The sequence below is a fragment of the Xyrauchen texanus genome, chromosome 22, assembly GCF_025860055.1.
Source record: "Xyrauchen texanus isolate HMW12.3.18 chromosome 22, RBS_HiC_50CHRs, whole genome shotgun sequence".
NCBI classification, from domain to species: Eukaryota; Metazoa; Chordata; class Actinopteri; order Cypriniformes; family Catostomidae; genus Xyrauchen; species Xyrauchen texanus.
Genome location: NC_068297.1, coordinates 12,383,028 through 12,455,116, shown reverse-complemented (window position 1 = coordinate 12,455,116; position 72,089 = coordinate 12,383,028). Strand labels below are relative to the sequence as shown.

General features: G+C 39.0%; 3 protein-coding genes across 4 annotated transcripts in view; 2 read left to right on the top strand and 1 right to left on the bottom strand.

The window, feature by feature from the left end:
* LOC127662920 (coiled-coil domain-containing protein 6-like) overlaps window positions 1–12,841 on the top strand; it is a 14,001-nt gene extending 1,160 nt beyond the window's left edge. The window contains exons 2-9 of the mRNA XM_052154320.1: window positions 306–455; window positions 3,582–3,710; window positions 5,068–5,171; window positions 5,304–5,464; window positions 7,646–7,802; window positions 9,272–9,372; window positions 10,190–10,311; window positions 12,189–12,841. Coding sequence (XP_052010280.1) covers window positions 306–455; window positions 3,582–3,710; window positions 5,068–5,171; window positions 5,304–5,464; window positions 7,646–7,802; window positions 9,272–9,372; window positions 10,190–10,311; window positions 12,189–12,368 — 1,104 coding nt within the window. The 3' untranslated portion in view covers window positions 12,369–12,841. The remainder of the gene's footprint in view (window positions 1–305; window positions 456–3,581; window positions 3,711–5,067; window positions 5,172–5,303; window positions 5,465–7,645; window positions 7,803–9,271; window positions 9,373–10,189; window positions 10,312–12,188) is intronic.
* A 7,101-nt stretch (window positions 12,842–19,942) lies between these two features.
* LOC127662091 (monocarboxylate transporter 9-like) lies at window positions 19,943–51,082 on the top strand. Of its 2 annotated transcripts, XM_052153063.1 has the most exons (6): window positions 19,948–20,555; window positions 21,035–21,275; window positions 38,782–38,925; window positions 46,057–46,152; window positions 47,447–48,322; window positions 49,656–51,072. In XM_052153063.1, exons 2-6 carry the CDS (start codon window positions 21,077–21,079, stop codon window positions 49,862–49,864), a joined length of 1,524 nt encoding a protein of 507 aa, XP_052009023.1. In that variant the 5' UTR covers window positions 19,948–20,555; window positions 21,035–21,076; the 3' UTR covers window positions 49,865–51,072. The 2 variants fall into 2 exon arrangements, with proteins under 2 accessions (XP_052009022.1, XP_052009023.1); XM_052153062.1 differs by lacking the exon at window positions 21,035–21,275 and having other exon boundaries at window positions 19,943–20,555; window positions 49,656–51,082.
* Window positions 51,083–68,514: 17,432 nt separating this feature from the next.
* The window catches only part of npy4r (neuropeptide Y receptor Y4), a 10,006-nt gene continuing 6,431 nt past the window's right edge, over window positions 68,515–72,089 (bottom strand). The window contains exon 2 of the mRNA XM_052154220.1: window positions 68,515–69,698. Within this exon, the coding sequence (XP_052010180.1) occupies window positions 68,515–69,654 (1,140 nt within the window). The 5' untranslated portion in view covers window positions 69,655–69,698. The remainder of the gene's footprint in view (window positions 69,699–72,089) is intronic.

The following is a 72,089-nucleotide window of genomic DNA, read 5'->3' as shown; positions in this document are numbered from 1 at the left end:
TGTTGTTGTACAAGGATGTTGGATCACTGATATGCCAAAAGAGATTTCATCGTCTAGTAATTAATATCATAAGATGTCATGATGACGATCAGTACTTTTGGTTTTTCTTATAATGACTGAAATATGACGAAAAGTTGTTAATAAATTAAAAAGTTAGGTTTGTGTAATTGATTGGTTATGGAAATATGAGGCATGGTCATGTGACACAAAGTAATCTGTGATAATCTAATGTCAAATTTGCCTTATTTCAATTGCGGAAGCTTATGGGTACATTTAAGTTAACCATTTTGTGTTTGTTCCTGTAGCAAGCGCGGGCTGAACAGGAAGAGGAATTCATCTCCAACACTTTATTTAAGAAGATTCAGGCTCTGCAAAAGGAGAAAGAGACACTTGCTGTCAACTATGAGAAAGAAGAGGAGTTCCTCACCAATGACTTGTCCAGGAAACTCATGCAGGTGAGAAACTATAGTAGACAAGGACCCAGCATCAGGTGTGTTTGGGGTCTCAGCGAGAGGGGCTTGAGGAAAGCTGATCTTCGTTCATTGGGGAAAGAAGTTAAAGCTTGGAAACACGATCATTTGCCTTTTGAATTACCCATGAAGTTAACTTTCACATAATTGTAAAGGCCGATTTATACTTCTGCATCAAACCTACGGTGTAGGCTTCGTGTAGTAGCAAATGCAGTGGTTTGCATTTATAGTTCTGCATTGGTGTGTCTGTATCTTTATGTGAGTACACAGCCAAGTGCTGGTATATTGTGAGAAAAGGCCTTAATTTTTGAAATAACTATCGGCTACATTCCATAAATAAACTAAGGCAAATGCAATTTGTGGATTCAAAATATTTATTAAATTATTGTAGCATAAAAACGAGTTCAATGAACTATGTAGTATTTCGCAACATATTATATAGCCTGTCATACATGTTGCCTGCCATGCAGTGAGACAATAAGTCAGGCATGTACTCTATGCTTTCTTTTGTATCCCTTTAATAATAATAATAAATATATATTATTGCATACTTTGATGCTCCATGCTGAAAGAAGTAATCCAATGAACGAATAACTAACAAAACTTGACCAAAACCAAATTTGGTGTTGCTTTAAAGCTAAAAGCTGGAATTTACATTGCATATAGACAATGTAACATAACAGGTTTACAACTTGTCTCTTAACAGGTGCTTTTTCATTTGCTGACAGATTAGAATTGTTCCATTTTTCTAACTTATATATATATATATATGATTATTTACTGTACACCAAACTGTCAAACATAAATCAAAGCATCATACAGATTGGAAGGGTCTCAAGTAGAATACAACAAATGTGGTTTTCCTAACACACTGAATATACGTATATCGAGAAAAAACATTTGTAAGTTGTAAACAAATGTTTTTTTGCTTGAAACTTCATGAATCTTAAACAGAATATATAAACAGTCGATGCTCCCGAAAAACAAATCTGATTATTGGATACGATGCATAGATCTTAAAATTATCTTGGTAAAAATTTGAAATGCTACCTCGGATAACGTTTTAGCATCCTTTGGAATGGTCTCTGGGTTCAAAACTGACCAGTCACTGGTGTTGTGGGCTGCATCAACGCAATGCGTGGTTACATTTTTGAAGAGGTGTATGTTGGGCTATGCCGTAGCTATGTGTAGGTTCAACGTAGGAGTATAAATCAGCCTTAAGGCTATTGTCACTAAGGGTTTTTCTGGGCCCTGAGCCTTTTGTGATAAATCTTATGAGAGATTGTTTAGGGAATGTGAGCATTAGTCACATTGAATTGCCTCTTAGCTTAGATGGATGTTTTTACTGAAGAAAATGCTTTTAAAAGATTAAACTACATTTTCTTCATCTTCATTTGACAAAAAAGGATTTATTTAAAAATACAATGAAAATTGAATGAGAAGTTACACTTCACTCCATGGGGCGCTTAGCCACTCAGAAAAACGAATCCTCCATTCATCCACATTTAACTACCAGAAAGTTTTATATCTCATTGGAGATTTTTTTCTAGAATAGAAAATTGGAAGGATTCATACATATGAATGGAAATAATATTCAGCAGTCTCTATAAAAGTTTTATTTTAATCCCCATCCAGTAATAATACATTACTGTGATTGTCACATCCTAGCCAGCACTGAAAAAGTAACAAGTTTCAAGCGACAGCGTCGTCTATGCACTGTTTTGGTAGCAGTCAAGACATCTGGACAATAATTTGCATCATATTAATGATACTGATGAACTTAAATAAAAATGGACCTTTCCACCATCATTTACTCACCCTCATTGTTCAAAATCAGTATTGCTTTTTACATCTGTGAAACACAAGATTGAGGGACGAGAGGATCGTGTTTTTGACTGTCCAAGCTACGAAAGCACACATACAACCACCATTAAAGTCATTCATAACACTTGTACCTTAGATTTCAATTATTCTGAAGCATTATAATAGTGTTGTGTGAGGAACAGACCGAAATGTAAGTGTTAATTCACCTCATCTCTCATTTGAAACTGGCGCGCCTGCAAGAATTAACTTGTTTACATGAGCGCACCTGACATCAACTCTATGGGCTGTCAAGAGCTTCACCCGCAGGAAGCACTGCGGTGCCAGGCGAAAGTTTAAACAAGTCAGGAGAAAAGGCAGAGGATAAGAAATTGCGCACATCGGTTCTTATGTGTATTTTCACTATTTTTGTTGAATGTGTGAAAGTGAACGAGATTTGAGGACTGGTCAGTCTCCCGTGCCCCCTTGCAATTCCACCATGCCACCCCTAAGGGGTGCGCCCCACACTTTGAGAACCACCACCGCCTTAGTACATATGACAGTGTTTATGGTGCATGTTTTGAGTAGATGTGGTGTATTGTGTTTATGAATAACAGGAGATTTCATGAGTTAGTATGTTTAGTAATGATATCTCACACCAACTGTGGATGTATGCAGGAAACAAGCCTACATTTGTTACATTCTTCTTGTTCAAGCAAAAACTGAAAAGTGATTTCTGTTAGATAAATTTAGTTTTCTTGCCAATACATTTAAAAGACTTTCACACCTTTACCGCAAATGAAACGCGTGTTTCTGTCATGAATTTGCTTTGATCAAGCAGCTTCCTGTGCTATGACTCAAGTCTCTCAAACTAGAACCTGTATGGCTTATTCTGGATACATCTGGCTTTAGTATGCTTTTCCCCAGTGAGAATCTAGCAATTTTCTTTTATGTTTAATCAGCCAAACCCACAGACAACAGACACATCAGTTTGTCCTTTCAGCTGCTACAGTGTACAGTTGGAAACAAGCGCTGATTTCTCAGCCCTGGACTTGGTGTTAGTTCAAGGCATTCAGTCTTTTACCTGATTCACATTGGCAGACATGTTCCATATAAATAAATACACACCCAAACGGTTATTTAAAAGACTGTGAAGAGTTGACATGTTGTTTGGGAACACCACCAAGACGCAATGTCTGAACCACACCAGACATTTTATATTTAAAGCATCTGCTTTAAATAAAAAATTGGGAGTGTGTCGCTTCTGTTTGATTCTCATTGGCTTTAACTCCCCTAATTGTTCTCTCACAGCTTCAGCATGAAAAGGCTGAGTTGGAACAGCACTTGGAGCAGGAGCAGGAGTTCCAGGTCAATAAACTGATGAAGAAGATAAAAAAACTGGAGAATGACACCATCTCTAAGCAGCTCACTCTAGAACAGGTACTTCCTTCATGCAAACTACAGTATAACTTAACTACATCCAAACAACTTGTTCTAGACAATGTGGGCACCATCTCAAATTAAGCTCACTGTACCACAGAACCCTCTAGACATCTTCAAGAGACTTTCACTAGAATAGGTACGAGGCACCACCTTCAAATAACCTGCTGTAGAACAGGACCAGCTGAAAATAACTCCTCAACTCTTGTATGGATATATTTTCAAATAAATAACAGGTGCTTGAAACTGGTTTAAAACAATGACCTCCAATAATTATTTTTTTTTTCTGGTAACATGGGCATCTGCCAATATCCAACTCTGGAACACATGTTTTCCAAACAACACAGATTAGAACAGGTTATACTTGAACGAATACATAACCTGTTCTTCATTAAGTTCTAAATTACCATTTTGTCCCTTCTCCAAACTTTCCCTCATGACTAGGGATGTCCCGATAATGCGCTCATGAACTGGTACTTGTACTTGTAAAAATGCTCCGATACCAAAAATTGATACCATCTGACGTGCAGTTGTCATTATGTAAACATTTAGCCCACAAATGTAAATCATGTTATGTCCTAGTTAAATTATTTAACTGCAAAAGCTGAGATTTAATAAGAAAAATCTATATTTTGCATGTAATTCAAATATGAGCACTTGTGCTGATGCCGGCTGCTCTTACATTTAAAGCTACTTGTTGGCTTCCAGGGAAAACACTGGCATGAGCATCGCACGCTCTGTTTGTTGCAGATGACTAAACAGAATGCAAATTCACGTTGTAACACGATGCACAAAGAGTATGTACTGTACTTAAATGTAATTAAATAATCAGTCCAGTGTGGAAATCTGCTATCTGTCAGATAAAAGCTCTGTCATAGATCCAAAAACTACTCCAGTAATATAAAGAGTCCTGCAGCAGATTTTCTCATAGATCACTAGTTTGTGCAACACTTCCTCTGATATGAAACAATTACATTAGTTCTCCAAACCCAGTGGTTGCACACACCTTAAGAATTTGGTGTCAGTTTAGGAAACATTTTGGTTTGTAGGCAGCCTCATTTTCAGGTCCCATTCTCTCCAACTCTCTATACTGATCTTGCAAAAATAAATAAATCGGAAGATGGAAACAAAGAGTGAGAACCTTTTAGATGTGCGTGTTCCATGAGATGCACGCCTCCGTACAATCATACATTACTTGTAACATTCTTTCTCAGCCCTGGAACTCAAACCATTTTCTGATCTCTCTATCGGCGAGTAACAAAAATGAAGTAACAGAACGCGTTCCCAAAAAAATGGTATGGAGACATCCCTACTCATGATAATGTAGAGTTTTGACACAACTATGGTATTGTTGTAGCTCCGGCGTGAGAAAATTGATCTGGAAAACACTCTGGAACAAGAGCAGGAGGCACTAGTAAACCGTCTCTGGAAACGCATGGACAAACTCGAGGCTGAGAAAAGGTAACGCTGTGCCCTGTAATGTGATTTTTTACTTTATGCAGTTGATGTACAACTTGCACCAGTTCCATGCATTAGCCCCATACATGTAGTCTGAAACCTATCATCGCATGATCTCTTCATTCTGATTGGCAGGATTCTGCAAGAGAAGCTTGACCAGCCAGTGTCGGCCCCGTCCTCTCCTCGGGAAGTTTCCATGGAGATTGACTCTCCTGAGAACATGATGCGGCACATTCGCTTCCTGAAGAGTGAAGTGGAGAGGCTGAAACGCAGCCTCCGCACAACTGATCTACAGCGTGAGTCTTTCTCTCATCATGCATGTACTCCTACACAAACGTCACCTCCCTGGAATTGTACTGCAGCCAGAGGGGCGCACACACACACACACACACACACACACACACACACACACACACACACAAGTCAAGATACACTGAGCTACTGTTAAGGCTACATACCAATTTGTTTACTGTATCATTGTATATTTAATTGTAAGATGAGTTTTTTTGTCCCACATCATAGTACATTGAAAGTAGTATGCCAAAGGTGCCCAGATGTTATATAATTGCTTATTTTATTTTATTTTTTATTTTTTCAAAAATATTTATCAAACTGCGTGTGTTGTTTTGTTAATATTGCCCACAATGTCTACAGAAGAGCCATGATCGTCCTTTTGGAACTCTTTCAGTTTTATAAAATATGGCAAGAAATGCAAGACTGAAGCTAAAAAGTTAATAATGAACTTGGCTTGATGATTTAGCTAACGCTTGCCTGCAAATCCAAACTGTACATGACAAGTAGGCCTGTGATATCAAGATGCTATTGTGTGGCATAGAAGAATTGCCCTAATATTGACATACTCTCGTAGTACTTAAAAGCATGTGCTCCCTTCACCACGTGAATTACATTCTTTTAGTGCTTCGTAGAAGTATGCACTTGGATGCTTCCATTGTTTGTGCTACAGTGCATTGTGAGTTCAAAAGAGCATTGTTTAATTCTTTAATACTTAAATAATTTTGTGTATGTCTATTATGGCCACTAGAGGGAGATATCTCCATTGATATTACTGTAAGCTAACAACTGCTTTCTTCTTCCAGCACAGCGTCACACCCATTAAAGCTTTAACCCTCTACCGCACAGTGTAGCCATATGGCAACATTGTCTTTGTGTTCATTTCCTTGTCACTGTTTCTTTAATAAAACATGCTAGATTTTTTGGGGGGAAAGAGAAGACTAGTTTAGCCAACAATGTGCTTTGGTTAAGTCACATGACATGCAGTACTTTTCTGTGGCGCGATTTCTGACGACTTGCGGTCTTTAAATTGTTGCTGAAAGACCAGCTGATTTCACCTCAGCAAAAAAATTTTAAACATCACGTCAGGTAAGCTATGATGACACATTCATCACTCAAAAAAGTTTTTATGAAATTAGTTTTTGGTAAATCGGTCAAATGTCTGTGCAGAAGTGGAATGACATTACTGCAATGGTTTAGCTTGCTAGCGGGAATCTGTTAAGCTGTTCAAACAACAACAGCATTAATTCTAGTGATATAATGTTGGTTAGTCATATGTTAAGGACCGTTTGGCATTTGTATAATGGATACATTGAATTTAAACAGCACTTTTCATTCTGATTAGATATGAATGCAGGTAGCACAGATGTCACATAATTTAGCACGAGCATGACACACACACACACACACACACAATTCATTGTGTCTCAAAAGGGCAGGTGTAAGTATTTTGGCTGTAAGGGTACTGTTAGGGTGAAGTGCACCAAATAAGGTGTACCTGTACCTGTGCCTCGCCTCTGGAAAAAAAAAAACTGCTTTTTGAAGTTTCATAATCAATAAAGGATTATGGGGGATCCTGTTCATAGTCTTACTAATGCATAATGTTGAATTTTCATGAACCGTATTGTTTTTGGATTTATGGTTCCCAGATATTCAATGTTTTATGATACATGTTTTTAAGAGTATAAATTTGAATTTAAATAATATAAAAAAAATGTTTTATGAAATTCAAAGAAAATAAAGGATTGTTCAGCAAAAAAGAATTAAATTAATAAAATCCCAAGTTGTTGTAATGTATGATTATGATGTTATGTATGTAAGTATAGTGTTAAAGCTTATAATGCAACAATTGAGTCAACACAAATAAAATTTCTGAGGAAAAATATTAACTAAGTTATTTCCACTATTGTATGTTGTTGCCATACATGAAGTACTTAATTTTTTTTTTATCTATTTTTTACAGCATTTCAAGTTAAGCTATTCTAAGAAAAGAAAAAGATTAAAATATTTTTTTCTATGTATCATAATGCGTGCAGTAGAGGGTTAAGAAGTGATTAACACAACAGTACTTCAAGTCAGCAGCAAAGCAGCTGAATAGAAATTGTGTGTGTTTGTTTGTATATATATGAAAATGTAATATTTCTTTGTCTTCCTGTTCTGTTGCATCATCATTCCCTCCCGATCAGACACAGAAAAACGGGCTCAGTACATAGAAGAGGAAAGGCAGATGAGGGAAGAGAACATTCGTCTTCAGAGAAAACTCCAGAGAGAGATGGAGAGAAGGGAGGCGCTGTGTAGACAGCTGTCAGAGAGTGAGAGCAGCCTTGAGATGGATGACGAGAGGTACTTGGATCACACTAACAAACTCATTCACAATAAAGTTGACCTTAACCTTACCCTTGTCTATATCTGATGCTGCTGTAGATCTTAAATGAAGAGTTCACCCTAAAATTCTGTCATTATTTACTCACCCTTATGTTGCTCCAGAAACATAAATCTTTCTTCTGAGGAACACGACAGAAAATAAAGTTAAATAAAAAGTTAATAGTGACTTGTCATGTGAAGCTCCAAAAAGTGACAAAAAAATCCATAGCCACAGTAAAATATGCAATAAAGCTCACATTATATTCCAAGTCTTCTGAAGTCATATGATCTCAGAAATTTAATTTGTAAATCACCATTATATCAAATGATTGATCAACTCCCGTGTACAGCGAGAAGTCAATAACAACAGACCTTATTGGTTCTTGCATAATGATGTTTGACCACAATGAGGTTTGAAATTAGGGTGAGTAAATGTTGCTGTATTCCTTGAACCCGGCTTTCATACGGACACAGAGATGCGCTGGCCTAGCACGTGAAAATTGTATTCGTACAACTATTGAATCATACTGTCTTTTCAAGAACATCATAAGTTTATTTTATATACATAATTCAAATGGTCACCAAAGAACCATGATAAACCATTTACAGCGTATATACGCACAGCTAGCACATCAAACACGATCATCCGATGCGTGCAGCCATGTTTGTTTCCATTAGTGGTTATGCAGTTGTCATTTGTCACACAAAAAGCTACACAAGCAGTCTTTTTCCAAGCATATAATACATTTATTGTATGTAACAGATTGTCAAATTTTCACAAAGTACTAAGATAAAAGTTCATAACTTACTCCCAGTCAACACATCTATGAGTGTGATCATCCTGTGCATGCAGCCGTCTGCCTATTAGGTGGATAGTGGTTGTCATTTACACAAAAAAACAACTTAAACAATCTTTTTTTTAAAGTTTATAATACATTTGTTTTCTGAAACAGACGGCTAAACTATCACAAAGCAACACGATAACAATTTATAACTCACATACTCAATCAACACATCTGAGCGCAATCATCCGATGCACAGCACACAACCACGTCTGTTTACATTAGGTGACCATGCACTTGTCTCAAATACACATTGACACACAATGTCTGATTTCATACAGTGGACAGGCAAACTGTATTGCTGATGTTATTTGTCCATTTATTTATCCATTTATTTATTTATATTATATATTATATATATGTATATATATCTCATATGTTTACTATAGTGTATCCAGTAATCTTATTGGTTTAAAATGACAAAAATACAATAAACTACTCGTTTAAACTCGGCCCCCTCTAGTGCCGGCTGTGCAGTGTCATGCACAGAAATAACTCGCTCTGGGGGGCACTGCAGGGGAATGTAGAGCCTACTCATGAAAAGGTTAATATGATAAACCTGTCAAGCAATTGCATCATGACCATATCTCATGCCTCTCATTCCAGATATTTTAATGAGATGTCTGCTCAGGGACTTAGAGCTCGTACAGTGTCCAGCCCGATTCCCTACACCCCCTCTCCCTCTTCCAGCCGCCCCATCTCTCCGGGTATGTCTCCACACAGTTAGATTTGAAGGAATTGCAAACTCTGAGAGCAATAGCTAATGAAGGGGAGTCTTTTGACTATGAATGAAGAATTTCACATGCTTTAATGAACTTGATTATAGCATCAGCTTTTTAACATGCAGTTTAAAGACTTTTATGGCTGCACATGCTATGGTGCATTACCATGGATATTGTATCATGGTTAGTGTGATGACATGCCTTAAATCAGCTCACATCATGCTAACATTTTTCATTAGATCGCATACTGTACATTCTCACACATACCTTTGGGTTAGTACATTGGGTGATAATTGATTAGGATAAGATGAAGGTTTTTTTGACATACTATGATGTGAAGGGATAAAGGTCATAGTTTTGCATTCATTCTGCTTTAAGTTCAAATAGATAGACTAAGTTATTCATTTATGTAATCATGGAGTAATGAAAAATACAAACTCCTAAACATTAGAAAGTATGTGTTGTTCAAATGACTTAACTGCTGTTTTTGGACCCCAACTGCTGTCATGCTGCCTACTGAAACAAGTAACATCCTTTTTTTTTTTTCTTCTTCAATCAAAATACATAATAGACTTTAAAACATTAACACTGCATATAGTGCAACAGGGCTTTTCGGTTGGCCCAGGAGTCAAATGTATTTTTTTTTTTTTTTTTACTGAAGACTGGTATATCTGTATCTGAAGCAACCCAAAACCATATTGAGGGATCCAGTTATTTTTTTCTTGCATCCAAATGAGTGATTTATGAATCCATTAAAATGTTAACAAATATTAGTTAACCATTTGATCCCCTTCCATCCCAGGTTTGTCATACACAAGTCACACTATTGGTTTCACTCCTCCAGCAACGCTTAGCCGAGCTCCACTCCCCCACTACACTTCTCCTGGGCTACACATCCACCCAGGATCCTCACACGCTGTACAGGTGCGTCCACACGCAATACATTGTTTCAGAACTTGATTGGCATGCTGTAACGCTGCACAAAACAATCAGCTAAATCACAAACGGCAGATTTTATGATTCGCCTGTGAGTTACCTGGTGACAAAGACCTAAAAAACCCACTTTTCTTTTCTACCTGCCAGTCACCTCTAAGTTTATATAGACCAGTTCCCTCAGGGAGATCTATCCCTCTAAGAGAAAGGACAAAAGCTATGTTGTCTATATCTCCTTACTGTGTCCGTTGCAGTGTTGTGACCTGTTTGATGGAGCTGTAGCAGACATTCCTTCAATAGTCGCTGGCAATCTAGCACACTAATTTGGCCCATAGGCTTGTGTTTAGCATATCAGGTCAATCCCATTTTTAGTCACAAAACAGGGTTCACAAAGATGCCATGTCACTTATATTTTGTAGCAAAGATATTAAATTACTTGTTGCAAATAAGCATTGATAAGAGAACAATCTCACTGTACTTCTGTTCTACAAAAACATCCGTAATGTTCTGAGACCTCAAAGTGAGCAGCCGTTGTTCACAAGGTACATACAGCTACAGTAAATATGATCCTGATATTTGATTAGTGGAAATGTAAAAAAGACACAATAATTGTTGTGTTTAGATATTTTTTTGCTTGCTCTGATGTCAATGATGGGATTACAAACTATAAAGTGTTTTTCCACTTGAAAGAACTTTGTGGCAATGGTGACAACCCCAGGGCTGTGCTCTGTTGCGGTGTAGTTTTTAATTTAAACTCAAGTTGATGTTTATATTGATGTTGCACATAACTACTAACCTGCTTATCAGAGTTTTCACCTTTTAATCTCACTTTGCACCACAAAAGTTTGAAACTGGGTATGTTGATGAAATTGTATTAATCTTGTAACCATGCTTTATTAAAGAGTCACTGGGTCAAAATACACAGAAATGTCTTTCCCTCTTCAAAGTTATTGCAAAAAATAGTTAAAATGGCAGTCATTTTTGATTAGGAAGTAAGATAAAGTGGTTAAAATATTACTTTCAGGATGATCCATTTGTGTCAGAACCTGGTTTGTACCAGTTCATACGAGATCTGGGCATTCTTGCGTCGTGCGTACCATCATTCATGGTAGCTGCCAACTCTTTCGCATAATTAAAATCCCTGTCAGATTACTGGCTGGATGTTACAGTTTTTGGTTCTAGACTGTTAATATACTGCCATTTCATTACCATTTAGATGAATTGCAGTAAAAATTTGATTACAATATGTCACTTTATCAGGTAAAGGTTAGCAAGTAGATAAATAAGTTAGCTATAAGAGTAGAGCAGTGAAGTAACATAATTTCAACTTGTCTCCGTTGCGTCATACTTGTTCCACAACACTTTCTGGATATTGTCCAGTTGAGCAGAGGCCAACAATGTGGTTTTTTGTAATTTGAGTAGTTGGTAAATCCAGCCTCATGTTCTTTGCACAAATATGCACCTATATTTACCAGCGTTTGGGGCTCTTTCATGTCCAGTGACGATGTGAATGACTGCTCGCTCTGATAAACAGGAGGTGACAGCAGAGATGAACTCTCTCACACATACACAAAACACTTAAAGCAAAATCGACAGTTTCTTACAGGCTTGCACACATGCAAACAGTCTCGCTTGGTTGTCAAGTAAACTAAGTAGCATTAGTAAAAAGATCCAGAATACATGCGTCTTTAATGTGATGTTGCTGAGCTGCTGTTCAAAAGTATTCTAGCAAACATGCACGCATGGTATAACACCATTTTTAAAAGGCAAAGAAACTCATGACCACAGTATTGTTGGAATCTGAAATTTTGCATTGTGTTTGAATGCTTGACAAATTAAATCTCTTTCTCGGTTTTCTCCCCATACAGAGGCCATCTCCAAGGAGAAGTACCAGCCCGGATAAGTTCAAGCGTCCAACACCACCTCCCTCCCCCAACACACACTCTGGGGCACAACACCCTCCTCCTCCACCGCCGCCCACACAGCCGATGGTTCAGTCCTGCTCCTCCCACTCTGTGACATCACAGCATCCCCCCTCTCAGCCTTAATGCATACACCATGCACTACCTTAAGCTAGGCTGCTCCAAGCTAGGCGACACTACTACTACTATTACTACTACTACTACAAGTGTTCCTCCACTGGGCAAAGGTTGGAGATTGGAGCGGAAATGGAAGTTGAGAATTAGAGTACTGGGACAGTTGAACGAAAGGACTCTGATTGTGAAAAAGGAGAATGTGTAGATGCTCAACAGACTGAATGACCCATTATCAGCCCCATGCCTTTAATTTTGTTATTCTTACTGTTTTTCTGAAAAATTATTAAGCTGGTTTGGGAAAGGTTTTAAAGATCATTTGAAAGGGTTGTCAAGTATGTCAGCTGCACGTGTCTAAATTTTGTTTGCGTAACGTTCTTGGTCTGGCCACTGCCCCCGTTAAATCTCAGCTGTTTTAAACAATTGACTGCTATATTTTCCTTGTAATAATTAAATGCTGTCGTTAGTGAAGAACTCAATTGGATAAATCTTTCCTTTTGTTAGTGTATCTCCTCATAGGTTAAAAAGGAAGTCCTAAATCTCAAACAGAAGCCATGGGGCAGCAGTGTAACATTTTTTCCCCCTTTGTTTTATTTTATGTTCGTTTTATGCCGTTTTTGTTTGTAAAACAGACGTGTGCGTGGCTCTTTTTTGGCAGTGTGTAGATGGTAAAGACAGACTGAAATGTACTGAAACAGCACTTGTTGCCTCTCGGCATGTGTATTGTAGTGGGATTATAGAGTGTGTGTGTGTGAGCCATAGAGCTTTTCCCACTACTGATTGGGGACCAGTCTCACTGCTAGAATCCAAACACTACAAAAACAAAGTCAATACTGGTTCTGATCAGCAGCCTGACGTTTCTCTGAGCCTTCCTGTAAAGGGAGAGCTCCTAATGCTTAATCAGATAGGGAATTTTGCTTAATGTCAGTGTCATTATTCACATAAACATGATGCAACAAAACAAGGCACTGTTGAACAAACTCGACATTATTAAATTCTTGTACAAAAAAACATTTTATTTGTGTGAATTCTTTCAAAAATATGCATGAATATGTTTGGACCTTAGCTTTAAATAAGGTTTTGTGGGTGAAATTTTACTTGTTTAAGTGTTACTTTCATCCCCACTAAACATTTCAGGTACCCTCAAACGTATTGTGACTTTTAAGAGTGTAATTATTGGTGCTTGCTAAGGCAATCATTGTCACACTGGCCATTCTTGGTGGTGTTAGTTTATTCGAATCCTAAGTTTTAATCTTTGCTGCATAATCGTCCCACAGTTTGTGCAATGGACATGAATGTTACCTCAAATCATGCAGCTTGTTAAAGGAATATTCCAGGTTCAATACAAGTTCAGCTGAATCGACAGCATTTGTGGCATAATGTTGATTACCACAAAATATATTTTGACTTTCCCTTAATAATTTTTAAAAAATAAAATCGAGGTTACACTGAGGCACTTACAATGGAAGTGAATGTGGCCAATTTTGGAGGGTTTAAAGCAGAAATTGGAAGTTTAGAATTTTATAAAAGCACACATTAATTCTACTGTATTTGAGCTGTAATTTAAATTTTACAATAATGTTAGAATTTGTTGACATTGCATCGTCATCAACAAAGTTGTAAAATTGGCTATAACTTTACGCCGAAAAGGTTAGTATGTGGGTTTTATCATACTAAAATCATTTTTACACACATATTGTTTACGTCTTGTGGCTATAATTTTGAAACTGAGTATTTTAATGTTCAAAAATTGGAACCAATCAAACCATTGTAAGTGCCTCATTGTAATGCAGACTTTTGCTTTTTTTTTTTTTAAGAAAAGGGTCAAGTCCAAATAAATTGTGGTAATAAATATTATGCCACAAATGCTGTTGATTGAGCTTAGCTTGTATTAAACCCAGAATATTCCTTTAAGGAGAGATGCTATTACTTTTCTAAGCAGTCAGTCTTATGATTTTCCACCTGTTGGAACATATACAGACAACAAATACCATAGACTTATATTGAAGGAGGGACCCGAGCCATATCTGGTGACCAGAACATCATATGCCTTTTCAGATTTTGGCTAGTAAGCAACCACCTTTCAACACCCAAGCAACTGCATAGCAATAAGCTCAAAATCTATCCAAACACTTAAGCTACCACATAGCAACACCCTGGCAACATGGCAGTGTGTTGGCACAGGCAAGCACCACACGTGTTCTTTAGAAAATGTTTTGGATTCTGAAATCATGAATCCCAGGTCAAATCTTTTGATTTTGAACAAGTTTTTGAGCTGTTCTAAATGTGATGCCCTGCAGTCTTCAATCATTACCAAGATCACTCATATGTCACAGAGCATGTCCTTGAATCTTTGTGTCACTGTGTGTTGTCTGTTGGGTAGAATACTGTAACACACTGTTATTAAGGTATGTGAATTATAACTTGATATAGAAGTTATGAAGTTATAAAACAACTGCAGCTGATATGCAAAATAACCTCTGACCTTCGGTTGACATGTATAGACAGACCGGACATTGTGTGTCCTTTTATTACAGCATCTAACTAATCAGCTCTTTTGAGGTTGTGTTGGGTAATTTTACACACCTGTTTGCTACTGCGTATCGACCCTACTTCTGTACTTTTCCAGTCTGATTCTTCTGCTTTGGGCCAAGCACTCTTACACACACACACACACTCTCTCTCCCATAGCTGTGTGGTAATCCCTGCGGAGGTATTTCAGTATAAGCTGTCCTGTGCCGCTTTCTCTCCTGCAACAGCCACTCTTACCTGGTTCGGACCAGTTCTGTCTGGCTAGGATGGTCAGAGGGGTGTAAACGACCCTCAAGCTCTTACATTCCTGTCAGTTGTGAAAGAAAGAAACCAACATCAATATACTGTGTCTGTGCCCTAACAACAGGTGTGGAACCTGAACTTGATATGGGAATCCCTGTGTTCATTTGGAAACAGAAAACAATAGGAATAAAAATGATAGATTGAACAAAATGAGAAGTTATCACGATAGGAGGTTTTAATAGACATGTTTTGGTTTAGTTACTATACACCGATATGATGCTCTGTTTGTGTTGAGTAAGATGAAGATCCTAAATCAAGCAGCTCACCAAAAGTTTCACTGTCCTGTTCTAGTCTTCGGAGAGTGGGGGACAGGGAGTTCTCCAGTTATCCTCTGGAAGAGTCTTTCTTACCATTCCCTCAGTTGGCCTTGACTCTCTGCTGTCAGTCTGTCTGAGAGTATGATGGATGGAGTACCAAAGCATGAATGTAAACATCAGGAGATCTGTTTGTGAATGCAAGCCAATAAAGAGAGAAAGAGGGAGGGTAAAAACTGGGAAATTCGGTTTGTGTGTGAGAAAGAAAAAGGAAGGGAGTATCAGGATATCACAGAGGTTACTTGGAAAGGTTTGTGTTCCCCTGTTATGTAAGTAGTGTCAAGTATAAAAAGGTTTGTACCAGAACTTGTGAAAGAGGATGATAGAGCTCATAGTAAATGTAGAGTTCAATTCACAATCACAGCATTTGTTTTCCAGATCTCTTGTTATTCTACATTCTGACGTGTTTCCAAGAAAAACACTCAGTAAGTAGTTCATGATTAATAAAAATGACAGCAAATCAAGCCTAAATTTTCCTGTTGACCCATTTAGTTTATTTTAAATAAGTAGAAAAGAGCTGAAGGTCCTCTGTGGTAAATGGCAATTCTGATATTATTTTCTCCCAAAACACTAAATAGCAAAAAAAAAACATTTGCTTGTCACTGCACTGCAAAAAAGTTCCTGATACGTGAGGTTATAGCGTGCAATGTCTAAAGGTTGATTTTTGAGGTTATTTTATCAATCTGATATTAATGTTGCAAACGTATGTAGCTTATGAGAATCACTGAAATTATCACATTTATTTTTAGACAAAACACTTGTCTTTTTCAGTTTTGTTTAAGGTTATTAAGTTAAAAGATTTTCAGTTACTGTCCATTAAAATAAAGGATACTATTTGTGGTAGAAAGCCTCATTGCAGAGGCTAAACACATTGTTTTTCTTAAGGGGATACATTTTTCTTATATTTATACTACACCACAATGTAGTGTGTTAACCCAAAGTGTGGGGTAAAAAGCTCCCTCTGCACTTTTTAATGTATTTTTATTTTATTTTAAAAAAAATATATTGTTAATATTTATTTTCATGCAAGTTATGGTGCTCAATCAATATTCAATACAATTTTTATTTATTTTATCTTGATACACTTTGCGACAGAAAGGCCTGCCTTTAGCCCCATTGTACCCAAATGCTTGACACTTTAAATGAATTTCTTTAGAAATAAAATGAAAGATGCTAAAGTTTTTTTGGATTCATTGGAAAAGTAGTGAAGGAACAGCAGTCAAGAGCCCAGAATACATGGGAATTTCTTGAAGACTGTTTGTGAAGAAGCATCCTAAGTGGCTACTTCAGGAAGTTTAGTTTGAGAGAAAGCCAAGAGTGTGCAGGACTGATAACAAGTCAAAGGGGGACTATACTTGGAATAATCTAAAACACATACTGTCTGTAATTTTAACAGTAAACAACTGTAAAAATGCAACAGAACTAAAAAGTTAATTTATTAGCGAGTATTAACTGTAAAATATACAGTACATATTTATATATATATTAAAAGATAATCCAGTAGGTTTTTACAATAAAATTTTGTAAAAATATATATTTTTTTAGATTTGAAAATTATGATTTTCCTGTACAATTTATAGTAAAAATGTACATTATATTTAACAAGAGAGTATGTGTGGTTTTTACAGTAAATTATTGTCACATGTGTTACCCTGATGTTGTTGAGTGATTGTGTGTAACTCTGAGCGCCGTCTCTACATTCTTGGAAGAGAAACTATTGGTGAACTTCATGTCATCATGTGCCCTTCTGTAGTTACTACGGTGATTAACAAATACCTTATTAAGTAAAAAGCTGATTTTTACAGTTTCAGAATGCTAATATCAAGTTTATGAATTTCTTTTACTGTAAATGTACTTTCTGCATTTTTTTTTTTTTTTTTTTTACAGTGCCATCATGGTCATGTAAATTACAAAATAAACAATTTTAAACTGTAAAATGTACAGGTTGTTCTGTAAAGTTGTTTACATTTGTACTTTATTATTTACATAATTATTCTGGCAACCATAACTGCCAGTTTTTTTTTTACAGCAAAAGATAGGTTTGATTGCTTTAAAAATGTACGGTCACTTCATAATTCCCATCCTCACACTTGCATTTCTTTAATTGTTTTGATTTCTTTTTCTAGAATGTGAAAAATAGTAATAATGAAGAATGGGTAGGTGTGCACAAACTTATCACTGGTAAAGTATATGAACTTGCTCTGTACATCATGTCAAGCAGGGGCGGACTGGCTATAGGGAGAACCGGGACTTTTCCCGGTGGTTCAGCCAGGAAACGGGGCCGAACAGGTGCCGATAAGCTGAAACAGGCTGCTGCGTTATGCCGAACGGGTCCCAACCTCCTCCCTCATCTCAACAACTTTTGGGCTGGTTTTAGTGTAAAATCCATGTCCAAATTACTCTTCCCTGTCTGCACCTGATGTCAAGTGCACCGTTGTTTTGTTATTAAGCAGGCAATTTTTAACCTGAATGGATTTTTTATCCATTGTAATCTAGAGCCAATGTTTGGTCCAAAAGTTTCACAAATCATTCCCAGTCCCTTGTACCTACAGTCAAATTGCACCAGGAGAGACATTAAATGTGATATGAGGCAAATGCAATTACGAGTTATGTTCTTTCTGTCCTCCCTTTTTTCTTCACTCTCTTTTCATGTCAAAGGGGATTACAGATTGAGGGCAGTGGAAGACAGAACCTCTTATTTTATGTGTGCATGGGAACGAGAACAAGCAGAGAGCCGGAATAAGATCTTGGTGGGCTTAAAGCCCAAGCCGTCTGACCCTCACACACTCACCCAGCACAAAAGATCAGCTGACCACCCAGACAGAGGAGAGAAAGAGAAGGGTGGGAATAAAGGGACGTTCACCCTCTTGCCCTCTCTTTTGAGTTCAAGTCTTGTCCTAACTGAAATGAAAGCAATTACTAAGCTGACTGGGAATTATAAAGATCTGCCCCTGTAACAGTCATTAAAGAGGAATTTCATTAAAATAAGGTATTGAGTTTGCTATGCAGTCAAGTCAAAACAAATGTACTTGAAATTCTCAATCAACCAAAATCAAACAGATATTGAATTATAAAGTATGTGCTGCCATACAAAAGATGAATTAACATAATGGTTTCAGTCTGCTGTGATGCCAAACTCCAGAAACTTACAGATTACCTGAAAATAAGAGTGTGCACAAGCAGGTTATGTTGTTTTGTCAGGGAATTTTACATTTGCACACTGTTTCAGAGATGTGTAATCTTATTTTAAAACAAACTTTAGTCTTCATTAGTTATAACCTATAACCAAATTAATTTAAGGATCTAATCTTTTATTCACAAATGTATGCAATTAATTTAGCTTTTTAAATGAAGCTGAGATAGCTAATTCTGTTTTTGTGAATAATTAACATTTTAATGCTTAAATAAAAGATGGTAACAAATCTGTTAGATTTTAATTTCAATAAAGAAAGTTTGCACAACTTTTATGTAAAATTTGTTAAGTGTGTAACATCTTATTCTTTAATTTCAAGGATTACTTCTGTAATAATAAATAACTGTATTTAGAAGAGCATATGCCGAATAATAGGACTAGTATTGTTATTACACTTGCAGATGTTGTGTGTCAGATTATAAAGTATAGGCTATAGGCCTTCAGTTGACTAATTTGACATGTTTTGTCTCAGATACACGGACCTGAAATTATACTTATAAGACTGAATAGTTTGCCTTGGATCCTTATGAAATGAAATCCTTACAAAATCACACTAAAGCACCTGAAACGCCCTCTATCACATTACTTTGCTCGGCCACACCGGTGAAGCTCTCCATGAGTCAGGAGAACAGTAATCTGACCGGTGAGAACAGCTTCCAACCGGTTCTTTATTTCACGGAAAAGAAGGACGCTTGCTGAGAAAAAATGTGTGTGCTCTGGCCGCAAATGTCCAACCTAATACAGGAGCAAGTAAAGCGGGGTGCTAGCCAGTGGCGGAGCCAGAAATTTTTCATAGGGGTGGCCGGGCAGGGGCCAGCATTTACTCTGGGGTGGCACAAAAAACATAATTTTGCAAACAAACATGGCACTCATCCAACCTTAAAATAATTTTTAAAGTATTGTAGGTGCCCAAAATCACAATGATGTATAATGTACAATAGCTAGCCTACAATTACATTTTTATTAAAGTTCACCAAATAACTGTGTCATAATTTTACTCACCCTCAAGTTATTTAATCAAATAAAACTTAGGAAATTCACTTTGAAAACAGAATACATATTTCCCAATGCTGAAAAAAAAAAAAAAAAACAGTTTAAACAGGACCAGAAAATCATGTTCAAGATCACTTTATTTATTTATTTTTTATTTAGCACAATTACAACAGCCAAAAGGCTGACCAAACCTATTTAACAAATAGCAATCAATATCTATAATAAAAGCGATTATTTCCATTTTGGCCGTGGCCACCCCTGGCCACCCCCTAGCTCCGCCCCTGGTGCTAGCGTGATTGAGGCATTCAGAAAGCGCATCTCTCTTGTCATCACGCGCATCCGGAGGTGAGTCACACGCTTCGCCAGCTCAACCATTATACTCACCTTTTAAAAAAAGAACAAAACAACCTGATATTGCTTCATATTGTTATTTATAACTTATCAAATCGATGATATGCTGTGAAATAAACTGGCTGTTTATTATTTGGAGGCGGGCTGCAGTTGAGGATGAGAAACTTCTGCGCACTTCGTTGGGTCCGTTCTGCGCGCGCGAGGGAGAAAGAAGTGACCGCGCTTCAAGCGACTCTTCTGTCTTCACGCCACTGGCACTGCGGGATGTAATATTACCAGGAGGATTTATGTAACCACTTAAAAAAAAAAAATCCATGGACAAAGTGAAGGCAGTCCGGTCTGCGGACTCCCCTCCTTCGAGGTGTGGTCTATTTCCAGGAGCGTTCAAAATAAGGAGGCGCGCGATGTTATTGAGCGCGCGAAGGTATTCGGCAGTGGAGCGCGAAAGACTGGCCTGGTGTACCAGGCACGAGCGGTTCAGCGCAACTCGCTCAGTAAGAACAACATCCACCTGCAGTGAGTGTTAAGTTAGATTTTGTTCCAAGTTTGTTAGTTATTCTTGTCTTTTAAAATGTTTATATTCAAAGTTTACATTTTAAACCTAACTAAAAACTACAAGTTTAAAAAAATCTCTATATTGAAATATATATATTTCATAAAAATATATATATATTGTAGTGTGTATATTTTAGGTGCTTTAGCTAGTGACCATTGTTTTTTTTAGTATTTAAAATCACCAATTAGAGTTTGCAAGTTTGCTTAAAAAGTCCTGCTTTGTGATAATATATTTTTTTTAAAGTTCAAATGTTGTATGTAGTCTCTCAATTTGTATGAGGTCATACAAACTGCATTTAATTATACACAAATGAGAAAAATGCTGTATCAAGTAGTTTTAGATTATTTATAGCCTAGCATGACACACTGTCTGCTGTCAATGCTTGACAAGTTAGCTATCCCACATATACTTCAGTCTCTTTCTCTAACACTTGCTGCAGGTCCCTGTGTCTAGTTAAGTCAGCGTAAGATCAGTGCTGAGAATGGGTGCTGCAAAGGGTAATTTAGATGGTGGATGGGGATGGATGATTGTGATGTCCTCCTTCATGGCCCAGTTCCTGTCTTTTGGATCACCCCAGTCTGTTGGCGTGTTGTACCCCAAGTGGCTTAGTGCCTTCCAGGAAGGCAAAAGCATGACGGCCTGGGTCGGATCGATGGTGTCTGGGGTGGCACTCATCACCAGTGAGTACTGATTATATCTCTTTGCATGTGTCTTTAGTTATAGTTTGGAGACATGTTTGTCTACAGAAGTTTGATGAATCTGAAAAATATCTTCCTTTGGGGACATCTTCATTTGAAAACACACACACACACACACACACACACACACACACACACACACACACACACACACACACACACACACACACACACACACACACACACACACACACACACAATACGTTTTCTTTTATGGATAGGGTTATGTTTTAGGTTAGGGTTAGTCTATAATAATTATAACTGACTTTATATAGAAACAATAGATGTTTATAGTATGCCCACATTTAGATACATATGTGAGTGTGTGATGTAGATTGTAAAGGTTCCCTATTGAAAACCTGTTGCTGCTGTTATGTAATGTACAGTACATTATGAAAATGTGAAATATGTCAGTATCATCTAATGCATACACACAAGGACTGCTTAACATTCTTAAATAGCTGGACAAAAATAATAATTAAAAAAAATTATAATAATAACAAGAAAGATCACCAAATAGTCAAATTATACTGCTCAAACTCTTTGTTATGCAGGCATTAATTTATTAAACCAGAACCTGCCAAACCTGGCCAGACCTGTTTATATGTCCAAAATCATCTAATCTGAATTATAAATCTCATACACACTACAACATACTGTTCATTACTCACCTAGTATGCTGCTGATTCAGTGTACAAATGCCATGGAAAAGACTAAGAGATGGCAAGTTTATTTATTCATTTGTTTACAGTGTAGTTGTATATATTAGTCAGCCATTGCTGTCTGCATTGCAGGGGTCAAATCTCTCTTGACACAGAACCCAGAGAATACCCTATTCACTTTTCTCATGAGAGAGAGAAATAGAAGATTGTGAGTGAGAACCAGGCTTCCCACGGTCATTGAAAACAGGGACATTTCAGGGAATTACAAAATTGTGATTTATAAGCCTGGAAAAATCATGGACATTAATAACATCTTAAAAAGTTCTGGACATTTGTAAAGTGAATATAATTTACTTATTATGCTAAGATATATATTTTTTTCAGCTAGAAATTGCTCTTTGTGAGGGCCATCACTATGAAACTTTTTAAAATAACCATAAGAACAAAAATAAAGAGAAGTTGTTTGTAAGGAGAGAGAAATCGGAGAGTGAGACATAAAGAGGAGGGGTCTGGCATACACAGTGGCGGATTTAGGCATGGACGATATGGGCAGCCATCCACCAACCATCTCATTTACAATCATATTCCCCCGCCCCCCAACCCCCACCATATTAGGAGGTGATTTGTACTGTTTATTAAAAGAGTCATTGGTTATTTCTGCAGCAACTCATTAACAGGACATTTAATAGCATCATTAATAATCTTTTCATATTCTTGGTTGAGCATCATGTAGTTTGTAAAGATTTTACATTTCTTAAACAAATCCATACTTGAGGCCTTTCTGTGACCAGAAATAACAAAGCCTAGAACACTCTACAGTATACACAAATACTTTTTAAATTTTTACACTGAAGTGTCTGTTTTAGCTGTTCTGAACCAGTTGGTTCTCAGTGGTCCTGCCAGGGCTCTGTCTGTCGGAAACTATCACTCATATAGTGACAGATAAAGATTTACTGTGGTACTACTAGAAATCTCAGAAATTATTAAGGAGCAATATTTTTTACCTTTATGAGTGCATATTGTTTTTTAACAAATTAAAACTCATTGTGTCTCATTCGTTGACTTCAATTTAATCAATTAAAACAAATTCTCAAGACTGATATTTTATTACCTCTTACCCTAAAAATTAAATCATAATCAACAGACATTTTATGCCTTTATATGCATAACAAAGACTATAATAGAAAAGAAAGAACTTTATCAGATGCTACAAATAAAAAACAGCAGAATTCATTACAAAGGCATTTCTTTTAGTTCTACACATCAGTTATGTGCAGTGTTGGGTGTAAAACATTATTAATTCATTACTAGAATCTAATTATTATTATTATTTTTAACAAAGTAGTAGAGTTGGGGTACTCGAGTTCGGAGTCGAGTCCGCGTCACGAGTCCATTTTTAATGGACTTGGGCTTGTCACGGACTCAAATGCATTTTTACTAAGACTCAGGCAAAAGCACACATAGACATCAAAGGGGGCTTGAACACCTGCCCGTTTTCTTCCTCAAGAGAAATTGCCCTTTTTTCTGGGGTGCTTTTTTTAAATAAATGAATAAATATATATATATATATTCCTGTTTGCACACAGCTTCCCTGTCAAACAAATATATTTATTGAATAAAAATAAAAATATCAGGTCAATAGGTGCGACTATGTCGAGTTCCGATGCCCTCCGTCCTTCTTTCCCTCCCTCCCTTCCTCTCTCTCTCTCTCTCTCTCTCTCTCTCTCCTCCATGTCTCCATGCAGCAGTGCAGCACACATTGGCACATCAGACACCCAGACAGTCAGCCCCCCCCCCTCCCCCCAGCACCTATCCCAATTGTGTTTTTCTTGGCTTGTGTGGAGGTAAGTGGTGATGAACAAAAGACTAAGCTACCAGTGCCTAGACTTTACAGCTAATTAGCCAAAAGACAAATATAGTTAACTTGTGTCTCGCTAACATGCATAAGCTACTAGCTAATGTAATAAGTTAGCTAAAGTTTAGCTAAGGCAATATATCATGGCCATACAGGCTAATGTACTGTACTTAATGGAGACACTACAGGTTAATACAGTCAAATTTGTGTCTAATGACATCATCACAATTTCCACATTGATTTGTGATGCAATGACAAACAAACAAACAAACAAATAACGTAAATAGGGTGACCATACATCCCGGACATGTCCTCTTTTATAAGACCTGAAAAATCTCGGCTGGGATTTCAAAAATGCCTCTAAATCTCCAGGATTTGTCTTTGTCTTTATAATGACGTGCTCTCTACAGTCTACTATCGAACATTCTGTGTATTTGATACTGTGTATCAGTTTTCATGCGTATGTCCTTATGTGAGATTATTCTGGCTGAGAGCAGCAGCGCGTACTCTTTCGAAGGACTCTCTCTCTCTCCCTTGCGTGTGTGCCGTATGTGTGTGTGCGAAAGAGATCATCACACGTGCCCTGCTTCTCTCATCCAGAATCATCAATGACGTAAGTACACTTTTGAAAGTACGTTCCCCAACTCTGCAAATTATTAAATAGAACAAATGATTTATCAGACAGTTACTATGCAAAGCCATTTCTAACTGAAAATGTTCACTATATAGAGACAAAATCAAATATGCTACGTATTAGGGATATTTAAACTAATATGACGGATGAAATAAACCATGGAAATTGTACAACTCAGTCTGTTACATATATATAGTGCAACCTCTGTGTGTTACTGTAAAGGTGGCTCTTGCATTCCAATGGCAAAAAAGTCCAATGAAAAAAATACAATGAAGAACACAAGTGAGGGGAGAAATCTATATTAACCTATTATCCATACAAAATATAATTTGAAAAGAACATGCCAGCTCAAGGAGAGAAAATGTATCTTAACTTTAGGGAAGTAGACTATACCTGAACACAGCAGGAGGACTGAACATTGTGAAGTGTAGTAGAATAAAAATACATCTCTTATGGTATCTGACCTTTTCTGTTTTATTTTAAGTTTAATTTCATGGGCATTATTAAATATTTTAATTTAACATTTGTTTAATACATTTACATGAAATGTATTTAATAATGTATTTCACTCATAATTTTAGATAAAACTAAACTAAATTGAATTGACAAAATGAAAATGAAGTAGAAAAAAATATATGAAATATAACAACTATGTTTACTATGTCTATGTTTGAGTAGAGGGGAAAAGTCTACAAATAATTGAAAAAGTCAACAGAACATAATAAGTGTGTTGAATGACAGTTTTGTCTTCATAAACCTAAAGAATGTGTTTACATTCTGAAACCAGTTTGAAGTTTTTTCAGCAGGATACTAATCATAAAATGTGAATATGAAATGCAACAGAGGGGTTTTGTTGCATTTATATTGAGAAATAGTTTTTCTTTGTTGTGAAGGTTAAAATAAGCTTACAATATTGATGTTGAGTTTACAGTTACAATTTTAATTCAGATCCATGAGCAGATTCATTCGGACTCAACTCGGACTCTGCCTGTTATGGACTCGGTCTTGAGTTTGACTCGATCTCTTTTAGACTCGACACGACTCAATTGTTTAAAGACTTGAACTTGACTTGAACTCGACTAAGGTGGACTCGAATCTAACACTACAAAGTAGTGTAACACATTACATGATAAATTCTAGGTGTCATATTAAAGTTACTGACTTACAATTATATTAATAACTTTTGAGTACATTACTTTGAGTACACTTTCCAAAAATAGTATTAAGTAGAATTTAAAACATTAATTGTGTTTATATGTACTGTAGATCTCTTTGCTTTTCTGTGACAGCTGAAGGGCCCCCTAAAAATTAATTGTTAAGGAGAAATGCTTGATGCTGTATGTGTATGATTTGCATGCGACAGTGGCGAATTCCAGGGCTAGCAAAGCCTTCTCTGCTGGCCTAACATGCCTAATAATTAAAATAGTTTTTTTAATTCTGTAATTCATCACCTTTTTGCCTATGTATTTTTAACAGCTTTCCAAACTAATTCATCTACAAACGAAAAAGGAAAAATTTAAAGTTTATCCAATCAGAATTTATTGGTTTCACAAACCATGCATAAGACTAAATCTGAGCTCATTAGCTGAAACAGCAAGTGAGTCTGAGATCCACCCCATTATGCCGGGTTCACACATCCTCAGTGAGCGAGGCGTGAGCGGCGCGTGAGCAGGGTGGTCGCGTTTGACCTTTGCAATGACCACGTCTCTTCTGCAAGAAACAGCAGCGCCTCTATGGCGTTATATATGTGCCTCATTCCTGAGCGAGTAATTGTAAGTTTTGAGCACAGAGAACTATATTTTGCAAGCACATTGCATTATATTTTGAACAGAAATTAACAATCGCAAATAAAAAAATCGTTTGAGCAAAGAAAAAACGATTCCGTGCTCAATAAATGTATTCGCTATTATCCATTATTAACGTGCAATAATAACCCTCTCACGCAGTTTACTCAGGTGCTCTCACAAATTTATTCTCTGCGCTCTGTCAAGTCCCTCTCTCGCTCAACCTCTTAATTCTGTGCGCGCTCAACTCTTGACACACACGCGCGCTCAACTCTTGACACACACGCGCGCTCAACTCTTCAAACACACGCGCGCTCAACTCTTGACACACGCGCGCTCAACTCTTGACACACGCGGCTCAACTCTTGACACACGCGGCTCAACTCTTCAAACACACGCCGCTCAACTCTTCAAACACACGCCGCTCAACTCTTGACACACACGCGGCTCAACTCTTTACACACACGCCGCTCAACTTGCAACAGCGTTACAAGTGTGCCACAAAATCAACCAATCGGAAAAGTAAAGGTCAATTGTGATTGGCTGTTGGTCTCCAATCACCACGCAGCACAAAGATGACGAAAAATGTATTTTATGGATAGATGTCTTCTCTAGCCACCATCAAACATGACAGAGTCAAATGGTGAAAACTGCAACAATATGCCACAACGTCAGGTGAGTTAGTAATTTCTAGTTTTATGATGTTATGGTTTTCTATGCCTTTGATGAAACCCTGCTATTATCTACGGAAAGTATTTCTTATCTCAGAATTACGAGATAATTTTTCATGGAAAAAAAAGTTTTTGCTCTGTTTTTCTGAATTAATGAGATCCCTCAAAATCCTGCCAGGAGCTCTATTTTAGCTAGATGCGCATGAATTTATAGAGATATATTTTAAACTTGGCCTTCAATACAAAGACATTACTGTCTATGACATTTGTAATACTGTCATGGCTGAGACACGCTTTGATCTTCCAAAGGACACTAATTACACGAGAACTACCGGAATTCTGTAACTACTAGAATGGCCATAGTGGTCATTCTGACCGTTCATACTAGACTGTACCAAATGTCATGTCATATTTACATTCGAAACTTCTATTGAGGTTTTAGAATGAAGCTTCTAATGTCTATCGTCATATTTTATGGCGTCATCACCCTAAAAATGTATATATAGTATATAATATATAGTCTAGCACTATTATATATTACAAAAAAAGATCGTATTATGTAGGACTATTCATGCGTTAAGCAGCTCCATTTGATCCATATTATTCTATTTTATTCAATACATTTTTAGGGTGATGACGCCATAAAATATGACGACAGACATTAGAAGCTTCATTCTAAACCCTCAATAGAAGTTTCGAATGTAAATATGACATGACATTTGGTACAGTGTAGTATGAACGGTCAGAATGACCACTATGGCCATTCTAGTAGTTACAGAATTCCGGTAGTTCTCGTGTAATTAGTGTCCTTTGGAAGATCAAAGCGTGTCTCAGCCATGATAGTATTAGAAATGTCATAGACAGTAATGTCTTTGTATTGAAGGCCAAGTTTAAAATATATCTCTATAAATTCATGCGCATGCAGCTAAAATAGTGCTCCTGGCAGGATTTTGAGGGATCTCATTAATTCAGAAAAACAGAACAAAATATTTTTTTAATGAAAAATTATCTCGTAATTCTGAGATAATTAAGTCGTTAATTCAGAAAAACAGAGCAAAAACTTTTTTCCATGAAAAATTATCTCGTAATTCTGAGATAATTAAGTCGTTAATTCAGAAAAACAGAGTAGATTTTTTTTTCTCAAGTGAATGCAATACGCTTCCGTAGATAATAGCAGGGTTTCATCAAAGGCATAGAAAACCATAACATCATAAAACTAGAAATTACTAACTCACCTGACGTTGTGGCATATTGTTGCAGTTTTCACCATTTGACTCTGTCATGTTTGATGGTGGCTAGAGAAGACATCTATCCATAAAATACATTTTTCGTCATCTTTGTGCTGCGTGGTGATTGGAGACCAACAGCCAATCACAATTGACCTTTACTTTTCCGATTGGTTGATTTTGTGGCACACTTGTAACGCTGTTGCAAGTTGAGCGAGCGCGTGTGTAAAGAGTTGAGCGCTGTGTGTCAAGAGTTGAGCTGCGGTGTGTCAAGAGCTGAGCGCGTGTATTTGAAGAGTTGAGCGCTGCGTGTCAAGAGTTGAGCCGCTGTGTGTCAAGAGCTGAGCGGCGTGTGTTTGAAGAGTTGAGCTGCGCGTGTGTCAAGAGTTGAGCGCGTGTGTGTGTCAAGAGTTGAGCGCGCACAGAATTAAGAGGTTGAGCGAGAGAGGGACTTGACAGAGCGCAGAGAATAAATTTGTGAGAGCACCTGAGTAAACTGCGTGAGAGGGTTATTATTGCACGTTAATATGGATAATAGCAAATACATTTATTGAGCACGGAATCGTTTTTTCTTTGCTCAAACGATTTTTTTATTTGCGATTGTTAATTTCTGTTCAAAATATAATGCAATGTGCTTGCAAAATATAGTTCTCTGTGCTCAAAACTTACAATTACTCGCTCAGGAATGAGGCACATATATAACGCCATACGCCTCTGCCCAGAAAATCAGGTTATCTATGAGGTCTTATGCCAAATTTGTTTCATAATGAGCGGAGGTTATTGCTGGGGGCAACAACAGGCAGTCACATGCACTTCATCTTTATCAGCACACTTGGTTGTGATTGGTTAATGTTGTGTCTAAACTGTACACCTACATACACAAACGGTTCGGCAGTTTATTCATTCTTTCCTTTTTTGCGTTTTTTTATTGAGTTTACTTGCATGCAGACATATAAATTGTAGTGTACTATAGATTAGGTTTAAACATTTTTGATTTGCCTTTTTTAAAATCTCCTGATTATATTAGGTTTGCATTGCACTCAGAGCCGCTGAGCTCATTGTGAGCCATGCAGCAAAAATAGGCTCAACGCTAAAACTATCCACGCTCTGCCGCATCTGAGACGCTTCTGGGATGCGTCACCTCGCTACTCACACTTGCAGTAGGAACGGTGTAATCTGTTAATATGAGCGCCCCTCAAGCCTCACTTATGCCCCGATCATGGAGGATGTCGAAACTCGCCATTAGGCCTTTAGAATTTCTACAGAATCCCTCAACAGTGCAAATTAATGGGTATCTATTGTTAGATTCATCAGCCAATCAGATTGATTTATTTATTCTTGGTGGGTGTAGTCTTTTAAGTCCCAGTCAAGTGCTGCAATTAGCCTACTTATACTATGCCCTAAAAGTGTGTTCTGTTTTTGTAATGGAACAGTACACACTTTTAAGTAGGTAGCAAAAAAGTGTGCAAGGTTTGGGACATACTACCAAGTCATAAAATAGTACCATGTTACAGAAGCGAACGCTGGCACTTAGTGATGCACTTCCGGTCATCTATATGTCGTCAATCTACACAACAGATTCCTCACATCTCATTTCTACATCCTTTCATTAATTATTTCTTATGTAATTTATAATATAGAAATCATATTATTATAAAATTCCATTTACCCTCTCCTTTGATTTATTTTTCCTGAATTCATCTACGCTTCCCTGAAAATGCACCCTACCATAATGATGTATGTAACAACTTTAAGATTACACAAACCAAACTTAATTGATTTAAAATGCTCCTATCCTTATTAAAATGTGTTCGTTATGTATTAAATATTCAACATTACAGGGAAAACATATTTTACTCGAATGTAAAACAGACATACACATATATTTATACAAACACATCTGTCTATATATATATATATATATATATATATATATATATATATATATATATATATATATATTCTGTATATGTATACACATACTGTACACACACACATATGTACACGTACACATTTATACACAGAATTACCTCTTGGGTAGGAAATTTGGCTCATAATATAATTTAGTTAAACATAATTAAAATAATATATAAATAATAAAATAATGTTAAGCTACTTTTTGTATAAATCTAGGATTAGAAATGCAAAACAATAGCATTTAACAAGAAAGAACCACAAACACTTGCATAACACTGTACTCTTTATTGTTTTCTAGCCTGGCAACCCAACATCTTAGTGCCAGCTGAATGCAACTGACATGTTTCAATTTGTTTTTGTTCATGTTGTGATTTCATGTCTTTTATTTTGAAAGTTTAGTTGCCATATTTCCTGTTCCTCGTGATATATATTTAAATCTGTCTGTTTTTATATATTTTGTTTGTTTGATCTGTAAAGCACTTTGGTTCAACTTCTGTTGTTTTTAAATGTGCTCTATAAATAAAGGTTGACTTGACTTGACTTGATTTCTTGTTCCTCCCATGTTTCATGTGTTTTGTTCTTATTGGTTCCTTTGTTTATTAGTCTTGTCTTGTTATTGGTTCATGTTTCATTGTCTTGTTATCAGTCTTGTATTTTCATCGGTGGTCTTGTTAACTTGTATTTATAGCCCTGATGTCTTTGTGGAGTATTGTGATTGTGTAATCCGGTAATGTTGAACTTGAGTCTTGTTCTTTGTTTGTTTTCTTATAGTTACGCCACGCCACGCCACGCCACGCCATGCCACGCCATGCCAAGTCATAGTCATAGTCATAGTCATAGTTAAGTCAAGTCAAGTCTAGTCTCTTGTTTTGTGTCTTTTGTTGGCACTGTATAATAAACTGCGCTTGGGTTCTTACATTCATCTCATCATCGTCTTCGTCCTGACCAAGGATTTTCAAAAGCCATAGAGGTGGTAATGTTCCTCTGCTGGCTGGCCCATGCCTCATCCTGTCGAGATGTTTCCTCTGCCGTCAACATCCCCAAGTCAACAGTGCACAGGGTTGTGCACAAAGTCAGCAGAACTGTCCTTGGCCTCCTTAAAAATATTGTTCAGCTTCCAAAGGGTGAGGCGCTAGAGGATGTGGGTGCAGGGTTTGCCAGGCTGGCAGGCTCTCCTGCTTTCAGTGTGGCATTCAGAGCAATTGATTGCTGCCACATCCACATATAGCCCCCTGCAGTCAATGCAGCCTGCTATTTCAACATAAAATTGTTTTACTCTGTGCAACTCCAGGCTGTGTGTGACCACCAGGGAAAATTCTTGAATGTTTGTGTCAGCTTCCCTGGTTCTGTGCACGACGCAAGGGCCCTTAAGAACAGTGCTATTTACAGCTAGCATCTGTACCTCTTAGGAGATGGGGGATAACCCTGCTTGACATTCCCCATCACCATTAAGCAACTTACTGTTGCAACATACTGTTGTATCCCCAGTTGTGGCCCGCTATAACAGGCACCATTCCAGAGCCAGGTGTGTGATTGAGAGGGCCTTTGACATAAAAACATGGTGGAGGTCCATCTTTTTTAAAGCACTTGAGGTGAGCCCAAACTTCGTTGCCATTGTTGTGACATGCTGTGTAATTTTACACAACATGTGCTTTGCCACCGGTGACTTCATTGAAGCAGATGGGGATGTTGATGATGATGATGATGATGATGATAATGTTGACGATGACAATGCCGAACCCAGAGTAGTGGTGTGTGGTGACATCATGAGGAACCATCTGGCAGCAGCAGTTTCTACACCTGTTATCCATGTTTCTGCTCTCATGGAACATGACTATGTTAAGCAGTAAAACGACCATGAGTTCCCATCATTCATCTCAACGTTCCCCTGTAATAAAGTTCTGAAAACTCACACACTAGATTAAACATAACAATATTTGTTTTTTGTATTATTTGTATTAGTTGCTTTAAAAATCATTATTCAGACCCTTGGTTTTAGATATCTGCATTAATAAATAAAATAATATAAAAAATAAATTCAGTCAAATCCCTTTATTGTCAAAAGTGGGTGAAAGTCTTAGATGTGGTTCCAAGCAACATAGAAGTATGACAATTACAATAATCATCTGATTTACACATAACACAGTTTACATATCTGTTAAATAACACAATATGCACCTAATAATATAGAATATACCGTACACACAATATAAGAAGACTGTATACAAAAAAATAGCTGTCATGAAGTTGGCTGGTGCGGGTCCTGATGCTGCGATACTGCCTGCCTGATGGTAGCAGTGAGAGCAGACCATGGCTCGGGTGACTGGAGTCTCTGATGATCCTCCTAGAATTTTTCACCCACCGCCTGGTATTGATGTCCTGGAGGGAGGGAAGCTCACCTCTGATGATGTGTCTGGCAGTTCGCACCACCCTTTGCAGGGCTTTGCGGTTGAGGGTGGTGATGTTGCCATACCTGGCAGTGATGCAGCCAGTCAGGGTGCTCTCTACAGTGCAGGTGTAGAACCGTGTGAGGATACGGTGGTTCATTCCAAAATTCCTCTGCCATCTCAGGAAAAAGAGGCACTGGTGAGCCTTCTTCAAAACAGCCTCAGTGTGGACGGACCATGTGAGTTCCTCAGTGATGTGGACACCGAGGAACTTGAAGCTGCTAACTCTCTCCACTGGTGCTCCATTGATGGTAATGGGTCGGTGTTCTCTGTTTTTTCTCCTGACATCCAGGAGTGTTCTCTGTCTTTTCTCCTGAAGTCCATCACAAGCTCCTTGGTCTTGCTGACATTGAGGGAGAGGTTGTGCTCTTGACACCAGCAGGTCAGAGTGTGCACCTCCTCTCTGTAGGCTGTTTCATCATTGTCAGTGATCAAACCTACCATTGTCATATCGTCAGCAAACTTAATGATTGGAGCTATGAGTTGCCACACAGTCATGTGTGTACAGGGAATACAGGAGTGGGCTAAGAATACAGCCCTGCAGGGCTCCAGTGTTGAGGGTCAGTGATGAGGTTATGTTGCTGCCCATTCTAACCACCTTGCATCTGCTTGAAAGGAAGTCCAGGATCCAGCTGCAAAGCGAGCTGTTTAAGCCAAGAGTCCAGAGTTTCTCATCAAGCTTGTAGGGCACTATGGTGTTGAATGCTGAGCTGTAGTCTACAAAAAGCATTCTCACATGTGTTCCTTTTTTTCAGGTGGAAGAGAGCAGTGTGTATTGTAGATGCAATGTCATCATCAGCTGAGCGGTTGTTGTGGTATGCAAACTACAGTGAGTCCAGTGAAGCAGGCAGCACAGAGCAGATGTGATCTCTGATTAGCCTCTCAAAGCATTTGCTGATGATGGGGGTCAGAGCAACCTGACACAAGTAATTTAAGCAAGTGATTTTGGATTGCTTTGGTACAGGCACAATTGTGGATGTTTTAAAGCATGTGGGGATACAGACAAGGAGAGGGAAAGGTTGAAAATGTCCGTAAAAACACCAGCTAGTTGGTTCGCACACACTCTTATGACATGCCCCGGAATGCCATCTGGACCCACGGATTTACGGATATTCACCCATCAGAAGGATCGGGTTACATTCGCTACAGAGACAGAGAGTAAACTAACCTCTGTAGCTTCAGCCACGAGAGCTCTCACCACGAGGGAAATAGCTCTCATTAAAGTAATATATTACTTTAAATAATACTCTTATGAACAATCACTTTTCTATAGTTTTTTTTATGGTTTGTCATTTGATGCCACCCAAATTGCAAAAGATTATTGGATTGGACTATGATAAATCTGTAGTTTTTTTTTTACCAATAAAACCTTTTGTTGAAATGAACCATAAAATGAACCAAATATGGTATATGTTACACATCAAGATAACGGTACACTAACACAGGTAAACTGAAGTGCATTCAACCTATCTGCCTATTGTTTGTCTAGGGATCCTTACAATTCTGCATGTCCCATTAGTAACTGTGTCTGCATTTAATGTGGTTGTCAGTGTTCTTTGTGTTTGCACACTCCCCACAATGACTGTTTGCCAGGCATGCTCTCAACCAATGGCTTCTTCCACACAATCTCCATCAACCTGTATCCAGGGAGGACATGCTCACTCTGCGACCCAGTTAACTGGAAGTGTGGTGTCTTAAATGATATGCAACCTATCTGTAATAGCATCAATCCAAAAAGATATAAAGTACTATTATTGATGATACTATGACTTTTTTGGGTTAATTCCATATGAACTGTAGTGGAATAAAAAATAAAATCACATCAGACAGTGTTATGGAACATAGAGTATAATGTAATATATCAAAAACTGTGTATTAATAACATTTTAATTTAATTTAATTACAATATATATTTTTAATACAGTTACTTTAACAAAGATTTTGTGAGGCCCTCCATTAAAGAGAGGTACCTCTCCTCTTGTGCTGCAGCCCCTCCCCTCATTTCTTCATCCCCTCTTCTCATCTCTGCACCCCTCCGTCTCATCTCCTCATGCCTCATCTCCTCTCTCCTCTCCATTCTCTCCCTAAACTTTTCCTCTCATCTCCAGGGTTCTTCCTCTCTCTCTTTTCTCTCTTCATCTTTTCTTTTCTCTCTTTTACCATACTCTCTTTCTTTTCCCTCCTCCCATTGCTGGGCCTCCTCCTCTCTCTTTGCCTCCCTTTCATCCAGATCCCTCCGGTACTGTAAAAGATCACTTTCACTTTCTCTTGTGCACAACATCAGATGGGCCAGCATCAGATGGAGAGGAATCAACAGCAACATCCCCGGTGCCAGATTGGATTAGCAGTGGTGGAGTGATTTTAAAAACACATTAAATCGGCGAGTCGCATGGCACCATGTGAGAATTGCATGCTCTGCACACTTTGCTAGTTTTAATACTTTTGTGTCATAAACCATTGAGATTCGATACACCATGATCCTAAACTGTACTAGAAAGACAATAAGTCAAATAATTCAAAATCCTCAGGCTCTGGAGACATTAAAGACACTTACGTACTCAAGCTGACGCCCCTCCGGAGGCCTCGGACCAGGGACTCAATTTGGCCAGTGAGGTGAATGAGATTCAGCGTCAACTGTTGAACATGACGGCAATGCTGATGAAGGTTGTTACTGACTTGGAGGATCTTGCTGTAATTCGTCAATAGATCACTGCCATGGAGATGAAATTCACTGAGTTGGTTACAAGGGTACTGGATGTTGAGAAACAGATTGATTATTTGGCGTCATCGGAGAGGGAATTAGCTGCTAATCTGCTAGTGACCAAGGCAGACTTGAAGTGTGTCTGGGAAAAGTTGGAAGACCTTGAGAATCTCAACCAGCGAAACAATGTCCGAATTGTTGGAATTCCTTAGGACGAAGAAGGCCGAGATATGATGAAATTCCTAGACAAGCTCTTCCTGAGTCTGCTCGACATAGCAGGCCATAAGCTGGGAATTGAGCGAGCTCACAGAGTGGAATGACTTTGCAAATTCGACAAGAGAGAAACATGATCGATTCAAGGAATTCAAGAAAGTCTTACATCAACAGAAGGTTGCTTTTGCGTTGATGTTCCTGGCCAAATCGAGAATAGATACTAAGGATGGCCACAAAATATTTACATGCCCACAGCAAGCAATGTCCTTCATAAAGTCAATGACTGAGTAAATTATTTGTGGTTCTCATGTTGCAGATGTGTGGGCCTGACTAACAGCACATTCACTTGACTGTTCGAGGAACTGAGCGGCTGTTTTGTTTATTTTTGTGCTGGTTCCACCTAGTGGCTTGAATAGAATAGCACTCCTTCAGGACAGTTGTGGATGAATCTGCATGTTCTTTGTGCTTATACCTCCTATTGGCTAGAGTTTGTTTTATAGATTATTTTCTGTTGTGTAATTCTGTCTCACAGAATGTATGTGAAGACACCAGACTTGAACAATCTGATGGCAAGGTTGTCGCAGGGAGTCTTGTAGACATACATGGACTGTTTGAGATTAGAGGGATGGACACCGGTTGGCGCTGTTGTGCGTGGGGTTAATCGCTTTTTTTTTGTTCGGGGGAAGTTCGGGGTTTGATTGTTGCACTAATGTTGGAATGTGGTCGTTATAAATGTTTTTTTGACACACAATATATTTTTTCTAAAATGTCAAAATGTTAATATGATTGGATTGTCTCTCTTCACGTGGAATGTGTATGGGTTGGGGCACCCCATTTAAAGAAGGAATGTTATTTCTTAATAAAATATGATATAGTGTTTCTTCAAGAAAACCAGCTTTCCCTACAGGAAGCTGAAAAATTTGGGAAGATATGGGGTGGACATGTTTTCTTTAGTGCTGGCTCAATTAAGAGTCATTACATTGATACTGTAAGTAATCATCTACAATTCAAATGTCTCAAACAGATTAAAGATAAATTAGGAAGAGTCATTATTGTTTTAGCATAAATTCAGTGGCTAAGGTTGATTTTGGCTTATATTTCCACACCTAACGCTGATGGTCAGGGCTTTTTTTTAGATCTTGAAGGGATGTTGCAAGCTGCTGGCACCCCTCATGATATAATATTGGGAGTAGACTTTAATCTTTTGATGGACTCAGTCCTTGATCATAGTGAAGTAAAAATGTACAAGCCCCATAGAGCAACAGTGACACTTCACAGGATGAGGAAAAATCTTGGTCTTACAGATATTTAGAGACTTTTGAACCCATCTGTTAGGGACTATATATTTTTTCATCAGTCTGTTGGATTTATTCTAGAATAGATTTTTTAGTTTTTATATATCTAAATCCCTAATTTCATCTGTTGTTGATTGTTCAATTGGATGCCTCATTCATCAAAAAATCCAAACCACGAGAACTCGTGGAGTTGGAAGGGAATATTAAAAGTGCAGAGGAAGAGCTGAAATGCCGAATGTCATCTGATGGCCTCAGAGAATTGACCTGATTGAAATATAGATAAAATACTGTCATATAAAAATCTTTTGGAATGCCAACTGCTCTGTTAGCTGGGATGCCTCATATGGCATTTTTTTGACTGTTCAGTCGGTTCCCGCCTCCTTGACCATTTTAACCTTGTTACAATGACAATACAAATATTTTGATACTATTTATAAGTTCTTACACTAGAAAACATAGGACACCGGTTCTTGGGATGCAGCTAACCATCTCAAAACTCTGCCTTCTGTCACGCAAAGGACTGTGGGCAATATTAACAGAAAAAGTGTTCACCGAACCACACTTTGAAAATCTACCGGAAACAGTAGACCATTAGAGTAACATAAGGACACTTATTTCAACATAATACAATTTGGGACACACTAATTCTAATCTCGGATACTACTGGCAGCTGGATAGGGTGAGGATTGGAACACAGCAAAGGCATTCTAGCTGGCCTTGAGTGACGCAATCACACATTAATGTTATTCACATTCTGTTTCAAGGACTCTTATTTTGTCTTGGTTTTTGTCCTCTGTTGTCAGTTCTCCCCAAACTACATTCCCCATAATGCATGCCCTCATCACTGCCATCTGTTGCTCATCTTCTTCACCTGTTCTTCACCTGTTCTCATGGTGTGGTGGTGGTGTAGTGGTCTAAGCACATAACTGGTAATTTGGTAATCTGAAGGACACTGTTTCAAACCCCACAGCCACCACCATTGTGTCCTTGAGAAAGGCACTTAACTCCAGGTTGTTCCAGGGGGATTGTCCCTGTAATAAGTGCACTGTAAGTCGCTTTGGATAAAAGCATCTGCCAAATGCATAAATGTAAATATAAATGTTCTCCATTCCCTTATCAACCCGTTTGTATAAATAGCCTCTAGTTTTCTTCCATCCTCGTCAGTTCTTAGTTGTACTAGTTGGCTATTTAGTGTTGTTTCATTTGTTTGATATTTGTCAGTGTTTTCAACGTCTTCATTAAAAGTCCACCTAAGATAGATCCACCGCTTCCGTTCTCATCTCTCCTGATCACCACGTGACAGCGAGAGGCAAGATCAGGACAAAGACGGCTGTCATTGTCATCATTCACTGCTGTTATCACCATTTATAGAGCTTTCAAAGCTCTAAATTACGATGTCTTGAGCATTCAGTGAAATGTATTGCAAGCAAGATTTAAATCGCAAATATTATCAGATAGCTTTTTCCAGGTATTATAGACCCCCTTGGTAGATTAGATTTTTGAATGTCTGTTCGAGAGACGTATCCAACTCTTTAGTTAATAATATATTTCACAAATCAATCATGCTGCAGTTAAGATTAGGCTACCTTGAGCATTCAGTGTCCTTTCAAGTTTTGGCTTTAGTTTGTGGACGAGTTTTTAAAATGTCAGTTAGTATGATTAGTTGGCTGCGACATAATGTATGATGTCTATAAGGTGTCTTATTCATTGTGAAATGGTGTTTTGTTAACTGCATGAATCACACTGAAGGCCTAGACTTAAAATGCAGGGGCCGCAACTGGCATGCAACAATGAATTTGACAAGGACATTATTTCGAATTAGTTGAGGAAAAAAAATGTAACTTTTCTTTTAATAATGTAACTTAAATGTAATGGAAATTAGTTATGTGATTGCTTTTTTTGCTGAAGTAATCACTTAAGTAATCATATTACAATATTATAGAAGTAATTTGTAGTTGATTACTTTTCTGAGTAACATACCCAACACTGGCTGTAATGATGTTCCTCTTTTTGGTAGAGAATTAATTGTTTGGTACATTTGTGATGTTTAATCTTTTTTATTTATCTCTGTCTCCCTGTGCAGGTCCAGTGTGCAGTGCTTGTGTGGATAATTTCGGGGCACGGCCGGTAATGGTATTTAGTGGTGTCATGGTGGCCGGTGGTCTAATGCTGAGTGCTTTTGCCCCAAACATATCTTTCCTCATCTTCTCCTACGGCATCGTTGTTGGTAAGAAAATAAGATAAATGTATCAGTTTCGCTTCAACTGCTATGATGATTCTATAACGTATCGGTTACCTAACGTAACCTCGGTTCTCTCTAGATGAGGGAACGAGTATTGCATAAGCTAGCTTACGCTACGGGAAAGATTCATCTTTTCTGAGATATTGAAGCCAAAAAATTATCCTTAATTTTTGTATCCATTGTCAACGCAGTGCGGCAGCTGCAGACCTTGAGCGGGCTAGCTAGCGAGCTCATAGGTTGCTCTGCGGCAACTGCTGCAGCCTATAGACGAGCTTGGGCTGAACTCGCATCCAATGAGAGAGCGTCCGCGCTCACTGCAACAAAGCCCGCCAAAATGGGCGTGACTAGAGTGCATATAAGCGTAGTTCGTAGGCTGGAACCCTGGTTTTCATTGACTGAAGCGAAAAGTCGCCGTGGGCGCGAAGCACGGCCGGCTACGCAATACTCGTTCCTCATCTAGAGAGAACCGAGGTTACGTTAGGTAACCGATACGTTCTCTTACGAGAGGTTCTCTCAGTATATGGAAGCTAGCTTACGCTACGGGAACCCATTGTCAACGCCGTCGCGCCAAGCATCCACTGTATGAGCCCCAGGGAATTAAGGGGGACCCGGGGAGCCCTTATGAGTGGGGAAATAATGTTTGGCCGGCAAGAATGCGGGTCATTGATTGTGTAATACATAAGCACATAGTGGGAAGGGAACGACAGAGCGGCGGTGCCGGTCTGTGTGGAATGTGTCCCATCAGTGCAGCTCACCAGGGGAGCTGTAGCGTATTAAACCGCTAGTAGTTTTGCCTGCAGAGCGGGCACTTCCATATTGTAAAATCTGACAAAAGTGGAGGGGGAAGTCCATCCCGCTGCCACACATATGTCGTGAATGGAAATCCTGCTGGATCATGCCCACGAGGATGCCATGCCTCTAGTGGAGTGAGCCCTAATGCCCAACGGGCATGGCAGGTCTTTTGACGCGTATGCAGCAGCAATAGCGTCCACTATCCATCTAGATAGTGTCTGTTTCGAGGCGGCGAGACCTTTGGTGCGCCCTCGAACGAAACGAAAAGCTGCTCAGAGCGCCTGAAAGCGGCGAGCGCGCAGTATACAATCTCAGTGCTCTGACCGGGCAAAGGAGATTGGCGTCGCGTTCAGCTATCGGATGCTGGCAGCGCCGATAGGGAAATGACCTGTGCTCTGAAAGGAGTACCGATCACCTTGGGAACATAGCCGTGTCTAGGCTTTAAAATGACCTTGGAGTCACTTGGTCCAAACTCAAGACATGCAGCTGACAGACAGCTGAAGGTCTCCCACGCGCTTGACTGATGACAGGGCAGTCAGAAAAACGGTTTTGAGTGAAAGGTATTTCAAATCCACGGATTGAAGTGGTTCGAAAGGGGGCTTTCATAGTTTCGAGAACTATAGAAAGATCCCAGATAGGAACCGATGGGGGCGCTGGGGTTCATCCTTCTAGCTCCCCTGAGGAAGCCGGATGACCAGCTCGCTTTTACCCCATGACTGGCCGTGCAGGGGTTCAGCGAACGCCGCAACGGCCGCCACATACACTTTGAGCGTGGATGGGGATCTGCCCTTATCCAGCAGCTCTTGTAGAAATACGGCAGTTTACTGACACCCCACATGTCCACGGGTCCAGGTCTCGGTCGGTGCACCATTTTGAGAACACAGACCATTTTGACGCATAGAGTCTTCTCGTGGAAGGGGCTCTAGCGTGTATGATGGTGTTTATTACTCCTTCTGGCAGAGCGACGGGTAGTCGTTGATCACCCACGCATGCAGCCCCAGCTCTGGGTGGGGATGCCAGATTGTGCCGCGAGCTTGAGAGAGGAAATCTGCTCTCACTGGGATGGGCCACGGCGCTGTCAGTGACAGCTGCGTAAGCTCCGGGAACCATGTCTGATTCTCCCAACGTGGGGCTATGAGGAGCACCGAGTGACACGCTTCCTGATCCTCTGCATTACCTGTGGCAATAGCGAGACGGGAGGGAAGGCGTAAAGCGGGCGCCTGGGCCAGTCCTGGGCCAGCGGCCCTCGCTTCGAGAAAAATATTGGGCAGTGAGAGTTCTCTTTGGACGCAAAGAGGTCTATCTCCGCTCTGCCGAATAGGTGCCATAACGTCTGGACTGTTTGAGCGTGCAGGGACCATTCCCCTGGGGAATATTGTCTCTGGACAGTCTGTCCGGGCCGTCGTTCAGGTGGCCTGGCACGCGCGTCGCCCTCAGCGAGCGCAGGTGGCACTGGGACCAACTCAGTATGCGTTTCGTCAGATGGAAGAGGTTCCTGGATCTGACACCGCCCTGACGGTTTAGGTAGGATACCACAGATCTGTTGTCCGAATGGACCAGGACGTGGTGACCCTGAATGACCGGGAGAAAGCGCACGAGCGCGTACTCGACCGCTATCATTTCCAGACAATTTATGTGAAGGAGCTTTTCCTGAACTGACCATAGGCCGAAAACCGAGAGCCCTCGCGAGACCGCGCTCCAACCCGTGTTGGACGCGTCTGTCGAGATGACTTTTCGGCGAGATACAGCTCCCATTGTCACTCCCCGCTGATACCATTCGGCCACTGTCCAGGGCTGCAGAGCTGAAATACAGGTCTGAGTCACCTTGATGGGCTGGCGGCCTGTGGCCCAAGCCCGGCGAGACGCTGGTGTTTAGCCAATGCTGAAGCGGGCGATGTGCAGTAAACCCAGCTGAAGTACTGCTGCGGCTGAGGCCATGTAGCCTAGCACTCTCTGAAATTTCTTCAGAGGTGTGAGGCTGTTCATCTGAAATGACGCGGCTAGTCGCTGCACACGGCGCGCTGTGTAGATAAGCGAGCCGTCATTGCCACTGAGTCTAGTTCTATTCCAAGGAAGGAAATTGCCTGAATGGGCTGTAGTGAGCTCTTGGTCCAATTGACTGCAAGGCCCAAACTGTTCAGATGACTGAGGAGAACTGTCCTGTGAGACAGAAGCTCCGTATGTGATTGTGCCAAAATCAGCCAATCGTCCAAATAGTTCAGAATTCGCAAACCCTGACTCCGCAGGGGTGCGAGCGCCAGCGTCCATGCACTTCGTGAAAGTACGGGGTGCTAAGGACAGGCCGAACGGAAGGACGGTGTATTGATAAACCTGGCCGTCGAGGCTGAATCTCAAGAATGGCCTGTGACGGGATTTATCTGAATCTGAAAGTATGCATTTTTCAGATCGAGAGAAATAAACCAGGAGTTTGCTGGTTGTAAGCATTTTGAACGGTCTTTTGCAAGCGCTTTGTTCAAAACCCTGAGATCTAATATTGGTCTGAGGCCGCCGTCCTTCTTGGGGACAAGAAAATAACGGCTGTAAAACCCCGACTCAGCTCAGAGGAGGCGGCACTCTCTATGGCCCTTTTGCACAGAAGGTTTGCTATTTCTGAACGAAGCATGCACGCTGCTTCCGTGTTCAAAGTAGTTTCGAGCCAGCTCTGAAGCAAGGAGGACGGCGATCGAACTGTAGCAAATAGCCCTGTTTTATTGTGCTTAACACCCATTCGGATATCCCTGGAATATCTTCCCACACTTTGAAGCATAATGTTAGAGGGTGAATGGCCAAATCGCTCTGATTGCCGCACACAGCAGCTGAACAGAATGTGTGAGCCGCTTACTGTGCTTATGCTGGACTGCTCGCAGACAGCATGGACAGGCTGTTCTGTGAGTGACTTCCGATTGAGGTGAATGGGGAAAGAGTCACGTCTGTTAAGTGATGCGCAAGCATAGCCACGGGCACGGTACTTACATACAGAGAAGTGTTTGCTGGCCGTGTGACAGAGCGGGCAGAGAATGGGCGCGCACACATATTCGTGAGCGCATTTATTGACTCTAACACTCGAGTGGTTCAGTAACCGCTTTTGAGTGTGCTCTGATGGGGACACGGAACGTGTAATGCTTGTGTGTAGAGGTGAACACTAGATTGTGGGCACATTTTCTACACATAAGGCTGGTCGTGTGACAGAGCGGCCAGAGAATGGGCGCGCGACGGATTCGTGGGTGCGTTTATTAACCCTAACACTCGAGCGGGTCGTAACCGCTTTATGTGAGTGTGCTCTGATAGGGACACGGACGTGTAATGCTTGTGTGTAGGGGTGAACACTGAATTGTGGGCACATTTTCTACACATAAGGCTTTATTTTGGGTCGCCGTGGAAACGGCGTTTGAGTGCAGGCAAGCGGGTAATATCACCGGCTTGTTGGCTGCTGAATTCACCACTGCAGTAGCCTGAGAGAAGGGGACTGACAGGGGCGTACGGGACTTACATACAGCTGGCCGAGTGACAGAGCGGGCAGAGGAGGGACGCGCGCACGGGCTCGTGGGCGCGTTTATTAACTCTAACACTCGAGCGGGTCGTAACCGCTTATGTGAGTGTGCTCTGATAGGGACACGGGATGTGTAATGCTTGTGTGTAGGGGTGAGCACTGGATTGTGGGCACATTTTCTACACATAAGGCATGTTTACTCTTTACAAGATTTCTTTGGGTCGCCGTGAAAACGGCGTTTGAGTGCAGGCAAACGGGTAGTATCACCGGCTTGTTGGCTGCTGAATCCACCACTGCAGTAGCCTGAGAGAAGGGGACTGACAGGGGGCGAAGCTTTGACGGTGGTCCGGCCGTGGTGGGACTGAGCCGTCGTTGTTTCAACAACACTAGGAGGACTTCGGTTGCTCAGGTTTCAGTACAATCTTAGGCCGAGGCCCGCAGGGGGGCGGCGGTCTGCGGCGACTGTCTGAGCGAGATCGAGGGCGGCCGCCCTGTCGACGCTGAGAAGTCTGGCTTGTTGAGCTGGGCGCTGTGAAGAGGCTCGTGCAGGAGGCTGGTCACGTGGGCGGCCTGCAGAGGAGCTAGCGCGACGAGGCAGAAAGAGATTCATGGCTTGGGCTTCGAGAAACGGTCAACAATGCCACTCACCGCGGAACCGAAGAGACCGGACAGAGAGAGCGGCGCGTAGTGCGTTCAGCTTCTCCCAAGTCGGCTAGTCAGATCTGAAACAGCCTGTCTGTAAAACGGCCATGGAATGCAGAGCAGATGCGGCTTGGCCGGCGGCGGTATAGGCGCGGCCAACACAGGCGGAAGTAGTTCTGCAGGCCTTAGACGGAGCACCAGCTTAGACCGCCATCTCGCGGAGGGCGGGCAAAGGTGCGGCGTGGAGTCTGTTGGGAGCCTGCTCAGGGGCGGTGACCACTCGAGCCCGAGGCGGTCGACGGCCTGTGTGAGGAGGCGCTTAGTTCCCCTTCGACTCGGGCGGGTCCTGCTGGATTCCTGGGCCGAGGAGGAGGCATGTGAGCCTGACCACTCCTCGCTGTCCGAAGCCATGATGGAACAGGCCTTATCCTCCGCTTCTTCGTCCGAGATGGCAGCAGAGCAGCCGCTCGGCGGCAACTGCGCTGGCCCGGGTGGGCGGGGAGGGTGAAGGCGATGCTCGAGGGAGGGGCTCCGGCGAGGCAATCGCTTCTACCACTGGTTCCGGCAGCCTTTGAGAGCGGCGCTTTTACTGCGCGGCTGAATGGAAGGTGGCGCGGCGGCTGGTCCTGAGCGCCGAGTCGAGCCCGCAGGGTCGACATCGAAGCTCCTCGCAGAGATCGCATCCGCCTTCAGCGAGGGCGAGCTCTGCATGCCCCAGTCCCAGGCAGAGAGCGCAGATGACGTGGCGGTCTCCGGTGCTGAGAGGGGCGCGGCATGAGGCGCAAGTGGAGCGAGGCATCTTTAAAAAGACGCTCGTACTCTTTTGTGAAGTTCATAAGAACTAGCTTGCTTTAAAAGGATACGTCGCCGGATGGCGTAGCTCGCAGGACGGCTGAAGGTGGCGAAGACGGCCGGCTTCTTCGAGCACTGTCCACGCTTGCTTGATGCCCCTCGAACGGCGAAGCGGCTTCCAGTTCAGAGATGCGAAGAGCTTCGCTGAAGAGATGAAAATCAGGGTTCCAGCCTACTAACTACGCTTATATGCACTCTAGTCACGCCCATTTTGGCGGGCTTTGTTGCAGTGAGCGCGCGGACGCCTCTCATTGGATGCGAGTTCGCCCAAGCTCATCTATAGGCTGCAGCAGTTGCCGCAGAGCAACCTATGAGCTCGCTAGCTAGCCCGCTCAAGGTCTGCAGCTGCCGCACTGCGTTGACAATGGATACAAAAATTAAGGATAATTTTTTGGCTTCAATATCTCAGAAAAGATGAATCTTTCCCGTAGCGTAAGCTAGCTTACGCAATACGAGAGAACCTCTCGTAAGAGAACTATAGACAGCGTCAGATTCACTTAGTCTGGCCGTGTGGCCCAGGTTTTGGATTGATTGGTTGCTGTTTACCAGAATTAAGAATCAGAGGTCAGAAGGTTATTTCTGGGTCATTGATTTTAGCTATTTCAAGAGCAAGGAAGCTTGCTTAAATGTAATTGTGTTTGTGTCTGTTTTTGTGTTATGCAGAACCTTGATACATGCAGTATAAATGTACTGACAATGTCTTGTTTTAATTTGGTAATACTATATAGAGTACAGTTCTTATAAATAATATGTGTTTGTATGATGGATGTTTTTGCATATAACTTTCTGGGCCTGTTGAATAATTTGTCTAATGCAACAGTGTGTTTGTGACCAGGCTGCTATTAATTGTGGTGATTATATAACATTCACAGACAGTTTAGAATTTGAAACCATTAAACCATCACTGTTGCTTGTGAAAATATTCTGTCACACACACCAACAACCTCTTCAAACACGTACACAGAAACACACCACCAACAGAAACAATGCATAGTCAAGTTCAGTGAAGTTATTTTTTACCGATAATAGTGTCGGTCAGAGTCAGGTTTTCTTCTGCCAGTAAACAAGATATCAATAAAATTATGTAAAACTTTGTATTATTCATTCAAAATAATTTTCGCTTCCATATGTACATAATTACCTAAAACCCACTCACACTAGATCTCACTGCAGTATCTATAGTGAATGTTTATTGTGATAATTAGGCTTTCCAGTTTTACACGTTGGCTTTATAGTTGCAGAGATTTGAAAGGTTATAAAGGTGTCCAAGCTGACTGTAATTTGCTTTTTGAATGTGTGAATAGGTTTTTTAAATGCTTACATTTGTTTATGTGTTTAAGGGATAGGCTGTGGACTTGTCTACGCTGCCACACTGACCATAACCTGCCACTACTTTGACAAGAGGCGTGGCCTTGCTTTGGGCATCGTTACCACAGGTGTGAACTTAAAATTTTCTCTTTCTATTTAACTGCACAGTATGGAATAGAATGTTATGGTATCTTAGTTTGCACCACATAAACCATCATAATCATTTGGTGAAAATGGGGAAATGTTTGATAAGGATCTTTTATTAGTAACGTGGTTTAGGTGGAGAAACACAACTAGGTGGAAGTACTCGAAACAGCCAAATTTACCACCTGCTCTCATAGAACAACATAATTATTCCAACATTTTTGCAAAATTATTTTTACATGGCTTATATTTATCTGCAGCAATTTCCTGGTGAAATGAGCACTAGAGGCGCTACAACAACGTAGTTTCCTTTCACACAAATCACAAGTAAATGGGTAGATTATCAGTTCATAAACACAATGCTTTCTAATGACATTAGAGCACTGTTACTATAGCGTGTGACTTATGAGATGACACAATATTGCCTTTGCATTACATATCCACCTACAATTAGAAGCTTGTTCCAGTGCAATCAAATTGTACTCAACTGATAGAGCATAGCACTTGCGCAGGACCGAGGTATGAGTCCTGAAGTGAATGCGAGTCGATACATGAGCTGAACGAGTCATAGAAGCACCACAAATTGATGTGGTTGCTTCATCAATTGCACTATTTATCTCACATATGCTTTTTATGACACTAATGGTTAGGTTTATGTTTAAGGTTCAGAGTAGGGAGGTAGGTTTTGTTTATTTAAAATAATTAACTTAAAATCTCACCTTTATTTCTTTTCTTCTCATATTAGCTTTTTTTGACACTATCGGTTTGGTTTAGTTTTAAGCTTTAGGGTACGGAGGCAGGTTTTGTTCATTTAGAGCATTGACCTTAAACCAGGGCAGTGGTGGCTCAGTGGTTAAGGCTCTGGGTTATTGACCAGAAGGTTGGGGTTTCAAGCCCCAACACTGCCAAGACACCACTGTTGGTCCCTTGATCAAGGCCCTTGACCCTATCTGCTCCAGGGGTGCTGTATCATGGCAGACCCTGCACTCTGACCTCTGCACTCTGGGGAAAAAAATAATTTCACTGTATATATGCAAAAATGTATGTATAATGTGTGACAATAGATCTATTATTATTAAAAACCTCATCAGTTTGGGAGAATTTAACTTAAATGTAATATGATTTTGCAAAAATGTCTCCACAGTCATGTAATCTTTTATATTATGCTCCAAAATTGTTAGATTATCTGGTTGTTTCTGATTCCATTTGTAAAGGTATTCTTCCATAAGATAATGTTTGAGAATTGGGCCAAGTGGTAATTCTGTACATTTTTCTCAGGTACAAGTGTGGGTGGCTTCATTTACGCCACAGTACAGAATGAGCTCATTGAGTTGTTTGGATTGGAGGGCTGTTTGCTTATCATCGGCGCGCTGGCGCTCAACCTGATGGTGTGTGCAGGTCCAATGCGACCTTTGAACTTACCTGGTTACTACCTGAAACAGAGAGCAGCTCTACAGCGCCCTGAGGAACCACTTTACACCAAACCTTCTGCCATTATCATCGACTCTGGTGGCCTCAAAACCACGTATGACTCGTCCAATAACTCCGCTGCAGTGAAGATGTTAATAACCATGGAAACCAATGAGATGCAAGAAAGTGAATGGGAGAGGAAAGACGGAGTGCTGTCCTGCTCAATAGTAGCACAAGCAATTAAGAAGTGGTTGCATCCTTATTGTCAGTACATGTGCAAGACTGCAGAGCTCCTACAGGACCATGTCTTCATGGCTTTGTGCATTGCCATCTTCCTGTTCAGCTTAGGAGCATTCCCACCTGTGCTCTTCATGGAGGATGTGGCCCAGAGTGAGGGCCTTATTGATGGGATTGCACTCATACCCCTTGTATCCATTGTTGCCATGACAACAGGCATTGGTAAGCTGGTGTTGGGCTTGTTGGCTGACATGCAATGGGTGAACAGTCTGTACCTGTATGCCCTGACACTGATGGGCACAGGTGTGGCTCTGCTGCTCATCCCTGTGTCTAAGAGCTACCTGGGTCTGCAAGTACTGTCGGCCGTGGTTGGATTTTTCTCAGGGAACTGGTCACTCACATCCTACATCACTACCAAGATTGTGGGCATCGAGCGACTCAGTCAGGCTCATGGCATTCTCATGTGCTTTGGAGGGTTTGGAATCATGCTCGGGCCACCTGTCGTAGGTAAGACCCTTTAAGGGAAAATCCAGGAGATATGATAATTGTACTTAACCAAAGGTTGCTCAAGAGAAATTGGTTCTGTATAATGTCAATTGTAAGTTGCTTCAGAAAAAAAGCATTTTTTAAATTACTGCTCACTTACAGTATGATCAGATATGTATGAGTGATTTTTTTGTGCTTGCTAAAACAAGGATCATTACTCATACATATAGTTTGGATTTAAATTATGCTATGCTAAACTATGCTTAAATTAATATTCCGGGTTCAATACAAGTTAAAGGGATAGTTCACCCAAAAATGTAAATTCTCTCATTTACTCACTCTCATGCCATCCCAGAAGTGTATGACTTTCTTTCTTCTGTAGAACACAAATTATGACTTTAAGAAGAATCTGAGAAACAGATACAGAAAGAAACTGTTACATTGTTTACATGTTTTTGGTGATTCACGTTCTTCATGCATGTCACACCCTACTGGGCAAGGAGAAGAATTTCAAGCAAAAAAGGACCTAAATATTGATCTGTTTCTCATCCACACCTATCATATCACTTCTGAAGATATTCATTAAAACATGGAGTCCTATGGTTTACTTTTATGCTGCTTTTATGTGCTTTTTGGAGCATCACATTTTGGCACCCATTCACTTGCATTATATGGACCTACAGAGCTGAAATATTCTTCTAAAATGTTTTACATTTGAGTTCAGCTGAAAAAGTTATACACATCTGGGATGGCAATAGTACATAGATGGTACATGATGAGAGAATATTCATTTTTGGGTGAACTATCCTTTAAGCTCAATCGACAGCATTTGTGGCACATGTCGATCATAGCAAAAATCTATTTAGTCTCCTCAATCCTTTTCTTTAAAAAGCACAAATCTGGGTTACATTGACTAAGTTTAAATGGACACCAGAAAGCCATTTATTGCGATAAAGCTGCTTAAGGCTTGCAATCGGTGTATGGGTTTTCATGAGCTAACTGTGTTCATGGCTTTCTCTTTACTCCTGTATACACACGACTCAGTTAGTAAGCAGCTGTGGCAGGGCGGAGGACGGGGCCAGGTCGTGATCATACACACCCGATCTCTCTCTCCCGCACAATTCTCCGCAGTCGGCCTTTATCCCTTTCGGAGGCTTGATTAGCCTGATAAGGGACCGGGTGTGTATGAGCACGATCCGGCCCCGCCCTACGCCCTGCCACAGCAGCTTTCTCCACGGTAACGTAATTTTCATCCAGCACTATTTATGCTACAGTGTGTTCATGAGTGATGTTTTAGGGGAAATACATTTTTCAAACACTTGCTTCTTTACTGATGTTCTCTCTTTTCTTACAGGTTGGCTCTATGACTGTTCTCAATCATACGACCTGGCCTTCTACTTCAGTGGCTCTTGTGTTGTAGTGGCTGGTTTGCTTCTGTTCTTCGTCACAATGCCTTGCTGGAACAGGACAACTGAGGGGGGAAATTCAGTCGCAGTGAAGGAAGACAACAGTTCGCAACGACAGTACACTCCTGATTGTGACAAAGTAGCCTCTGTGGCTTGAACAGCATTTCACCAGTCTAAACCTGACTTTGTCCACTTACCATGGCCTTTTCATTCTTCTATCTCATTTTTGAGGTTTTTGTATCTATAGTAGAATTTATTTGCTAATAGTAAATTGAGTAGATTGTTTCCTTGACACCGATCCTTTTTTAGCTGGTCTCATTCACTTTTTGTGTGAACTTGACTCTCTGAAATGTATGGCCTCAGTGTGTCCAATGTGTACATAAAATCACCAAATTTTGAGAATACATATTCATTTCCATTAATAAGAACATATTTCTGACTGTAGAGAATCCTAGAATGTGCGAATGCTTTCACTGCACTTGCCATGGATAACATCCAGATCCAAAGATTTCTGGGAATGGTGACAGACTTGAAACAAGGAGGAAATGCACTTTAATGCACTTATGCCTGTGACTGCACATTTTCCCCCTTTTTGTCACCTCTTTGTCACTTTTTTTTTGTCTCCTTCACTTTGTCGCATTTTCCCAACCGTCATACCAAAGTATCAAGTGAATGGATGTTTTTTCCTTGTTTCCTTCTGCAAGCAACATATTAATTATATAAAATTATAATTATATACAATTTGAAGGCAAACATTCTGTATCTTTCAGCTAATCATTGATTAGCGTACCAATAAGAAATACAAGAATATGCTGAAGAAAAACATCAGATAAAAGAAAAACCGGAGGACATAGTTGGGTTCTGTGATTGCAATGTCCAATACTGTGTTGGTGTGCTTCTTTGTGTGTGCCTTTTAATACAAAATCACAAAAAAATGTTTTTAACAGGCTGGTACCTGACAACACTAAATCTTTTATTATTGTATTTTTGAAATTCCAGTGTTATGTCTTGTGTCAGTGTATACCACAGACCTTTCATTCAGTATGTATAAATATTAGAAAAGGCCACTAAACATTTTGGTCCAAAAACTTGATTCAAGTCTTTATGAACATTGGACAGTGAGCAATACAATATTTCAATGTAAAACTGTCCCATTATGTGATATACCATTTTGTCTTATTATTATTATTATTATTATTATTATTACTTTTTAGTAAAGTACTGTTTGTTCATTTTTAAGTGTCAGTAAATAGAATGATTATATGATAAACAATTATTATGATTATTTTGCTGGTGCTGTACTGTGCTGTTATTACTAGTACTCAAAGCATTCAACTGAGCAAATTAGGGCATATTTTAATGACTGAGAATTCTAGTACTTTGGTTTAACTTTGTGGATTTGTCTATAAACCTTAGAGTTCTGATTACATTACATAGAGAAGAGTGTGCAGTATATGTATTAATCATCACACTTTTGATCAGGGTTAGCTGAGGTTTGGTAAATAAAATCTCAGCCAGATGTTCAGAGCAGAATATCTTCAAAGACTCAATGAGGTCAAGGAAACATCAACGTATTCTTCATTTAGGAAATTGATATTTAGACATGTGTATATTATAATTAGCAAGCTGTATATGCATGGATTTTCTGTTACATCCATGTTAGGTATATTTTCATGCTTGTATTTGAGTGGAAAGAAGAGTGGAAAATAAGATCTTTGTATAAACATTCTGCTCCCAAGCATGTTAACACCAGAGATCTATTTTACAAAATAATTTCAAAGGCACTTGAATGGCTGGAGATCTAATTTACAATGCGAATGAATTAACTTTTTGTTGGAAAAGCAGCTTGGACATTCTGCTAAATGTCTTTTTTTGTTACACAGAATGGGGAAAAATGATAGGAGTTTGACACAAGGGTGAGAATAATGACAACATGTTGGGCGAGACAGCCATGTTCATAGCTTGTGCCCTTTGTTTATATCTGAAGCTGGAACATATGGTTATACTTTTTTCTTTTATACAGTATCTGTGGGTTCACGAAAGTTGAAAAGAATAGTATAGAGTAAGCTATTGAGTGCAGCCATTCTTAAGTTAATTATTCTTAAATTGCTGTCTCTTAAAGTATAGGAGTAGCCTGTGTTCAGATTTTGAGCTTTAAAGCAATTGTGCCACAGCGTTATTTTTGTTAAATTTAATTTTTGAGGTAGGCCTAACAATCTGACTGTATACATATAACTTACTGTCAAATGCAAGCCTGTTATTAATAGTAACTATTAGTACAATTAGTAATGACTGCAGCAAGTGCTCAGGGCCTCACACTGTGTTCTGTAAATTGTTGATGAAATTGCTTGTTATTTTGTGGTCTTGTGCACACCGTGCATTCAAATGCAACCTCTTCTGAAGAAATTTCATACCAGAGATCTTTTATACTGGGATAACAGCCTCTGCAGTTTTACCATAGGCTAGACTGTAACGGTCAACTAGCGTGTTACGACAATAGGCTAAGTCAGTTTGCAGCTACCATATTAATGAATGGGGAGAGCCGTAAACTGGCACCTTCCTGTTACAAAATTGTCTGCATCTTCTCTTATAAAGCAATAGCAAAATCAATTTTATCACTCTAGACAATAGTTCACTCCTAAAGGATGGTTTTGTGTAAAACAAGTTGAAGATTAGCAGACAGGTGGTCATTTCATTACATGATGAGCTGTTTCCTCTAAAAAGAAGTTTATTCAGCATACTGTAGTATCTCTTCCTTAGACCTCTTCCTTCCCTCTGGTCTTCATATCGAAAGTTTGGTTAACTCTGATCGGCGAATCAATTTTACACATTGACTTCTTTGCTCAAAACACCTTAATCCTTGATTTTGAATGGGGATGACAAAGAGGCTGTGAGGGTTAGACTCACCATCTCTTCAGTGGCACAAACAGTATAAAGCTCCTATATCACATCTGATTATCCACAACTCATGTTGTCTGGAGTTCTCTGTATACTGAATGTGCTTGGATAGATATTTTATCAATGTTTTTTCCACAGAATTATCCAAAAACACTTTTACTGCAGTACAGACCATTGAAGAGTCTTGAGTCTATTCCTCACAGCCCCACTTTCATTCCCATTAAAAATCAAAGATGGCACTAGCATGACTAAGGTCTTACCTCAATCCAGGTGGCGGAGGACAAGTCTCAGTTGCTTCTGCTTCAGCATGTGGAGGCTCATGCTATTCCACGCACAACTTACCACAAGCTCCACTGAGAGCGAGAACCATTAATCGTGAACACTAGGATGTTACCCCATGTATTCTACCCTCCCTAGCAACTGGGCAAATTTGGTTGCTTAGGAGACCTGGCTGGAGTCACTCAGCACACCCTGGATTTGAACTGGGACTCAAGGGGTGGTAGTCAGCATCAATACTCGATTGTTCCATTTGTTAACATGAACTAACAATTAACAATATTTATTAAGCATTTATTAATCTTAATGTTAATTTCAACATATATTAAGAATTTTAAGTTGTATCTGTTAACATTAGTTAATGCACTATGAACTAACATGAACTAACAGTGTAAAGTATTTTTATTTACTAACATTAATAAAAGTGGCTGGATGCTCTCTGGATGCCTGGAACTAATGGAAATGTAAGTGTTTAGATTGCCAATAAAGCAACCACAAGCCGCTGCAATGAAGCAAGACATCTGGATATGTGTAGAACTAACAACTTTAGCACACATCTTTTCTCTGGTAGGTGAACAACATTTTTGCCAACTAATAGTATGTTTGATAGGTAGAGTTTAGCTGACTAGTTAAAGGTGGGGTATGTGATTTGCAAAACGGCCGGCAGATTTTGAAAATACACAACTCATAAGGTCCTACCTTCTCTCCTCCAACGCTGGCCCTGACTCCACCCATTCGAAAAACACATGGACGCGCAATCATGCACGATTTTCTCATAACTGTAAAAAAAAAAAAAGAACATAGCCAGCCCTGGCGTCTGTACAGCGGTCTTCTATTCAAAACAGGATTCATAGAAATGTGGAACAACCCCACTAGCACTATAAAAGCTCTATTCTCCATACATAAATACAATCGCTCACATCAGCTTCCTCCCCAAACAGGTTGTTTAGCTAGCTAGTTCATCATATGGCTGGGCTATAACGTTAGAACAGCTACAATTCTCATGCGATATCGTCAGTAAAGACAGTTCCCTGATTAAATACTACTAGTTAATCGGCTTCTCACCTGTCAAGCAGAAAAAATGCCACAGCCGCATCTGTTGGTAGTCCTTCCTGGTCCTTCAGTTGCCGCCAGCGTTTAAAAGCATCGCCTAGAATGACCCTTGTTTTTGACCTTTCTCTTTCGGCCGTTTTGTTACGTAATTGCTCTCTCGAAAATAGATTTTCTTTTCTGTGATGGTGTCTTGTCTGCCATTCTACAAACGGAAGCAACTACACCTTCTCCTTCTCTCTCTCTCTCTCTGTACCGGGGCGACTTGCACTTCCTGTTACTGGGTCACGAGCTTTGAGTATGCGCACGAACGGGACACACGCGCCAGGGTGGTGGGGGGAGGGGGGCATGGTACGACCGTTTGATTGACACATTTTCTGTCCAATGATTCTAGATGGTCTTGAAAATGATCGGCTGGAGTTTTTCGAGTCCTGCCCGTTCCACAGATGATTAAATTGCTTAATTTTCATTTCAGTGCTTCTAATTTACAGCCAGTAAGTGGGTTAGGAATAGGATTTCAATTTATTTTGAAAAAATGGTCAAAAAAGAAAATCACATACCCCACCTTTAAGCCATAAGAAATAAGGTTATTTCTTTACGGGCTCGGAAAATTACCATACAGTTGATCACTCCTATTATAATGAATGAAGGTGTGCAAGTCATTTACATTTAGCAATTTAGCAGATGCTTTTCTTTTCCCCAAAGCGACTACAAATGAGGAATTAGATTCAAGTGAATGGCGATTTCTTTTTTGAAGCTCCACAAATCACAGACAGTCAGCATAAACATCATCGATACAACTCGATAGTGGTTCAATGAATGTCTTCTAAATCAATACAATCGCTTTTGGTGCAAAAAAAAGATCAATATTTAAGTACTTTTTAAATCTAAATCATCACTTCTGGTCAGCTTCACGAGAGGGTAGAAATCACATGGTCTCTCAAGTGATGTATTCACATTGCCATGATACAGAAATAATCTCACATTCTCTACTCGGTTGAGACAACCAGGATAAGCACACAAGCGCAACATTGTGAGTAAAGAAACTAAATAAATACAGATCTAAACCAAAACCAACCAAGCTATTGTACAGTGTTCCTCCTTCTCACTTGTAAACAGCGCTGCTCTTCCGGCTCACGTCTTAGTTCTTGCGTGCTTCAAATGCCAATGCGATTACGTTACACGCGCATAGTGCTGCTGACCGAAAGCATGATGTAGAGTTTAAAAAAGTACTTCAATATTTATCTTTTTCGCACCAAAAGCAATTGTGTCTCTTTAGAAGATTTAACAGCTAGTGTCGTATGGATAATGTTTATGCTGACTGTCTATGATTTTTGGAGCTTCAAATAAGAAATTGGAATCCACTTTCTGAGATATTTTTCTTGAATTGTGCTCTGGTGAAGAAAGTAAGTCATACACACCAGGGATATCACAAGGGCGAGTAAATAATGAGAGAATTTTGAACTATCCATTTAAGGATAATTTTTAGAATTAGTAAAATGTACTTCCTTAACCTAAAGCTTTACACTAAACCTAACTAATAGTGCCTGAAAAGATAAATAAGAGTTTAACTAAACGGATATCCTTACCCTTAACCAACACCCAACCCTAACCGTTAGTGTTTTAAAATGCAAATTTGAAATGAAAAATAAATAAATAAATACGTTTATTGAAGCAACCACGTCATTCATGTTGCTTCAGTAGTACTTTCGTGCGTCTTTGACTGGACTTAAAGTCATCGAGTCCAAAGTTCTATCAGGGGAGCTTCCAAGCAAGCTAATGATAATAGAATAAGTGTGCACATGTAGGTGTGTCTGTATACAAGTGTTAAATGTATTATTTTATCAAGTCATGCGTTAAAGTAAAAGTGTTTTAATATCATAACATAGCGGGGGTGAGTAATAGAGGGAAAAATAAATGTTCATAAAGACATGAATTGTGTGACAATGAATAAAATGCACAGTTGTTGTAGCTCCTCTAGTGTTCATTTCACCAGGAAACTGCAGTGAAATGTAGAAAGTGGCACATGAAAGTCAGTTTGCAATAATGTATAGAGTAACATTCATTCTATGAGACCAGGTTGCAAGACAAAACACACCAGAAGAGTTTTTTTATTATTTAAAAAGAAAACCCCTTATCTTGTCTGCAAGATACATGCTTGCAGCAATAACAGCTTCACTGATTATTATAGGAGTGATCCAATATTCCAGACTTTTCCGCTGACTAATTAATTGCAAGCATATCTACGATACACTTTGTCGCCTCTTACACCTAGTTGCCCACAATCACTTCAGGTAAACATTTGATGTTCTTTGAGTTCTAATTTGATATGTAATTTGTTCTGTTTTAGCTAGACTTCAAAAGTATGCGCTAGTCATATTATTTGGACAGTTCTGGGTTATAAAAATGCCACGACTGGAAATGCTTCAGTGCAAGACATGTGCAGTAGCATTCTAATTCCTTTTATATTGTTTACATCCTTGAAATGGTCAATACAAAAATACATATTTCAAAGCTGCGTGTTTTATTGTTGCAGGAGTGTGAGTAAACGTTGTCTTTTCTATTAAATTAAATAGGAGCATTTACAGCAGTGTGCCGTTCTCTCCTTGTTTTATTAATTTTGTCCTTTTTTGATCATGCACCTGTCTTAATTTTTGGATGTGCGCATGCTACTTCTATTCTTAAGAAAAATGAGTAGACAATTTATTTTAACAATTTTTATATAAAAGTATTTGTTATTTATTATGTTTTATTGACTTACACCAGAAATAATCCTGTGTGACATCAAATCCTGGTCCGTTGTGTTTTACTAAATGTTACATGCTCACTGCCTAGTGTGACCACTCCTTACTCTCTGGTCTGTTTATCTTCCATGTATCCATTTAAGGAGTTATCGAAGATTATTTGTGTGTATTGTGTGTGTGGGTATGAGGAGTCAATCTGGATCTGCCCATGTCGCAGAAATGTGGAGGTTAATGCTGCCGAATTCATAATTCTATCTCTATTTCTCTCCTTTTTCTAAGCAACATAGTACTATAGATTTACTATGGTACTAATTAGCTCTATGTGATTGTGTTGGTATTGGTGTGTAGGGGTATGTAGGTGTTAGGGATGCTTTTAGCAACACCAGTGGGAGTTATGATGAGGGAGCTGAGCATGAGCCTTGCAGTGGGAATTTGTTTATGGGGTGTTTGTTGTTTGCTCTCTTTAGGATTATTGGTATTTGATCAGGAATGTGTGCAATGTGCATGTGGAGGTGACAAGAAATAAGTTGATGAATAGTGTGTGTGTGTGTTTTTAAAACAAAATACAAGTAAAGTTAAACAGTTGATTGCATCCTGGGAAATAAACAAGCAACCTTGTGTCCGGTAGTTTAGAGAGGACCTAATAATCCTTTGAGCTACAGAATCCATTCTTTGGAAGATATAATGTAGGGAATGACAGTCCATTTTTTCATACATGAATATTTTAAAACACCATTTCATATTCAAGCATTTAGAATAATTTCCAATAGGACTAAACAAAAACCTAATTTACATACGTTTTAAATAAAGGCATTTTAAATAAATGTCAGTGGTTGAAATAATCCTTGTGTATTACATTTTATCTCAGGTATATCACCCATCCCTAAAAGTGCAATATTTGTCATTGTCCATTTAGCAGCCAAATAAAAAGTTTAATTACTGAAAGTCTCATTAATGTTTCTACCACTTTACCTCTAGGTGGTGCTTCATTGTGACATTGATGTTTCAGGCCTTATTTTGTTATTTTATGTAACATAAATGTAAAAGTGACATTGTTCTGTGAAAAGTTCAGATTCTAAGCTTTCAAATGGACCCCATATGTCTGACTTTTGTATCTGAGGACTTAAAAGTTTTAAGCGTTAACTTATTCTTAATAATTAGAAACATTAACTCATAACAATGAGAAACTTTCTCATAACGATGACTAAGTATCTCATAATAATGACATAGTACCTCATAATTATGGCTTAGTATCTCGTAATAATGAAAAACATTCTTGTAATTATGACTTATTGTGCGCATGCGCACTGTGCCCAGTCAGACAAGCGAGCATGTGATCCCTATGCCCCCCTAACCATAACCATAACCCTGACCAAATGCACTGGAGACACAATCACGCAACAACATCAAAAACACTAGCAAGCCAAAGTTTAAGTTGAATTAAATTCTAAGCAGACGGACCGAATGTGCCACGATAAGCTAAAATGAGCCTCCACGTTATGCAGAACGGACCACGAAACGGCGCCGCTATATGTATAAAAGGACAGCAAATGAGATACTAAGTCATAATTATGAAATACTAAGTTATAATTATGAGATACTAAGTCATTATGAAATACTAAGTCATTATTATGAGATACTAAGTCATAATTATGAGATACTAAGTCATTATGAAATACTAAGTCATTATTATGAGATACTAAGTCATAATTATGAGATACTAAGTCATAATTATGAGATACTAAGTCATTATTATGAGATACTAAGTCATAATTATGAAATACTAAGTCATTATTATGAGATACTAAGTCATAATTATGAGATACTAAGTCATTATTATGAGATACTAAGTCATAATTATGAAATACTAAGTCATTATTATAAGATACTAAGTCATTATTATGAAATACTAAGTCATTATTATGAGATACTAAGTCATAATTATGAGATACTAAGTCATTTTTATGAAATACGAAGTCATAATTATGAGATACTAAGTCATAATTATGAGATACTAAGTCATTATTATGAAATACTAAGTCATAATTATGAGATACTAAGTCATAATTATGAGATACTAAGTCATTATTATGAAATACTAAGTCATTATTATGAGATACTACGTCATTATTATGAAATACTAAGTCATAATTATGAGATACTAAGTCATTATGAAATACTAAGTCATTATTATGAGATACTAAGTCATAATTATGAAATACTAAGTCATTATTATGAAATACTAAGTCATTATTATGAGATACTAAGTCATAATTATGAGATACTAAGTCATTATTATGAGATACTAAGTCATAATTATGAGATACTAAGTCATTATTATGAGATACTAAGTCATAATTATGAAATACTAAGTCATTATTATGAGATACTGAGTCATAATTATGAGATACTAAGTCATTATTATGAGATACTAAGTCATAATTATGAGATACTAAGTCATTATTATGAGATACTAAGTCATAATTATGAGATACTAAGTCATTATTATGAGATATTAAGTCATAATTATGAGATACTAAGTCATTATTATGAGATACTAAGTCATTATTATGAAATACTAAGTCATTATTATGAGATACTAAGTCATAATTATGAGATACTAAGTCATTATTATGAAATACTAAGTCATAATTATGAGATACTAAGTCATTATTATGAGATACTAAGTCATAATTATGAGATACTAAGTCATTATTATGAAATACTAAGTCATTATTATAAGATACTAAGTCATTATTATGAGATACTAAGTCATTATTATGAAATACTAAGTCATTATTATGAGATACTAAGTCATAATTATGAGATACTAAGTCATTATTATGAGATACTAAGTCATTATTATAAGATAATAAGTAAAAATTATGAGATACTAAGTCATAATTATGAGATACTAAGTCATTATTATGAGATACTAAGTCATTATTATGAGATACTAAGTCATAATTATGAGATACTAAGTCATTATTATGAAATACTAATTCATAATTATGAGATACTAAGTCATTATTATGCGATACTAAGTCATTATTATGAAATACTAAGTCATTATTATGAGATACTAAGTCATAATTATGAGATACTAAGTCATTATTATGAGATACTAAGTCATTATTATGAGATACTAAGTCATAATTATGAGATACTAAGTCATAATTATGAGATACTAAGTCATTATTATGAGATACTAAGTCATAATTATGAGATACTAAGTCATTATTATGAGATACTAAGTCATAATTATGAGATACTAAGTCATTATTATGAGATACTAAGTCATAATTATGAGATACTAAGTCATTATTATGAAATACTAAGTCATTATTATAAGATACTAAGTCATTATTATGAGATATTAAGTCATTATTATGAAATACTAAGTCATTATTATGAGATACTAATTCATAAATATGAGATACTAAGTCATTATTATGAGATACTAAGTCATTATTATAAGATACTAAGTCATAATTATGAGATACTAAGTCATTATTATGAAATACGAAGTCATTATTATGAGATACTAATTCATAAATATGAGATACTAAGTCATAATTATGAGATACTAAGTCATTATTATGAGATACTAAGTCATTATTATAAGATACTAAGTCAAAATTATGAGATACTAAGTCATAATTATGAGATACTAAGTCATTATTATAAGATACTAAGTCATAATTATGAGATACTAAGTCATTATTATGAAATACTAATTCATAATTATGAGATACTAAGTCATTATTATGCGATACTAAGTCATTATTATGAAATACTAAGTCATTATTATGAGATACTAAGTCATAATTATGAGATACTAAGTCATTATTATGAGATACTAAGTCATTATTATGAAATACTAAGTCATTATTATGAGATACTAAGTCATAATTATGAGATACTAAGTCATTATTATGAAATACTAAGTCATAATTATGAGATACTAAGTCATTATTATGAGATACTAAGTCATAATTATGAGATACTAAGTCATTATTATGAGATACTAAGTCATTATTATGAAATACTAAGTCATTATTATGAGATACTAAGTCATAATTATGAGATACTAAGTCATTATTATGAAATACTAAGTCATAATTATGAGATACTAAGTCATTATTATGAGATACTAAGTCATAATTATGAGATACTAAGTTATTATGAAATACTAAGTCATTATTATAAGATACTAAGTCATAATTATGAGATACTAAGTCATTATTATGAAATACTAAGTCATTATTATGAGATACTAAGTCATAATTATGAGATACTAAGTCATTATTATGAGATACTAAGTCATTATTATGAGATACTAAGTCATAATTATGAGATACTAAGTCATTATTATGAAATACTAAGTCATAATTATGAGATACTAAGTCATTATTATGAGATACTAAGTCATAATTATGAGATACTAAGTCATTATTATGAAATACTAAGTCATTATTATAAGATACTAAGTCATAATTATGAGATACTAAGTCATTATTATGAAATACTAAGTCATTATTATGAGATACTAATTCATAAATATGAGATACTAAGTCATAATTATGAGATACTAAGTCATTATTATGAGATACTAAGTCATTATTATGAAATACTAAGTCATTATTATGAGATACTAAGTCATAATTATGAGATACTAAGTCATTATTATGAAATACTAAGTCATAATTATGAGATACTAAGTCATTATTATGAGATACTAAGTCATAATTATGAGATACTAAGTCATTATTATGAAATACTAAGTCATTATTATAAGATACTAAGTCATAATTATGAGATACTAAGTCATTATTATGAAATACTAAGTCATTATTATGAGATACTAATTCATAATTATGAGATACTAAGTCATAATTATGAGATACTAAGTCATTATTATGAGATACTAAGTCATTATTATAAGATACTAAGTCATAATTATGAGATACTAAGTCATTATTATGAAATACTAATTCATAATTATGAGATACTAAGTCATTATTATGCGATACTAAGTCATTATTATGAAATACTAAGTCATTATTATGAGATACTAAGTCATTATTATGAAATACTAAGTCATTATTATGAGATACTAAGTCATAATTATGAGATACTAAGTCATTATTATGAGATACTAAGTCATAATTATGAGATACTAAGTCATTATTATGAAATACTAAGTCATTATTATGAAATACTAAGTCATAATTATGAGATACTAAGTCATTATTATGAAAAGTGATAAAAGTTGGCATCTCATAATAATAACTTAATATCTCATTATTATGACTCAAAGAATATATTTTTTTATTTAACTGTTGCAGAGTAAAAGCCAAGTAAAAATGCTTTTTGAAGTTGTATTACTGATTAATGTTTTTTTTTTTTCAATGGCAACCAACAGGCAAATTAATAAGTCTGAGCTTCATACTTGTACTTAGTAAATAAATAAATGAAAACTATAATTCCAGATATATATTCAGATGAAGTACAGATTTCCTGATATGCAGGAATACTCATCTGTCTGTTCTCTTTATATTTAAGCACATTTATTATATATGCACATATATTATTCAAAATAGTATTTTAATGAAATTGCATTTTTTGAAAGCAGCATATAAATTGCAAAAATGTCATTAAATTATGGTAGTGTATATGCTTTTGGGAGGGCTCTTAACAGTTTGAAATAGAAGTATGTTATATATATATATATATATATATATATATATATATATATATATATATATATATATATATATATATATATATTTTCCTGTCTGCTGCTTTTGATGTCACAGCTCCTGCACTTGTCTGGAGCCAGCAGGATATTTTTTAATAATGGGCTTGGCAAGGTGTATGTTCTTGTGAGGCCATCTACCAAGAGATAAAGGTTTGATTGGAAAACCAGTGACATGATTTTTTACTTATATTTTACCTATCTGCTCTCTTAAACTTCACAGGTCAGGATACTCATTAGTGACAGGCTTGGAACAGCGCATTTTCTATTGTTGCCAACAGCCAATATACCTTTTTCACAGACTGTGATGACGAGTTTCCACCTTATTTAGCAGTGAAAATCTCACAAATGTATTTATATTATACATTTTTTAAATATTGCGTGTAAATTTATAACATTATTCTTATTGTTATATTACCCTGGAATTAGTTTTAAAAAACGAATTACCGCAGCTGCGAGGGGGTTTCGATTACAGCAGCTGAGAGAGTGACAGTATATTTGGCATCTTCTCGCATCTATCTTAATCCACCGCTCTCTATTTTTTCCTCTTATGGAAAGTCATTCAAACATAATAGTGGATTTTTATTTTGTTCTTGGAGCAAATAGGTAAGTGAAAATTATATTTGCTGTGATCTCGCATTCACCGCTGTCGAAGTTTACCCTGCAAAGGTTTACTCATGCGTTCCAAAATCCTGAGTGAGAAATAGGTGTATATGCATTGTCATGACATGTTATTCCTGAGGTTACAACCAACAGTCAGAAATTCACATCATTCACTGTTTATTCAACTGTGCGCAACAGTGAATGGCCAGTTTTTCAGTCATCTGGGTTCCGAAGTAATTTCCCCATTCATTTCTTCCATAGACTTTTAATAAACACCTTCATAAGAAAGTTGTGAGCCATGAACCAAACCAACCAGCTCCGAGGTGAATCACATCATTACGAACTTTGTTTTAAGGCAAAAAAAAATATTTGAAAATCAGACATAAAGGTTCAAGGATGTGCACTTATCGTGTTTCATGAGGGGGCACAGACTACAATCCCATGAAGAATTGCGAATGATGTCTTTGAATAAAAAAATTATGGGAATGTATAAAACTATTGATTTTAGGAGGTTGATTATAAACAATATATTTTATGCTTTTTGCTAAATATCCTGATATGTCTAAATATATAAGTTGTTTAAAGAGGCCTTATTATGCTTTTTGGGATTTTACCTTTCCTTTAGTGTGTAAGATAGCTCTTTGTGCTTTGTAACTTTGCAGACCTTTTACATGCACAAAGTCCATGCAAAAGGGAGTTATTCTATCCCACAGACAACACTGCTCAAGAACTAAATGAAATGGAGACATAACCCATGTCTTTTGGGGGTGTGTTAAGATCCAAGAGATTTGGTTGAAGGTTCAGAGTTTTGTGTGTGATGTATTGGGCACTCTGGTTTCATTTAGCCAAAGACTCTGTATTTTGGGCGATGGGGCGGTCATCGATGTTGTGAATAGACACATAAAGTGTTGGGTACTAACCAGTGACCAGTGACAAATATTTTAAGGGGATGAAGGTCGGCTGGAGTGCCATCATTTCGAGAGTGGTGCTCGGTTATGGGGAGGGTGGCGGCCTTTGCAAGAGGGTAATTTAGAAGACTGGGGAAATTGAACTTTTTTGTGGAGAAATGGGGCAGATATCTGATGTTGCTTGACGTGTGATTATTAGATTGTGTGTGTGTGTGTGTGTGTGTGTGTGTGTCTATAATCATGTATGACCACTGGGATGTTGTTGGTGGCCAGGGTGGGGGAGGGGTGATAGTGGGGGTACATTTTTGATTCTGTGCATATATGTTTTGGTTTTCTGTGTTCAATATGTGAATCAATAAAAAAATTGTTAATCAGAAAGAAAGGTTTGTAGTCCAGCCATTTCTTCCATAAAGTATCTACGCCACTATGTAGGCCACTATGTAGGCCACTATGGGCTACATTGGCCCACCCTCAAACAAATGTAGTTATATCCGAGGCCAGGATGAGTTGGGTTAGTGTTGTTGTCATGTGGAGAAGACACTGTTTTCTTCACTGCGAAAGCAAAACCTCTTTGTCTGGACTTCCAAAGGCAGACGAATTGAAGTATCAATGGTTAAAATGTATTTTTACCACCATTCCTTAGCAGTACAACCACAACCAATGCCAGATTTTCAAGACGGTTACTCCTGAAAGATGGTGCAGTTCCCACTTTGTTGGGACAATCTGCCACTTCAGGATCACAACCTGTAAGTATGCTTGATTATTTGTGGATTCATCTGCTACCGAGGGTTCAAATGCACTACGTGTCTTTTACTTCAAACTTTGTTAGGTTCACTTTAATCAACAGTGTACTTGTAAGAAAGCTACAAAATTAAAACTTACCACTGTGAAATTTCCTGCTCAAGTCATACTTGCGAAGGAGGTTTGGGTCGATTAACTTGCTTTTCTAAACATTCATTAATGGCCCCTGGCTCGAACTGGTTCGGCAAAAAAAGGATGCCACTGTTACCAAAGTTACAATAGTGTTTACAGAGCTTCTCAGGAGCTGAAACTCAGTTATGTTAAGGGGTGTTAAATTTCAGACATGGTTGACCAATCACAACAGACTAGTCCAGCTGACCAATTAGAGCAGATTGGGATTTTCGGAAAGGGGGGCTGTGGCAGCGGGGGCGTGGTCAAGCGCCTGTCCGGGAGAGGAAAGCGGTAAGGGCGCTTACACCTGAGCTAAATTATGCCTAACACCTGTCTCTAATTCCAGTGAGCACGAGGAGAGCGGCATAAAAGCGGACTCCGAGCCTCCAGTGGGAGAGAGAGAAAGCCTAAAAAAAGCAACCCAGTGTGCTGTCCGTTCTAATGGCCCGACGAGGTCCATTCCAATTCTTTCGAAGGGGACCTCGATTAATGAAAGGGGGCGCAATGGCGCTTTTGGGGTGGCCGGTGGGTTTACCAGCTGACATTCGCGGCACGCCGCACACCACCTGCGGAAGTTGCCGCCAATGCCCGGCCAATAGAAATGGGCTATTAGACGGAGAAGTGTCTTCCTTTCCCCTAGGTGACCGGCCATAGGATTATAGTGAGCCGCCTGGAAAATCATTTCCCGGCGGCTCCGTGGAATCAATAATTGTGTCACGTCCTCTTTCGTTTGAGCGTCCTGCGTCACTCTATATAGCCGATCTTTAATCAAGGCAAAATATGGGTATGAAATGGCGATGTCACAAGAGCATGTTTAAGTGTTTCGTCCCGCGACTGCTCTAGAGGAAAGTCCCCCTCAGGGAATTCCCTGAAAGGAGGGGCGGCCACCTCGCCCCTTCCCTCGTCATTCAGAGCAGCCGAGGACGGCCCCGGCTCCGCCTCCCCTGCCAAAGCATCGCACACCGCACACCTCTTTATGCAGGACCCATCCGCGCAGATACCCTCTAAAATACCTCTAAAATCCGGCCAATCAGTACCCAAGATTAGCGGATGAGTGAGGCGGGAACTAACCGCTGCCTCCACACTATGGTTTCTTCCCCTGAATTGAATCGCCAAAGTCACCATGGGATAGTTGTGAACATCCCCATGCACACACCTCACCCTCACCACTTAGCTAAACCCAAAGCCCCGGGTTGAACCAAGCGTTGGTGGATGGTGGTCTGATTGCAGCCGGTATCCAGCAAAGCTTGGTAAATACCCCCCTGATCCTTACTGGAATCCAGTATGCTCCAGCCCGATCGGGGGCAGCCTGCGGGACGTCGGAGACCCGCACCACCATCCCCACCTCCATCAGCAGACACTGATCCCAGAAGTGGTCCGGGTCCCCGCATCTCCAACAGACCGGCCCAGGCGTTACGCCCGGACTTGTGCTGGCGGGCACCCCCACCTGAGGAGGAGAGCGGCTGAAGGACGGGGAAGGGGAAGGAGCATTCTCCCAAGGCCGGGAAGCAGGTCGCACATACCCTCAACGCCTGCGCGGGGCAGGAACGGGCCCTGGGGAGGAAACAGAATGAGAAAACACCAGGAAGGGAGAAATGGAGGGGGGTACAGACACAGGGGAAGGGGAGAGAGAGAGAGAAGAAGAAGGCTCGTCCGCCCTCTTCAGGTCAGAGTAAGCCAGGAGGTTTGTCGCTGGCAGTTGTTGTGCCGCGAGTTGAGCTTCCCCGGACAGGAGAGGAATTAGGCGGGCTGCCCACTGTTCGGGCGGCCAACCCCAGATTTCTGCCGTCCGCTCGAACAAGTCGAGGAAGGCCTCAGGATCATCTGCTGCCCCCATCTTCTGTAACGTGGGCGGGGGTAGCGTAGCGCGGGTGTCCGGGGTCGCGGCTGTAGCCGACGCAGTCTCCTGGCTGAGGAGGCTCCGGATGGCGAGCCGGTCCTCTGCCTGAGCCCGCATGATCTCGAAAAACCGTCGATCTTGGTCCTGGCGGAGCTCAAGCAGGGATTGCTGGTGGCTTTGATGTAACGTCGCGAGGGACTGGAGGACTTCCGCCAGCTGGGAGAACTCTATGGGGCGACTTTGCTCCATGCTTGGAGAGTAATTGTCCCGGGTTTCGGCACCAGTGTAACAAAGTTATGGGAAGGGCGATCAAGGAGGACACAGGAAACAGGGTTTGAAGGAAGGTAGGCTTTTTAATTTCTCTTAGCACAATACAACATGCAGCACACTGGGTTGCTTTTTTTAGGCTTTCTCTCTCTCCCACTGGAGGCTCGGAGTCCGGTTTTATGCCGCTCTCCTCGTGCTCACTGGAATTAGAGACAGGTGTTAGGCATAATTTAGCTCAGGTGTAAGCGCCCTTACTGCTTTCCTCTCCCGGACGGGCGCTTGACCACGCCCCCGCTGCCACAGGGGCTTTAAAGAGACATGAGTTAAATCAGAGCGTTTGAGCCAGAAGATGAAGAGCGGGGAAAGAAATGTACAGTATGTGAAAAATTCTGTGTTTTTGAACATCAAAGCATGTAAACCTATTATAGTAGACCCCCAAAGTAAAATTATGAATGTGTAAATTTGCATAATATGGGCTCTTTAAGGGTGAAGGGAGACAGAGTCGATTACGTCATGGGTTTCGTTGGACGTGATTCTCTGACTGGTGGATCACTCTCAGCTGTACCATGGGTAATGTAGTTGTTTACCATGAATTCCACTATCAAACATGAATTTTAAACAATTAAGTTGATATAACACAGACGGATGGCTTCAACGGAAGCATATGAACAACCTCAGCTCTCATGGTAGGTGTGTCTGTAAAGGGTTATAAGTTATCGTTGAAAAATAAATTAGTCTATGGGAAAAATTAATGGGATCTATTAAAGCTAATCACTTTTTCCCATTTATGTGCTACATATAAATATATTGTGGCATAAGCTTGCTCAAGCGGTCCAGAAAGATCATATAAAATACATCTGTCCTCTCTTCTTCTTCACCTCAACTCTAAATCTCTAAATTCTCCTTTATAATATTTCATATGGCACCAATTATACATAAAATAGATTTATTGATGTACCGTTCCATGGATATGACATTACACAGGTGATAACATAGCACTTTAAACAACAGTAAACATTTGTTATGTTTCACAAAACATGCAAATTTACAACATAATATACATTAATAACACCATGCAAATACAATACACCAGGCATTGCATTTTACAGCATGCTTCCATTGGGACCTCTCTCTCTCTCTCTCTCTCTCTCTCTCTCTCTCTCTCTCTCTCTCTCTCTCAGTATAATTATATTTACAAGTTGACCTAATCTCATGAAGCTGGTCGACCAGCATGATATTTTTGATAAAGCTGGCAGACTGAGGAATTTTTTCAGTATTAGCTACTTAAACAGCTAGAAGGGGACACTGATATAATCTCAAGCTTGAATACACTGTAAGATGATTTAGATAAAATTGCCTGCCAGATGTATCAAGGTAAATAGACACCACATCAGCCTCCTATGCTATGAACAGCTATGTTGGTCTTTCAGAAGGGATCTGGCTAAAAGTTTGGCACTGGAGTGAAACTGTCTATGTCAATAGCAGCTAAAGACGAATTTTGACGTAAAGCAGATGATAAAGTATCTTTCTTTTTGAACAAGATTAGTTTGATTACACAGAATTGTTTCTATAACTGAGTCTAAGAGATGTCCGTGAGATGTCAGTGTTCATCGTGGACATCGGAAAGTGTTCGTAGCTGTCCTCAAGTGGCTGGCAATGGCAGTGCAGCACCACTGAAGTCACATCCTTTCGGAAATTGCTATTGAGAAAGCCATAGATAATGGGATTGACGCAGGTGGAGCTCATGGCCAACAGATGGCAGACTGAAAACAACAGGTTATGTTGACACACAGGCAAGACTTCCTGGTGCCAATCTGCCACCACATTAAAGGCGTTTAACGGCAACCAGCACACAGCAAATGCAGCCACCAAAGTGACAAGCATGACATTTATACGCTTGCTGTGCATCACACGCCTACGTTCATCTTCTCGGTTACGGCTGCACTGGCGCTCTAGCATGCGCTGTCTACGTCGCAGACGCAAGAAGATGCGGAGGTAGCAAAGTAGCATGAGGAGCAGCGGGCAGCAGTACTGGAATAGAAGCAGGCTAGTGGTGTAGGCCAATTTATGCTGTTGAGAGGGCCAGACTTCCAGACATGCCTGTAGGTGACTGAGTGGTGCAGGAAGCAGGCTGTATGGCTCGCTGCTGAGCAAGTGGAACGCCAGGAATGGTAATGATGTTACACATGCCAAGAGCCACACGATCAGGACTGCCAAATAAGCCTGTGGGACACTGGGCTTCCATCCAGATGGGTGCAAAATGAGCTGGTGCCTTTCAAGTGCTATCAGAACCAGAGATAGTATCGAAACAGTCACCGATACACACTGAACAAAGGGCATTAATCGACAGAGTAGTGCTCCAAAGATCCAGTGGTCCATGAGTGTGTAGACCACAGTGAAGGGAAGGCAGAATACACACACCAGGATGTCTGAAATGGAAAGGTTGGCGACGAGGATGCTGGTGACATTAGGAGGGTCCCTCTGGTGCGTGATGATGCAGATGAAGAGGATGTTCCCAAGCAACCCCAGAATCAGCACCAGACAGTAGCATAGCACTAGTGTGAGTGTCATGGCTTCTGAATGCCAGCAGGGGGCATCCAGCAGGAACAAGCTACTGTTGCTTTGATTGTGGGTGAGGGTGGAGTTTAGGAGCGCCTGCCACCACGGCATGTCAAAGAGAGCCGACTGCATCGGCCACCTCAGGGTAGCCGCTGATTGCAACGCATCTTGGAAGTCTGAAAATAACAACTAAATTAGACATCATTGCACATCACAAGGACACACAGTATGCATTTCACAAACATGTATTCTATGGAGACTGTAAAAATAGGTTACGGTTATTTTGATTCTTTATAGCTGTAGTATGTCATTTCTGAGCAATAAGTTTCAAGAGACAGAATTGCAAAAATAATCATTGTTTTCAAACAGCCTTTTCTGAACATTCCCCTTGTCTGAGTTGATTAAACAAACAGATAGTCTCATACAACCTCCTGGCATCCCTGATGTGTATGACTTTCTTTCTTCAACAGAACACAAGTTAAGGTTTTAGAAGAATAATTCAGCTCTGTAGGTCCATACAATGCAAGTGAATGGGTGCCAGAAATTTGTATAATTACAAAATCTAAATAGCATTAAAGCAATGTAAATTGCAGTGATGAAATAGTGAGAACCTTGTGGCATAAGCTAGCTCTAGCATTCCAGAAAGATCATTCTAGATTCATCTATCCTCTTTTCTTCTTCACCTCTCCCTCTAAATCTCTAAATTCTCCTTTACAATATTTGATATGGCCCCAATTGTACATAAAATAGATTTAATGATGTACCGTTCCATGGATATGACATTACACAGGTGATAGCACTTAAATCAACAGTAAACATTTGTAATATTTCACAAAACATGCAAATATACAACATAATATACATTAAAAACACCATATACAATTCAGGCATTACATGTTACAGCATTGTTCCATTGGGACAACACTCTTTCATTTCATTTACTGTTCTTGTTGTGTTTTAGTACAGAATATTACTTGACATTGCTAGATGCTATTTACAGGCATGTGTACGCTGTCAGTACCTTCAAATTTAAAATAGCTTTGTGTCTCAAGAAAAAGGAGATGATGTTTCAAATTCAATTGCATTTCCTTCAACTTATTTTTTCGTTATCGCTCTCATTGTGTGTGAGTGAAAAAAAAGACTAGCTTAGAATTGAAAAGATTCTAAATCATTAGATTATTCTGCCTTGTCATTATACAGTCTGCAAGACTTAAAAAATGCTACAAGAGTAAAATGCTTTTGAAATAAACTCTTCAAGAGTCATAATTGGTGTGTTACATTCCTCAACATTCCACAGAGGAAATTACAAGGATTCAGTCTGAGAAATCAAATTGCTTAGTTGTGACATCCTTTCTTGGAAACAAGTAGAATCCACACCATTCTATTCCAGAAGATGTCTGCTGTTTTAACCCATCATTACCCTCAACTCCCAATGTATAACCCAGAAGAGCAGGTATATCTATTAAAAAGGCCATCTTTAACCAGCATGATATTCCAAGTTAGTTTTTGCTGGTATGGTACTGATCTTGCTGGTGGGACAGTATAAATATATTGTAATGAAGCTGGTCAACCAGCATGATATTTCTAATAAAGCTGGTAGACCAAGGAATTTTGGCGACTTAAACAGCTAGAAGGGGACACTGATAAAATCTAAAGCTTGATTACACTGTAAGATGATTTAGATAAAATTGCCTGCAAGATGTATTAAGGTAAATAGACACCTCATCAGCATCCTAAGCCTGCGGGACAATGGGCTACCATACATTTGGGTGCAAAATGAACCAGAGATAGTACCGAAACATCACAATACACACTGAACAATTGAAAAATTAATAATTTTACAGGAAAATAATTTTTTGCAGTGTACTTGTACATCTGGCCTTCCACATCTCTTTCTGTCCTTGTTAGAGCTAGTTGCAATTTGTCTTTGAAGACTGTGGTCTACACCTTTGTTTGAAATCTTTATTTTTTGGCAATTTCAAGCATTGTCTAGACATTCCTCAAAACAACGATTGACTGACGAGTTTCTAGAAAAAGCTATTTCTTTTTTGCCATTTTTTAACTAATATTGACCTTAAGACATGCCAGTCTACTTTTTCGGAAATAAAAGTGTAAGAATTATTGTCTGGGACACTAATGGAGTGCTATTAAAAGTTTCTGCCAATTCCTCTAAGAATATAAATAATTAGGGACTTTTATATCTACTGTATGTGTAAGAAAGAGTTATATTGACACCTTTGATTAAAACAGAAAGGAAGATCTCATAGTTATTTGACTTTTTTAGTACTTTTAAATAATGGGAAAGAAATATAAGAGATGAGTGGGAGGAACGATACTGTGACCCTGCCAAGTGATTTGTAGTGTGTCCAATTATAGATGCACCTTTGGGGGTGGCCATTGATCAGGACCTACAATGGCTCATAATGAGAATGCAATCAGTTAGTCTCATCCAAGTATCCATAGATGAGGCTATATTTACTGTAGCATTGTGTGTGTGTGTGTGTGTGTGTGTGTGTGTGTGTCTGTGTGTGTGTGTGTGTGTGTACAGTATGTGTATACATATACAG

Excerpts from the sequence above, each read along its gene's own strand:
- LOC127662091 (XM_052153062.1), top strand. The coding sequence starts at position 20,354 with ATGGACAAAGTGAAGGCAGTCCGGTCTGCGGACTCCCCTCCTTCGAGG. Across the intron at positions 38,926-46,056 it reads CTCCTACGGCATCGTTGTTG|GGATAGGCTGTGGACTTGTC; the intron begins GTAAGAAAATAA and ends TATGTGTTTAAG. Across the intron at positions 48,323-49,655 it reads GCTCGGGCCACCTGTCGTAG|GTTGGCTCTATGACTGTTCT; the intron begins GTAAGACCCTTT and ends CTTTTCTTACAG.